Below are 57,190 nucleotides of genomic sequence, written 5' to 3'. Positions count from 1 at the left end.
TGTGAGAAAAGATTATTGACCATGTCAGGTGTATGAATTTGTACAAATATAGTGTATAACTGTGTGAAGCACTCAGAGGTTTCCAAACAGCATTATAGAAATCTATTATAATAGTGAATGATTTAATCAATTCATTTTATTTAGTTAATTAAAATTCCTTTTTATTTCTGTAATTCTGTATGGCTGGAGCTATGCTGACAATACTAGCAAACACTATATTTACAGTAAAAATGGTGATACGTTTGTTTCCCAGTTAAAAACTTCAACTGAGCAAAATGTTATACCACACAGTGCCATTACTTTATATTTCTATCCAGAACCTTCTGTTTCCCTAATTCATCACAAGCCTTTCTTGGACGAACGTAGTGCTAGATTCCCCAACCTGCATTAGCAGGGTCTACTGTGTGCAAGGAAAGGAAGGAGAGATTCAGCCAAAGGGAAACAAAGGATAGCTAGGCTTACACTGGAGGAAGCAGTTTTTATCCATGCTGAGATGTCCACAGATAACTTGCCAGTGGAGACTGCAGAGGCAACATGCTGAGTCAGCACATCCCCAGGCCATGCTACCTACTGGTCATTTGCCAGGCTTTGCTGGCCCCCGAAAGCTCCTGGTGGTGGCTGCCCTGCACCAACAGAACCTTCCTCCAGTGGCTTCTGCTGGTGGAAAGCCCAAAGTAAAGTAAGGTTGAATACAACTGAGGATCTGTGAACCCAGAGGCCAGGGTGGTAAGGGTTCCTGTTATCCTGAGAAGACAACAGCAATATGGTGCCCCAAGGTAACCCAGAAGGTAGAGTTGTTCTGTGCAAGAGAAAAGAGAAGTCTTACTTTCTAGGATTTTGTTCTCCATTATATTTCAAAATAGCTATTACAATATGTTGCTATTTTGATTACAGCGTTCTTAGAAAACAGGCGAACCATCCTGTCCCACAGATTGCTTAACTGCAATTGCTGCATAGTGACTTCAGTGTGTGGGAATGAATTTATTCAATATTACTGTGATTATTTTCCACTTATGGCCTCGGTGTGCTTTCAACAGTCAGTGAAAGAGCTTCTTGAACAGGGGACTGCCATCTCCACGGCCCTTAGTCTCACACTTTTCAAGAGTGCACCACACACTGCATATTTAGAAGAGCAATGACTGGACACTTCAGAAGACTTGCTTTCCACCCACAGTGACCTATAGCACATGTAGTGGGTCACTTTAATCCCACCTGCATATCTCATGGGGCATGGTCAGGAAGCCTAGTGATCCCCACTCCAGGGAGGAAGGTCTCTCTATAGCAGAGTGGTGGCAGATTATACCTGAAGAGAGCCTTGAAGGCTAAGAGAGGATTTTATAAATCTTTCAAGACAAGGCGAGGGAAGTGCATAAGACTGCCATAGATTTCTATGGGAGCATAGTGACTGCATCCTTATGGCTAATCACTGAGTGGAGAGGGAACTCCAGTGGTAAGAAAACCTCATTGCTAGGAAGATGCTGTTTTGTTTTTTTAATTTCCTCTCCCTGAAAAATGGGGCTGATGTTTTGGAAAATTTCTTGTTAGTATCAAGGTCAAAGTGGAAACAGTTTAAAATGTGTATGTTTCATGTCTGAGGTTATGTCTACACTAGCAGTTTTGTCGGTAAAATTTTGTTGGTCAGGAGTGTGAAATCCCCCCCCCCCCGACCGACATAAGTTTCACTGACAAAAACACCGGTGTAGACAGCATTCTGTCGGCAGGAGACGCCCTCCCACTGACATAGCTACCGCCATTTGTTAGGGGTGGTTTAATTATGCTGATGGGAGAGCTCTCTCCTGTCCACATAGAGGAACTACAGAGGCAACCTTACAGTGACGCAGCTGCAGCGGTACAGCTGTGCTGCGGTAAGGTCTGCAGTGTAGATATAGCTGGAGATAAGCAATTCAGTGATCCCATAACCTGTCGGTCAATGAACTGGCTAGTGTGCATGTGTCGCACTGCCCTCTATTGGATGAAATAAGAATGGCTCAACTGTGTGCCCTGGGCCATAGTTTCTCAACCTGTGGTACGCGTACCCCCCCGAGGGTACATGAGACATAGGCAGAGGGTACGCAGCAAAAAACCCAGTGAAGGGAGGCGGGTGGCAGCCACCGACTTCTGGGGAAGCCAGACGGCAACCTCCTGCTTCCCTCCCGGTCCCAGCTCCCAGCTGGGAGGTAGACGGCAGCTGCTGCAGTTCTGGGAAGCCAGGTGGCAGCTGCCCATGTCCCACCCAGTCCCAGCTCCCAGGTGGGAGCCTGGTGGCAGCCCCGTGCGCCCTGTGGTTGCCACTCATCCCCCAGCTCTGAGCTGAGAGACAGCCTCCCGCATCCTGGCTTGAAGACAGGCAGCACCTGCCTGCCACCTGCCCACATTCCCGGGTCCCAGCCTATGCAGAAGCCTCCTCCGTCCCAGCTTTGAGCAGGCGGCAGTCGCCCACCTCCCAGGCTGGCAGCCAGGTGGCAGCCATCACAACTTGCCCAGGTGGCAGCTCCCCTCCCCAACTCAAAGCCCGGTGCCCAGAAAGCCAGGTGGAGAGCCCAGCAGCTTGCCCCTTCCTGGAGTCAGGCTCTACCCACAGGTTTACTTGTCAGTTTCACTGATCTAGCTGAGCAGTGAAAGTGACAACTATGACAGCCCCAGATTTTACCAGTATAAAAATCTTAAGAGGGGCCCACACAGTGTGATTTGCCCCAGGTCCGCACCCCCCTAGGGATGTCCCTGGGGAGCGCTGCTATCCACTCTAGTGGGTCGCTAGTGCCTGCTCATACCTCACAAGTTCCCGCCTGTGTGAGGAGAACAGCACGTGACCCCGCCATCAGGCCATAGTGATTGGCTGGCGTTGACCTTTGCTCCTATATGGAGGAAGGGGAGGAGGAAGGAGGGGAGAAACAGCAGGGGGTTTTGTGATCTGCCACAGCCACACAGCACTGCAGAACTCAGAACTCTCCTGCTTTATGAGAAATAGAGTTGTCCAGTAGTAAAGGGGGAAAAGATTGTATTTCTCAGAGTGGAAAATTGAGTGGGGGTACTTATTACAATTTTCATAAGTTAGGGGGTACTTGCTACTTAAAAGGTTGAGAAACACTGATATACAGAATAAAATACACCCTGAAGTTCTAGGGGGTCACAAATTTGTTCCCGTACCAAATTTGTAATGCTATTTCAAAAGCTAGGGACTTTCACTTGCATCTTTAGGTGAAAGTGAAGTCAAAATCACAGGCAGTGATTGGTATTAACCTCAACTGCGTCTTCTGTCAAGGATTTGCTCTTATAGCTCAATGGGGAACAGCATCCAAGTGCGTGGAATTGATCATAAATAATTTCCATTTGGTTGCCATGAAAAATCCTTGACTAAATACCAAGCTTGGGAGATTCCAGTCTTTGGTGGATCCGTGCCCCTTCATTCTGCCATTTTGGGCACTCTGGGGAACATTTCATTTCCTCCTCCCTGGACATAGATGGCACCTGAGCTGAAGAACCAGTGTAGTCCCATTGCACAAGGGAAGGACTGGATGTGGGGCAGGGGAGGGGCAGAGGATAGGGACATGTGCAGGATAAGGATGAACCAGGGGATTCAGGGGACATGGATTGCCATATCTATCTTCATGTTCACTGGAGAAGCCTCCCTGAAACAGGAGGGTGGGGAGATCCAGCACATGGCTCAGATATTCAGGCTGATGCTGTGCTCTTGATTTCAGCCTCACTGTTTATTTAGCAAAATGGGAGGGTCCTGCTGTTTCTAAAATTCAAGGTGATGAACAAATTCCTCATGCGCATTTCTGTGTACTCCTCCTTAGGATAAGCCAGAGTCCTGTACTCATGCTCATATTTTACTCTGACATACATAGGAACTCTAGCCAAATGCTCCTATAGTACACTCATAGGGGAAGTGGGCAAACAATTTGTGTTTTCAGCTGAAGCACACAGGAATAGAAATGTCTAGGAAGTGTTGGGGTTTTGTTGTTGTTGTTTTTTTTTTTTTTTTTTTTTAAGTAATGACATGGGAAAGACTGTAAATTTGGGACATTAATTTTTAGAGATTAGATTTTTTTCCACACGGTAGAATTTATTTCACTAATACTAACAAACCCAGACAACAAATTAATAAACTTTTGAAGGTAACTTATCTGTCAGCACAATAAAGCTCCTGAATAGGATACAAAACAATATCAACTACAGTGACTCCACTAACAACAGACAGCCAATTGGTTAGCCAGGACGTATATCTCAAGCCAAATTTATTCACCTCAGCTTAACATTCATTGTTGATCATGGCAAGAAGCTTTGACCCCACGAGACACTTTCTGGGTACTTTCTAGTACTCGACAGAGGGCCAAATGGGAGTTCTGAGGAGCTTTTAGCAGATAAGGAAATAAAAAGAATAATGAGACTCTTTGCTTATCCAGCAGGTATTCAGAGGTTCACTCATCAGTGGGATTCATGTTGTCTGAATAGCCTATCTTGTACTTTGCCATTTAACTAAATATTTTAATTGAATCTTATAGCTCTTTTGTATTGTGCAACCCTTCGACTGATTTCTAGCATTATTTACACTTTGTGTGCTAGTAGTCTTAGGGGCACTAGTTGACATCAGGGCCTCACTGTATTAGACAAACGCAGAATAAGATATAGTTTCTCCCTGCCACAGAACTCTTACAAATGGCCCAGAAAAAGGGTGGGAAGGAAAAGGGAAGCACAGAGAGGTGAAGGTCATACAACAATCAGTGCCAGAGCTGGGAACAGAGCCCAGGGCACTTGAGTCCCAGTACAGTTCCCTGAACTGTAAACTGCATTGCCTCAAAGATTCAGAAATTTAATGTCTGTTTTCTTTTTTAAAAACAAAAATCAAAAAGATTATTAAAAGAATATTGCTTCTGCTTGTACTAGCTAGAATCTTCAACAAGTTTCTGATGTAGGGAAAAATACCCTTTTACAGTCTGCATTTGGTTAAATAAATGTGGCTTAACAGAAGCCGACAGGATTTTGAGAGGATTTGGGCTCAATGAAACCACTTGCTTGAGTAAGTGTTTCAGGCTTAGGCTCTAATAGATAAATTAACTTGTTAAAATGTACTTCCAGTACTCTACATAAGAAGGTCCCAAACTTTTTTACAGTCAAAACCACAGCTTAAAAGAGAGAACATCTCATGGACTTTTCCCCTCCTATTCATGACTACACAAAGCTCTTCCCCCCCTGTTCACAACAGCAGCAATTACACACATTGGAAAGCTATATTCTTAATTCAAAGATTGGAGCTTTAGTCTGACAACTCACATTACTACAAATGGAAGCTTCACAGCTACATCTCTGCACTGAGCTGAGACTACATTCCAGTGTTTTTGCTGTACTGTAACCACTCACTTCACAATGCAGCTAACATGAGATCAGATGAAAACCACAATCCTAAGGGGTAAATCAGAACATGTGATACTGTTACAGGGCCTGAGCCAATCCCTACTAAAGTAAATGGGAGCCTTTCCATCTATTTTAATGGGAGTTGGAGCTAGCTGATAATTAAAGATCTGCTGAAAGAGACTGATTACAGAATATTTTGACTTCTACTCCAAAGTAGACTTCAGTTCATGCTAATAGTTTTTTATTAAAATGTGTTTTATTAAAAATTCCTACCATCCATCACCCCAATGCACACTGATAACACCACTCCATATGTCACAGAAATACAAGGCCATTGCAGCTTAAGCCAGCATGTAAAATGACTACCAGATGTAACTCTTGGATATTGACATCACAGGCTGTTTCATAGCTTTTCACAAGTGACCATGCATAGGGAGAGAGATAAAGCGTTACCTGCTCAATATGAGTAGCGGCCAGTCTTGCTTGGCCCAATGCAGTAGTTTTAAGAAATGAAGCCTGGGGCAGGGTAACTGCTGGTTAGCTGGATCAACTCATTGGTCTTGGTAATAAGCCATGTGGTTTATGAATTTCAGCTGTTTTGGCATTCATTTAGGGAAGAAGAGAAAAGTTGATCCATGAACTTGCCATTGGAGTAAAAGCAGAAACATCTGCCATCACCATGAATGACTTCTCAGTTATGTTCAGCAGAACAAACTTTCAGATGTTCAGTGATACTCTGATCTATTGAGATTTGTGGTGCTGATTAAAATGGGAAATTTCAGAGATAAAGTAGTTTAAGAAAATATATTTAATCTCATACACTCTGTTAAACATTAACAAGGCACTGAAATGGTTTGATACTTTCCTTGCCTGATTCGTGCAGTATGTAATTGGACATTGAGGAGTGGCAGACACTGAAGCCCCCTATTGCGCTACAGAACAGGGATCCATGGGCGGCAGCAGTGTCGTCTTTCCCCTGCCAATGTCCTTAGTCTGCAGGGATGACTTCTCAGACTGAGATGGTGGTTCACTTTCGATAGCTCATCCATCCCCCTACCTCCCTGCTGAAAATGCCCAGAGCAATGCTCTTGATGTGGTCATGCTTGTCCATCAGTAACTGGATTGAACCATTAATATTTCACAATATTAAATGGCAATGACTCCACTAGTTAAGCTATCATCCTATTCCACGTTTGAACCAGAGACCTGCAGGTGAAAGGCTCTATATCCCCGAGTCATCCAGTCCCCCTCAAAGCTCTTCTAAAAACTGAACATTAAAAAAAGTATGCAACACCCCCCCCGCATTCCACCCTCCATAAAAAAACCTACTTAGTAGCTGCCTCCTTTTGCTTTCTGGTGGGGGGAGTAGGGGGAAAGAAAGCAAGTGAGCCTAGAGAACCATCACTGAGTTTTCCAGTGAATGTACATGGCAGCCAGACACGTCAAAAAGCCATAGTCAAGTCCCCATCCCCCTATTTTGTGGCTGGACTATACTTACTGTGGGTTAAGTTCTCTGCAGGTTCATGCCGTCTTCCACCGACTAAACCAAGGCACAGGGCTCCTGGTGCTGGAACTCTGCCGTGAGAAGGGCTGGTTTTTCAGTGCACTGTCCTTTTAGCCAGGTCCTGCAGGCTGTAAGTGCAACCCTAGCAGTGAGTGAGGATTTCAGGGGTGGGAGTATGACTCATTCAGTGCAGCAGCACTGTGGCTCCGCTAACAGGGCCTCTATAGACCTATTGGACATATCCCTGGCCTTCCCCTTAAGGGTTAATCTCTGTAGAGCACAGCAGGCCCAGCTGGCACTGGGAAGTGGAATTTGCATCTCTCTGCACCACGAATAATGAATGCACCTGCAGCCCCAGACGTCTATTGAATATGCTTCTGTTGGGACTCAGGCAGGGAGAAGTGTGGAGACAGTAACTGGACCCTCCAAATATTCACTGATTCTTTTATATCCAGTATTTAAAAACAAGTCTTCAGAGAATCCTAGCAGGTTACAAAGTCACACTGTACCTGACACAAGGAGATTTATTTAATTGCATAAACAAGCAGCCCCTTAGGCAGACGAGGTGGGTGAGGTAATATCTTTTATTGGACCAACTTCTGTTGGTGAGAGAGGCACACTTGTCCCTTGAATCTCTTGGGACCCACACAGATACAACAGCTCTGCAAACAGATGTTTAAGGTAGGACGGCCACCTGTCCCAAATTGGGTGGCACAGCCCCAAAACGCAGAGTTCAAGTCCCAGTCCCAATGACTCCAAGATAGCATTTGTCTTGGATTCCCTGTGGCACTGCTCAGGGGCAGTGCCAGCCTTTTCCCAGTGGTGGTGGGGGAGGAGGGACTGAGCTGGGCCTCAAAACCCCCCTCCCCCACACTACCACAAGGCCTTCCCCAAGGCCACTCTCTCTGGCCAGGTCAGAAGCTGGAGCTGGGCAGTAGTTAGAGCCGCTCAGGGAGCCTAGGCTGCTGTGGGGAATCCCAGACCCTCCACCTGCTCTGGCAGCAGGGATATGGGCCAGGGGATGTTCTGGGCCACGCTGCCCAAGGCAGGTGGTGGGTCCAGTGCTTCCCAAAACAGTCCAGGCTCCCTGAGTGGCTTTTACCACAGACCCTCCTCTGGCCAATGGCCTGGGTAGGGCCTTAGGAGAAGAGGAGGGGCAGGGGTGGGCTCTTGGAGGGAGGAGGGGCACCTACATGTGTCCCACTTTTTCCTTTTGAAAAGGCGGTCAGCCTACGTGAAGGCGACATCAGAGAGCTGGCAAACACAAACTTAAAGAGACTAATAGAGTTAAAGCTGGAGTCGTGGGCTGACATTTGCTTATTTGTTCTCTTTTGCTGAAGCAGAATGAGCCAAGGCCAGACTCTCAGTCTAAAGCTGCCTTAGTCTCTATGAGCCCAGGGGAGGTGGGGGATGTAATCTTCCCAAGAGTCAATCCTTCACCCCCCCCCTCCCCCCACCGGACACCGCCTTTCCTGCTAGTGAAGGGGGTAATTTGCATCCTCCACTGCACCAGCATGGGTGATTCAAGCTTGTGGAGTTGACCTGTGAGAACATTGTGGCTCCTTTTATCTTCTCACTGCTGCCTGGAAGATTTTTTTACAAATCAGTGACCCAGGCAGATTGTAACAACAGCTTTTATGGTAATTCTTCATGCCTCCAAATGTTAAAAAAAAGTCACTGCACATACTGGAAACTCAAGTGCAGATTCTGGGCAGCAGCAGTGGGAAATTCTGTGGTTTAATCTTCATTGTCCATATCCCCCAAACTGTCAGCACATGCTACAAAGAATTCTTTTAATATTTTCAAGTCTCTGGTTCTTCATGATGAAGCTTCTGATTTAAAAAAGTCAAACAAAACCTTGCTTTGCATATGAATTTATTAACTAAATAACATGAGGTCATATCACTTCCATACACACTTCATGTTGAAACCCCTGGGAGAGGACTCAGGGGGTAGAAAGCTCTATGGGGACCCCTTGGCAGAGTTCCTTGTTGTATCATTGTGGCCTCTCCCAGCTAGGAACGACTCAAGAGGCCTACTCATAACAGGAGGAACTGAACAGATCGCTAGGGAATTGCAGAGAGCCTGGGACACTCTGGAGCCGTGGCTGCATGGTGCTATGCTACTAGGGATCCTCTTGCAGAGGGGGGTCCATGGAATAGCTACAAGGCTGTTTTACTTTTTCTCATTAAGCTAGAGAGGTGTGAGGATGGAGGTGCAGTCAATATGTCAGGAATATGAGATCAGTGAAAAACGTAGCAACCCCATTGGTAAGCAGTTGTTCAAAAAGGGGATCGACATCACAGATGTTTCACAATGGGGATTATACCCTCCATTGTTATTATTTCTCCTTCCTAGCAGGACAGGCCATCTCAAGAATATCACCCACCTGCTCCACTCCACTGGCTCCTCATTCAATGCAGAGTCAGGTTCAGTTGAGAGCAAAGGAGGAAAAGATGGGGCAAGGAGGAAGAGAACCTACTGGAGGGAACGCTGAAGAAGGGGAAAATCAATAAGGTAGAAAGTACTACATGCTGGTTAATACCATCAAAGGTCTCCATGGTTGTAAAAACAAATGCTTTCTTTATTAAGAGGATTATTTACAGAGATACTGCTGCTGCAGCTGGCATTCCAGTCATGAGCACAGACTGACTTCCTCCTGGTGCCTCTTCAAAACTTCCCTCCTGCAACCTATGCTCCTACCTCCAAGTTCCATGCAGGTTGCTACAGGAAGAGAACCAAGCAATGAGAGTCAAAGTGAGCATCTGACAGTGTCAAAAGCAGATAGATTGATGAGTATGAGTATGAAACAGAGCCCTAAAATTGGGAAGGAAAGGTCATTAGTGAGTTTGTGAGGGCAGTTTCAGTGGCACGAACAGGGTGGAATCCAGACTGGAGGGGATCTAGGAAGGAGTTGGAGACGAAATCAGAGCCCTGAGTATAGATAGCTCATTCAAGGAGCTTAGAGATGAAGGGGAAAAATGCAATGAGACAAAGAAGGGAGGCATGAGGGCAAGTGAGGATTTCTTCAGGATACAGAAGAGAGCCTGCCTGGATTCTGAAGGGTGGGAACCAGAGGAGGGAGTGACTGAATGAGATGGGGAGGGAATGAGGGAGGGTGAAAGAAAGATTAGGAGCAGGAAGAGGATGAGATAGAGTTGACAAGGTGAGATGCTTGTTGTGGGTACAAGCATGGAGACCTCAGTGTAGGATACAGGTTTAGATGAGGCATCAATCCAAAGAGAGAGAGAGAGAGAGAGAGAGCGTGCATGCACAGTAACAAAAATATGGCTATCAGCAAATCTTAGAACACTTTTGCGTGAATCTGACTTATTTTTTTCTTGTCTGCATGGCATAGAAGTGTCTGGTTCACAAACCTTAGCCTACACACCAAAGCTTGTGTGTTGATTTTTATGCAGTCTTATCTTACACGTCCAAGCTGCTGTATCTTAAGTCTGATTCCCACCTTCTCTGCTCTTTAGAAGCAGCCTGAATACCAGTAGACAGGAAGGGGCAGGGTAGGAGAAGGCTATTTGCAGCAGGATGCATTAGAGCCATGCCACAGGAGCCACTGTTGTAATGGCAGCCATGGAGTGGCTTTGCAGCCACTCTATTTGGGGAGGATTCCTTCCATTTCACCTGCACCCCAGCATTTAAGCTCTGTGCTGGATGGGAGGATTGGGCCACACAGTAGGCATAAGGAATAGGCACAGTGGGATCATGGATACTAACTGAAATATACATGGAATAGAGTATATAGTATAGAGATTCCTTAGCACTCAGACAGAGCCACACTAGATAGTACAGTAGTTTGAACAGCACAGAAGTACTTTTCAGCATGATACAGTCTTAAGAGACTATATCCTTGTCAAGGGGTGCTCCACTCACCGGTGATCTGGCACCTCCTCCTGGTCGCTCTGGGGATTAGCTTCCAAAGTAGATATCCCCATCCAAGGTTGGCACACCATCATTCTGACTCTGGTCTGCAGCTCTCCTCACTCCAGGACCCACAACATCTCCCTTGTGACTTAGCCCTCTGGCTAGGTCACTCACCGTTCCCCCTTCCAGGGCACAGTCCATCAGTAGTCCTAGGCAGTCCTCCCATTCACTGCCTCTGTTCTATGCCACACCCTCAGGAGAACCTATACCCACCCTCTTCTCCAGGTTCCAGTCCTGGAGCCCTCAGCTCAGCAGTTCTGGGCTTCCACTCTTTGTCTTTTATAGCTCCTTCACTGGACTGCTTCCTATCACATTGGTTCCCCTTCTCTTCCCAGTAAGGGACTTCTTCCTACAGCCTTTCCCAAATGCCTAGCTGATAGCTGGCTGCCTAGTTTTATAGGCCCCACCTGTTCCTGCACAGGTGATACTCTCTCCAAACAGCTGCCTCCAGCCTAAAGCTCCCGTTTGCAGCCTAATTAGCTGATGGGTCCCACCCATCCCAACCCAGCTCTTGCTGGGCTAATGTGGAGAGCTCACTCCATCACAATCCCCTTCTACCTTTGATACTGGTGTTGATAGTTAAGATTTAGCTTCCTATAGCCCGATGTGGCACCTTCTGAAGTCAATGGAAGTTTTGCTATTGGCTCAAATAGGAATGAGCTCGGTGCGTTAAGGAAAATTGTCCCATATCACAGCTCTAGTCTGTTGCAGTGGGTAATTTAGCAAATAGATGTTTCCCATCTTTTTCAGACCAATCTATTGTCCTGATGCCATGAACCCAGTTATTGTTATTTTAAATTGGTGTGTGAGGGCACCTACCAATTGCTGCACTTTGACATACCATTTCTCTCTTGAAGAATCAGACTTGATCAAACTTTCGACATTTCTTGTACTCAGTTAACAAGAACAGGTTTTCAGTGAGATTTACATTTCTATATGGACATAATTTACTCTCTCCACTTAGAGACGTCCCAGGAGCGTACTTTAATCATAAGCTGGTTTGTTAAAATGGCTTAGCAGGATAATTACATTTTTCTTTTGGCATGTTTGTCTATTGTCCTATCCTATGAACAACAATAATGTAACTTTGATGGAAAGGAGATGTTTTCAAAGTATTTATAAAATAAATTTAAAGACAATTTCCAGTTAAACAAAACAGCATGCTTTTCTGTATGTATAATAGCTAATAAAATGCTTTCACTAATGCTTAATGCAAATAAAAAGTATCATTAATGTGAAAGAAATTTGTTAAAGCAACAAGTGTTCAATGCACAGAAGATCAAGTGTGCTCAGATGGCAGAAGTCCCAAATTGCTGCAGAATGGACATGATCAAAAGAGCAAGGTAGCTACAACAAACCACAAGAGAGTCTTAGAACAAATTTAATACGTTCAAAAGGTAGATCTCAGACAGAAGAATTCATCAAAAAAAATATAATATACAGGTACATACAGATGTTAGTGAATACAGGTGCTGGTGAACTATATGGTTACAAAATTATGTATTTCTAGCCCTACTATTATGTGTGTGAACTGAGTAGAACTGTTAACTACTTAAGTTAATGATCATCTTTCCTTTGACTATATCTCATACCATTTTAGCATTACACCTTTGGATAATTTTATATATCACTCACACACACCCACCCCACCACACTCTATTTGTTCTGTGGTATCAGGTTTGATGGTTTGTTTTGATATGAACAGTCCTGATTTAATATAATGGGAACTGTTTTATAATTTGATGCAAGAATATCTTTGCCTCTAATGATTATTTATCTAATTAAGGCTACATGGAATTCATTTATTCAGTACGTCAAGACTGCAATTGGTGGGGAGGTTACAGAAATTTCAATTGATAGATATAGACAGACGCAGGTAGTCTTGAGTTGTAAAATACTGTTGATATTTTGGATAATATATGGTTGTACAGCCAGACCTTTTACAACTTTTTATGAATAAGGTACTCAAGCCTCTAAGAAGTGGCAAAATTAAGGTGGTTTGGGTACTGGTCATAGAGTTTTCTTTTTAGTAATGTGTATGCATACTCATGTATACATGTGTGCTTTGGAGGTTAGGCTAGTGCCAGAATTCTTTATGTAATCTTTGTATGTTTTTCCATTGTTTTTAGTGTTTGTGTTTTGTTTTTTAATGGATGTATTCAATGGTACTCTCAAATGGCCCTTAGCAAATTTAGCTGTATGGTAACAAAATTTTTGTTTTGAAAATAGCTTTGTTTTATGTAAACTTCTGATTTAATATGATGCTAGACTTCTGGTGCTTCACATGAAAAGCAGTCTGCTGTTCAAAAGATGCTTGAGCACTGGTTTCAGCTTTCTGTGTCAGGTATGCAAAGTCTTTTTCCAATAATAAATAATAATACTTAACTTTTATATAATGCATTTTGTCAGTAGATATCAAAACACTTCACAAAGTAGCTGTGATTGTTTAACCAGGTACCTGGTGGTTCTAATCTGCTTTGCTTACTATTGTCTTGAAGAGGTTGAAATAGAAGCCAAAGATAATGCAGTGTAGGGGTATTCTGTCCATGCTTTTTCATGCCCATTCCCTATGCCAGTAACAAGAAGGGCAATGATTTAAGGAGTTTCTATGCTGGCTGCACTCTACTGGAACATCTATCTTATATTGGAGTGATCCTTCTGGTGGTGGCCATGCTTCCTTTATAGCTAAAAACCACTGGCATTGTAGCCCAGTCAAGCAACTGCAGTCCAGCAACTGTCCCTTTATACTTCTGTATTAGCATTTTTGCAAAATGTTTCAGTTTTTCTCCATTTGTTCATTTCTAACTAATTTCCTACACACATACTTTGTTTGTTACTTCACTACAACCTGACAGTCCATTGTATAAGTAATCAAAAGATTTAATGAATAGAATTTAAAAAAACAAAATTATATTATAATTACATTATAATATAGTTATGACCAATAGGGAAATATCGGTATCCACAGTCAATATAGTAATGATGGTAGATACTGAATTACATGTAATTAATACAGCTAACATGTACGTTAAAGAGCCAAACCATGCCTCTGATATGGTATACAGCTCCCACTAACATCAGTGGAAGTTATATCTGAAGGCCAAATTTGGTCCCTAAAGTGTCAAGCAAAACAAGTAATCAGCACTATATATATGCAGTTCCTTTTAACTTTTAGCTATACTATATGGGATCTACCAATCCTAGGTAAACATTGTTTCAAAATAAATTCCAAAGAATATTTGAAAGATTATTTCCCCAGGTTTTTGCTATTATTCTTTGTGAAGAGAACATATAACATGGTTATAACGTCCTTTTCAGAGAAGAAAGCTAGAAATCAATCTTTCATTGTATTCACTGAAGTAAAATTCATAAATTAACCTCTCCAATATATAAGAGGAGCTGTTTAAGAACTACAGATAACAACTTGCTTCACTGTTTGCTAAAAAACTGTAGGTTATAACTGAAACCAAAACTTTCTCTGTTTCCCTGAGACAAAGTGTAAGGGGGGAATACTTGTTGGGAACCACAATAAGGGGTGCAGTTTAAAAAAAATTAGGGAAATACTCCAATTAGTAAAAGTTTACCCATTCGTCTCTGAATTAATGGATTTTCTCTAATATTAAGGAAAAGTCTACAGCAGTTCAGATCTCTTCTGCATTCTTGGCACGTAATAGATTCAAACAAGAAGAGTAGCTCAAGTCTGTAAGAAAATATCCCACCCCCTGACCCCAAGAAAGAAAAGGGTTTACTCCAAAGTTGTCCTTGTTAACTTTTTAGGGTGGTAATACACATTATTTTTGCATTCCTGTGGGCTGCAGCAAATTGTCCTCCTTGACCGTCATTGTTTCCTATGGAAATAACAATGGCTTCCATTTATCACAAGCTGACAATATGGCATGTGAAATCATACTCCACACTGCGGCATCGAAGGAGATAATGCATGTCACAACTGTGTATGTTAAAAACCAGCAATCAGCACTAAAACCAAACACTGTAACTGGTGTTTCTATTATTTGAAAAAAGTACATTTTCAAGAATCATAATCAAAAGTGTTAATGAACTCAAAGTCAGACTTGGTACAGAATGTATACAAACAGTCAAGATGACTGTGTTCAGCCTAACAAGGAAATCAATTCCACCTTAAAAACTCCATAGTTCTTATGGACATACAGTTTTCTAGAAACATCAAAGTACAGTGCAGCTGTTGTTTTATCAAAGGAGGTCTGTGTTCCCGCTAACAATTCACTGGTGTCATCTTGTGTTTAGTATTATTGATATTAGACCAAGCAAATGCACTGGCTTGCATCATGATTCTAGGCTCCCTTTATTTTAGTGACTGATGGTGATATCTGTGATTGTATGTTTTTATGTTCAGGAGGTAATCTATCCAGCGATTTATCGAGGACCTTTCATTGCTAGACATTATGACTCTTCCCCAGCAGGATGGATAACATCCACTTCAGTTGCCTGAGAAATGCCTGAACCCTTCTGTCCTCTCACAGGGATTCTGGGGTATGTCTTGGCTGCTTCTCTAATGTCTGGTTTTGATAAGTGAGTTTCACAGCCTAGTGTCTCCTGGGAATTCTGCAGGCAGAGACTCGGTGAGGTCATTTGGCTTTCCACTGAGTTTCCTTTCTCTGTTTTTGGCTGTTCCAGTGTGCATGACCCTCTAGCACTCAGGAATACTTCTGTTCCCTTAGGAACTATCGGCCCACTCACTGGTTTTATCTCTGTCCACACAAAAGTTCCATGTCGCTGGAAAGGGAAACAAGGCTGACGTTAACCAGGGAAGCATAAGCAGTTAGTAAATGCAGCTGTGAGCTGAGTTCATTTATTAGCTCAAGTGCTGGCAAAACATCCACTTGTTTCTCCGTCTCTCTACTGGCCATCAGCCTAGGTCCCAATAGCTGCAGGCAATGGAATAATGGCTGGTCTGTCAGCCTTTTTTATTCATGAAATGGGGCACGGCAGGAAAACTTGGAGATAAGCAACAAATAAAAGAAAATGCATCTTATTTTCTCTGGTTCACAACCATTCTGCCACACAGAGTGTGTGACTTGCATATGGCTCTCCTGTGCAAGTCTAATAATATCAGATTTCATTTCTTGCTACATGGGTTGCTATGGATACAATTCTAAACTGCTGCTTTTGTAGGCCAGGAGATTTATGACTGCATCCCAAATGATTTTGTCCATTAGGGTTGCACAAGAAGGTTTTCTTTTTTATAAACAGAAGTGGGAACAAACAAAAGGCTGTACTCTTCAAAATGTTTCTAACAATTGAATTTTGCATTTCGGGCCTGATTCAAAGCCTACCAGAGTCAAAGGAAGTCTTTCCACTGATTTCAATTGTTTTTGGATCAGGCCCATAATTACTGATTTGTAAGAAACACACAGAAAACCTGTAAGAGACGAAGACTGACAAACCTTTCGGACATTTACTTATGGAGTGGCTTCAAAATACACATTGGGCCTGGTTCCGATCGCAGACAATTTTTACTCCACTGACCTCAGGGGTAAGTGAGAGCAGAAACAGACCTATTTGGAAATCCAAACTGTGTGATTTATCATCAGAACATTTATCTATTATTAAAGGTGCCGGAAACCACGGTGTTATGATGCACACAAACACAGAATGACATGTGTTTAAGTTATATTAAAAAGTGTCATTAATATTAAATCCTGGCAATTCTAAAGCATGTGACAGCATTTCTTACTTTTAAAATAGTTAGTCGGAAGTTCGTGAGTAAACTTACTCCTCCAGCTTCCCGCACGCTATTCATCATACAGGATGCACATTGTCTTACCTTTCCTCGGATGGGTTCATTAAGAGATTTTCTGGCATTGTACTGATGAATAAAGGAGATCCGCTCCTGTAAAATTTTTGGAAAGCTTGTTGATGTTCTAGGAGTTGCAAGTGGAACTGGAAATAAAAAAACAATATTGTTATGAAGTCAGGGCAAAGATATATGGTGTGCCCTTATGTTGTAAAGCATAGAATCACTATTGTTTAACAGCTCTTACAAATGTACTAGATGCTGCACAAAAACACAAAAGAAAAAAGATGATAGATGCCTATCCTGAACTGTTTAAAATCTGAAATCTTATATGTTTACAACTAAGAACCTTATCATGCGACTTATACCATATTGGCAGATATGGACTTCATGCAGAATCAAGACCTAAATTTGGTGGAAATTCAATTATTCTTAGAGGGTGTAAGTTAAAAATGATTCTATTATTTGTATTAAGAAAAATTTAAAGACAACTGGTTAACTGGCTCTATGTATTGATAACAGCACTTAGCTCTTATATAGCTCTTTTTGTTTAATGATCTCAAATAGCTTTGCAAAGGAAGGGATGGATCATTATCAATATTTTACAAATGAGGAAACTAAAGCACAGCGGTAAGCTGTCTAAGATCTTTGTTCCACATCAAAGTCAGTGGAGAGCTGGGAACAGAACCCAGTGCTTTTCCCATTGTGTCAAGATGTTTGAAGTTGCTAATGTTCCATCTTCTATTTCACCCAGGTTTTACTTGGAGATACTCATAAGAGAACAAAACACATATGGAGGGTATTTTAAAAATATTTTAAATTATAACTGTATGATAAAACAGAATGATACAGAAGCTTCACAACAAGAAAAGGCCTGATAATTCCCTCCAACGTCAATGGAAAGAGTCCTGTGGACTTTGGAGGGAGCTGGATTGGGCCTTTAATCATTAAAAGGACAACAGCAAAGAGTGCAGGCAAGGAATGAATGTGGTGATGGGTGGCTGAGCTAGCCTCTCAGCGCTAGAGATGGTCCTTTCACATCATGGCCCAAGCACACTAGCAGACAAGTGTGAACAAGTTTATGCTGATGCTGCCCAGGCTGGATCTGTTCTGGGGATAAACAGAGAAATTCAGCCTCCAACATTGTCAGCGGGACACTGGTCATAAGCACTAAAATTCACATAAATACACTTAGGAAATTGTATTTAAAAATATCAGTATATGAATGAATACATCAATGCACTCATCCTAACTCAGAATATATAAACACAGTGAACGAACTGTGCTCCTGGGCACCATAGAGAGGTAAAGGGCAAATCAGGCACAAGGATGATAACATACAGTCTTTTGGTAGAATCATATTAGAGGAAACAAGATACATCACTGGGTAGACATGGAAACAGGAGGTCAATAATGTGTTCTGCAAGGTCAGCAAGGGTGGATTCTGGAGTCCATGTTTAAGTGCTTGGATGTCACACATATCAAGCTTAAATGAATATGCAGACCACTTTGTAAAATGAATCTTTTAGTCTTTTTGCAAATTGCAAACTCTGTCAACTAGTTTTTCGTTACTGGAGGTGTAGGATCTCGCTAGCATTTAGTGGTACATTATTCTGGTACAAGTTAATAACAACTGTATGCATTTTGCTCATGTGTTAAAAGTGGCAAATTAGCAATGCTCAGACTCAAAAGATCCTGAAGAGCAATGAACTGAACTAGTTGAAGGAGCAGGTTCCAGTGATTAAAACTTGGGACTGGGAGTCTTGCTTGGTTGCTACCTTGCTGTGTGACCTTGTGTAGGATAAGTAATTTCTTGTGCCTCAGTTTCCCTATCCACAGAAGGGGGAATAATAATACCTACCTTTCCCACAGAAAGGTTGTGAAGCTTTGTGAATTGTCATTGTGGTTGTAAGGCACACTGAAGGTTTTGGGTGAAAAGGGCTATAGAAATATTACATTTCACTTAAGACGTCTAGAAACATCTTACTTTGGGACTATTGCAAAACTATGTGTTGAAGTGTCCGCAGTATATTTGTGGGGCATATATACATCTGTAGCTATCCCCAGATTCCCATGTTTTAAGATTGAGCGGGGTACACTACAAGCTGCTAAGCTGTTTTCTGGTTACTGCACCAGCAATCTGTTCAGGTAAAGAAAGCAGTATGTATTTCAATATAGGTATGAATTGCATATCTAGCTTCCAATTTCAGTACTTCATAACTGGATGTTGGAATTCTATGAATGCAGATTTTATAGTAAGTCTGAAAAATAAACTTATATAAACAATTGTATTACTTCATGAGTTTTCTACTGGAATATAAAATAGCAGAAATACCAAATGTGCTAGAAGCTGTGAATAGTCATAACATTATTAATTCAGTAGATTGTGTTTTTGTTACAACTGAGCAAAGCTTCATATATTAGTTTGCTGTAGAAACTCTTGCAAAGCAACAACAACAAAAAAAAGATTCTCTCACTGTTTAATTTCTAGTCAATTAAATATGGATGGAATATTTTTATTGGAGCCCTGAAAAGTGGCATTTTCTAGTTAAAATGTAGAATTTGAATTGGCCAAACAATTATAATGAATGTCATCTGATGTTTTTGTCAATCCTCAAATAAATTATTAGTGAACATTTTTCCTCTATAGGTGATCAGTAATATTTGTCAAATTATTCACAAATTATTTCCGTAAATTGATGAATTATTCACAAATAATCTGTTTCAGTGTAGTAAGTCTGATAAATAAATTCAAAGAAGTGATATTAGTTCATGAGTTTTCTATTGAAATATGATATAATTTATTATGAATGTGCTTCTGTTATCTAATATTCCAGTAGAAAACTCAATGTAATAATAAATATTCCCAATTTTTCTTCATGTGACAGAAAAGTAGAGAATCAAACTTAAGAGTCTATTGTAATTTAGCAACATGTGCCCTGATCCCACAAACATGGATATACTTAACTTTAAGCAGGAGAGTAGTTCCGTTGCATGTGTGTTAGTGTTCTGCCTAATCAGGGCCATGATGATGACCAAAGTATTTCTATAAGGGACTCAGATACTACAGTGGTAAAATGCCTAGACAGAGAGTTATACTAAACCATCTACTTCTCTGTGTTTGTGAGTTGCCCTAATATAACATGAGTTTTGCATCTGATCGTCATTTGATGGAGTCTTTAAGCCAGATCCCCAGCAAGTGTAAATAGGTGCACATAAATAAAATTCAAATAGGACAAATTATATAAAGTTATAAATTACAGCCAAAATCGCTGTTATCAACTATATTAACTGCTGAAATGGCTCTAGAAGGCTGAGTAGGGAGGAGCCTTACAAAGCTGAATAGGCAACAGTCAGTGCAGTTCTGTATCACTTAGGAATACACTAGCTTTTAATTTATTATTATTATTTTATTATTCTTTTAGATGGCAACATTGAGATACACATAAAAATCTCCCATTATTTTTTATCTCTGTAAAGTCAAACAAGCAGGAACCATACATTACTTCCTAGAGAATATCTCAGCATTTATAACCTTTTAAGGAATTGAGCCATATAACATGCCAATTCCAAAGTATAATCTTCCTCTCTTATAGAAGCTGAAGCCTGAATGCCAACAGACAACTGGCTCAACCTCAAAATGGCAAACATGCCAACAAATGGAAATCATCACTTTTCTTATTAATGGAATAGCATGATTTGAAGTGAGATGGTCTGGGTTTGTGAGCAATATCCCCAAAATCAATCATCCAAAATGAACTGCTTTATTATTTATATTTAAATATAGTATTGAGGAGTATTCTGAAGGCAGAACTCTAGATCCACCTATATGGAGAAGCAGAGGTACTGGTACACCCCAAGAAGGAGAGAGGTTTCTGCCAGTACTGGATCTTCGGGCCACATTAAATGCCCTACCTCACCTGACCCTCTCTTTAGCAGAAGACTGCATTCTATGCACCAGATCCAATGCTGCTCTCCTGGTTAATACAACCACCTCAATGGCTGAAGCATTGGCATCCCACCCTACTATTTGAACTTACACAGTGAGGCTCTGCCAGCTGCTTCTCACAGTTGAGACTAAAGGGAGCCCCTACACATCAAGCACCTTGCTAAGCGAAGTGGGTGGGAGAGAAGATTCAATAATAAATACTGGGCCCAAGCCTCTACTCTGTGACACCAGATTGATGGCAGTATTATCTATTGACTTTAGTGAATTTACTCTAACATAAAACCTGTGTAACGGACTAGAGAATCAGCAGGCTTTCTATTGTGAAAGCACTGCTAACACAGACATCCTTGTGCTTAGTTTGCTTGGTTTTGGCTGTGTTAAAATAAAATTAGAGACCCAGATCCACAGCTGATATAAATTATGATAGGTCTATTAAAGCCAATGGAGCCATGCCCATTTATACAATATGAGGATGTGGTCTGGAGATTTGACTCATCACTACCTCCTACATATTGTACTATTTAATTTATGCTATTAAAATACATTATTTACAATCTTACAAATCTACCTTTTTTTTTAATAGTGCAGTTATATTACCAAACCAATTCTAAGAAATGTGATTTCTGTATGTATATAATGTGTGTGTCATGAGTCAAATGACACCTTCAAGACAGCTGAGGAGAAGCCAACTTGCCTTTGATATATCAAATACTGACTGCACAGGATGAAAAGAATATGGCCTTTAATTCATGTTGGTTTAAAAAAAAAAACAAAAACAGAAGTGAATAATTTATTTTCCCGTAGATACAGCTCTGCTGCATGAGAAATATTTGTTGCTCTTACAGTGGATGGCAGCTAGACAGTTGTTGGGTGGCATACTACACAAAGAATACTTTCATTTTTTGGCATGGGATAGTATAGCATAGCTGAAATACCAGAGTCCATGACTAATTAAGTGGATAGATGAACAAATGATTAGATAAGATTTAATTGGTATTAACATTCTTATAGACTAGTTATTGTGTCTCTCTTTGAGGAGCAGACCCTCAGTTGCAGCTGAGCAAAACTCATTGCAACTGAAGGAACAGAGGGGCACGGTGGTGCCCTTTGCACCTTTGATCCTGGGACTGCCATACATCAGACTGGTCCCTTGGCAAAGCTGAGCATAGACTGAGGCTACTTTAACTTGTGCCAGCTACCAATGGCTCCAAGGAGCTGTTACAGCATCTGGGGACCACCACAGCACTGGCAGCTGGCGACAAGAGCGTTACATAGCAGCTGCTGGAGCAACTCTGCCCCATCCCCACCCAGTGATTTTCAGAGGAGAGGTCCTCCAAGGACCAGATCCACCATGCTTAGGGCCACTTCAGAGCGACACAAAGCAGATGGAACATGGCCCACGATCAAATATTTAATCCAAGCTCTATTGCCTTCAGTTGTTTATTGTCTTATATACTTAAGAGTTGGGCTATGGTCTTAGATCTTATAAGCTAAACATGGTCAAGTGGTCAGGCTTTGAATAGAAGAACTCCAACAAAGCCCACGGTTTTGGTGATACCTCTGCGTTAGCGCTGACGACAATCCAACACAAGGGTAGGAGGAGATTCTTTTTTGAGTGGACACTAAAGTGGAGGTCCTGAGCAACTGTAATCAACAAAACATGCATCGTGCTTTTTTGCAATAACAGGAGCAGTAGTGGCAAAATTCTAACATGGTAATAACGATATGCCTATCTAAATTAGAGTGCCTGTGCTGTTTCAATTGGATATAGTATCTTTTTTCATTTCCAGTCCTAAATGGTTGTATAACATTGCTATGCTTTGTAATATAACTACTATGTTCCACACCAAAGCTGAATGCACTACAATGATAGGAACAGTGGTTAAAATAGTTCAAACTAATCAGGGAAGCTCACCACTTCTGGTGGATGCCATCATTGATTTTAATGACACTTGGGGATGCAATGCAGTGAAGAGACGAGAATGGGGACAAAAAATGTATCCGAAAGGAATTCACATCCCAAGCAGATACATAGCCAGCGAAAAAGAGTGTATGTGTGGGTGTGTTTGCGTGGGTGTGTTTGCGTGCATGACACACAGCAGCATGTCCATTTTTCTCCTACCCTCCTTCCAACAGATGCAAGGATAGAGAATCTGTGCCAAGGATAGAGAATCTGTGCCATAAACCAAACAAGCAGAAGTTGGGAGTTTGGCAGCTTCTTGCCTCCAACAATTTTCAACATCTGATGCAATGTCCGGTATTTTGAAAGTTGCAGGGATTTCAATGAGATTTTGAATACATGTATTATGAATATTTATGCTTCCCCCTAGGTGGGAGAAAGAGCCAGCAGTTGCAGGTCTCTTTGCCCTCTCATCTTTGAAAGAGGAAAGTCAGCAGGGGCATAGACGTTGCTTTAGAGGAAAGGAAGTACATACGGACTGGGACACCTTCTTTCCTCAGTTGCTGTTGCTACTTCACAGGCTGCAAGAAAAATTGGTAGCCCCAGACTCTGCCCAGCCAACTACCAGCTTCTCCTACTGCTCTGACATCAAATTCTCTTGCTGAGTTAGTCTCCCTCACCAACCTAAGAGGAGAGGGAACCCCAAGTGTGCAGCACTGCCTCAAGCTGGAACAAAGAGAGGGAAGAGAAAGGAAGCTGTGCTTGCCCCAGTTCCCATTTTTAATTCCTGGTGAAGAAGTGATTCCTATACACATAATATCTAAAATGCTTTGGACTTTTTCAGCATTACATAAACTTAAGAGGACAGATTCTCCGGCCTGTTCTGTTCCCTGTGTGCTGCTCAGGCTGCACAGAGAACAGGAGCCAGTTAAATTCTCCAACTGGATAGTCCCCTCGCCACATTTTAAAAATTGTTCATGTCCAGGCTCCCTGTTGGCCTGTAGAAACTCAGTACAGCAAAGCATCTGGGCCAATATATTTTTTATTTCAAATATATCATTTCACTAATTGTAACAATGCTGGCAGAGAAAAAAGCTGGGTTGTTAAACAGAAGATACTTGGTTGCATTCTGTCCTGTTTTCTGAGATTTAAATAGTCAATGAGGTTATAAATCATTATTTTGGTGGAAAACAATGAAGCTCAGCAGTAGCACATTGACACTACTATTATTCACAACTATTGCTAAATTCTTGTCATTGCAGTATTCTTCGATACCATAAAGAGGTAAAGCAGCAATCCCTTCGATCCTGGCATAGCCAACAAGGGTGTTGGTCTGTGGACCAGTTGCGCTCTTAGAAGAAATATGTATGGAATCAGAAAATGCAGCACAGCAGCTGCTACTGAGTGAATTATCATGGTAAAAATAAGTTACTTTAAATCACAGTAGCATGAGGACAGCCTGGCTTGCTGGTACCTCAGTTCTACAGAGCATGTAGAAAGATCCAGGCATGAGACTATTACTAATGCTGATATCAAGGCCAGTTAGTCATGCTAGGCCCCTACCACATACAGCATATGCACACTGTTGGTTGCCTTATGCCCCTCTATGGACAATTTGATTTTAGAGGATAAGAATCTGAAGAAACCTCGTGGACAGGGAGTAAAGTGCCACTCGCTATTATGACACTGCAGGATGCAGGCTTAGATCCCAGTTAGACAGTTTTAACATATTTGGGGAAGACTTACTTTTATTAATTGGTTCTACAACAGCTGGCGGAAAGGTAAGTAAGTTAGGTACCCCTGTTTTGGGGCACAACTAAGACAACTTTCAATCTTATTCACTCTTTGACTGCACCTTTTTATGTAAGAGAATATTCAGTGACCAGTTAGGTGACCAACCACAAAAGAAACGGAGAATAGTCAGAACAAATACCTTCTTTCTGATAAAAGTATTACAAATATCTGGAGAACAATTATGAATACCAAATACATTTGCAACTGATGGGAATAGTTCAAGGAATGTTTGCAATTCAGTCTCCAGCTACATATAAAAAATGAGACATTTCCATAATTTGTATACTCTGAAAGAGTTTGTTTGCAAACGGCAGAAGAGAGGTAGCCAATAGGATGTCAGCAAGTATTTGTATGTATTATATACAGTGGTTGTTGTTAAATGGACTACACTTACCAAGTGTTCAGACATTATAATAAGTGCAAGACAAATGGACAGTTAGATAGAGACTCAGCTCTTAGTTACATTGTTGTAAATCCTCAGTAACTCAACTGACTTTAATGGAGTTATTCCAAATATACAATTGGTGCAATTGAGATCAAAACTTGATCCACAACAGAGAAAGACCCCACATAAAAGTACCTGATATGCCTCTGTTATTGCTTATTCTGAATATAGCAAAAAACTATGGATATGCCAGGGTGATATAACTGTTGGCACATATTGACCTTTTAATGGTGATCACTTTTACCATTAGGACTGTATGGTACCTAGCTTGGTGTGTAGGAAAAAAAGAGCTTCTTTACAAGTTCTTACCTATTCCACAGGAAGGCTGTAGTTTACTGCTGTATTTAGTTGAAGAAGACAATGTACAGGCTGGCTTCTGGAAATCATTTCTTTGAGTGCTCTGTCTGTCGTAAGGTGGACTATAATGATATACACATGGTTCCCCACTTGGCCACCAATGATGCTTTAAAGTCAAAGGGAATAAAAATGTATGTCTATTGACACACTTAGATATAAAGCAAGTATTGACAGAATGCGTCTCCAATTCTTCCTCAGACTTCCATCAGTTTTCAACTCCCCCCTTTACTTCCAATATTCCTTAGCTCATTCTGACTCCTAAATAGAAGAAATCCAGCCAAGTCTGAAATTTGATTGATATGGCCCCATTGACATCCAGCATCTTTCTTCCCCTTCTTCTGTCCTGCACTGAAAATCTTCTCTCCTCGCTCACTGTGTCAAGGAAAGGCTCTGTCAGCAGGGAGCCTCTCACTACCAGAGCCTTTCCCTGCTGCTGGAGCCTTTTACTGCTGTGGGAAAAGGCTCCGGCAGTGGGACATTACACTGCTAAATACAACAGTGTAGACACGAAAGGTAATACTTGGACATGTAGAGAGCCATGTATGATATATATCCTGGGGTTTCAGCCATGTAGATCACTCTACTCATCTAAACTGTGTCTCACTGTACACACTGGTACTTACACCTGTGCTAGTTGAGCATTCAATATCTGTATTCTACATGCCACCACAAGTGTAGATGTAGCCATAGAAATGAGATATACACACACGCCATTTAAGAACCATTGTTCCCCTTTTATACTAATATACAAAAAGAATCAAATTAAACTACAAACTACACCATACTAAAGTAAATCCAAGAATCTGATTTGAACTTACAAAAGCAAGGACAATCAGAGTTTAGCTATCTAGCCTCTTTGTGCCTGGCAAAACAAGTATCTTCACACAGTGAATGATTTTACATCACATATATGATGCATTATTGTGGCACAGAGTGAGTTAAGCAGTGATTTTAAGGCTTAATACTCTATCTCCTTACTATTGAGGGGTTCATTCAGATCCTTAGGATTAGTTAATATAGTTCTTTATACAATATAAATGTACATATTATTTAGAATATGACATTAATTTGAAAGACAATGCAAAATGGTCCTACCTGTTTAGCCATTGTGCCTCCTGTTTCCATATAGTATATTGGTTCATTTAAGAACCTTACGTTGGTGTTAATTAATTTGGCATAATGTGGCTGGGGATTATTGCGCCACTCTGGTGAATACGAGTGCTGGGAAGACTGTTTATTCTTTTTAGGTATATATTCACTGTTGACGTTTTCTATTCTCATGTTCAATTCTGGTATATCAGAATTAAATATTCTGTAAGTATTTGGGCTGAAAGACACAAGATGACAAAGAGCTGATTATTGCCGTAGACATAACTCAATATTTGTTGATAGTAATAGTTACAACACATAGAAGAAGATAACAAAATATTTGCAAAGAACTCAGTAGGTCTGATTCTGATTTCACTTACTAGTTTCCAAGTCCAGAATAACTCTGATTTCAGTGGAGTTTCTCTGAATTCACATGGTATAAAGGAAAGCAGAGTTTAACCCTAAGTCCTGATTCTGATCTCACTCACTACTTTTGCACTAACATATCGGACTCTACTAACTTCAATGGTGTTACTCTTGATACATACCTGTGTAGGTAAAATCAAGATCAGGCTGTACAAATAGCTTCTGCAGACTGCGCTGTTACAATGTGAGCTGGCATCTGCTCGCCTTTAAATAACCTTACATCAGTAAGTCTGATACATCTTACTTGACAATGAGTGCTCAAGACCACTTCACCTTCTAAATCCTTGGGCTGGGTTGCCTATTCTTCAATTCTTCCTTACAATGCCCCAGCATTCTATTCCTGATCCTCCATAATCCAGTTTTTGCCCTGGCCATTCTACCAATACAGCCCTCCCTAGAATTATTAATGATTTGCTTGTAGCTAATTCTCAAGGTCTCACTTCTTTTCTTATCCTTCTTGACTGATCAGCTCCTTTTGCGTATCTTACTACGCACCTAATAAATCTTTCACATGTTCCTAGCATAATAACCTTTCTTTTCTACATCCTCTCTCAGCTGGTGTCCAAGGGATCTCTGTTCTTAGTCTTCACTCCTATCTTTATACTCTGCCTTCAGGGACATTATCTCTGATCACAGCTGACAAGATCATTTGCACATTAATGACACTCAATAAAATTCCTCCTTTCTTTCTTTTTCCCCTGCAATCTCTCATTCAGGCTTGTCTCCATTTCCATAAAATTGAATAATAAGTTAAACATTCAAATTACAAAAGAAAACTGCACCCCAATACAAAAAAACGCAGACTACTTCAAAAGTATTTCTATGATGTAACGAATAGATACTTTATTAGAAAAATAATAAATAGAACTGATAATTAACGTAAGATGTAGCTAATGTTTCAACAAAAAAGTGTCTTCCTCAGAGCCAAACATACCCATATCCTATAGGAAGAAATTTCTTATTTATGCAATAGCTTCAGATCATGAACAGGAAATAATACCACCTACAGATGTCAGTCACTTATCTCATACTAATAATTGCTGGATTCAAAGCAATTAATAAATAAGTCTGTAAGAAGCCAGGTCATTTTGGCTCTGAGAAGACACTTTCATACTCAAACATAAATAATAATTACTTTATTAGCATGATGGTAATGTCTAGAGGCCCTAATCAGGATAAAAACCGGGGAAGCTATACAAACACAGGAGAGAAACACAAATGGCAATCTTTCCATTGACTTCAGTGAAAGTTGGCTCAGTTCTGAGTTTAAAATCTCATTATATGAAAACATCATTTCTGTTTACTAATAAAATAACCTTTTTTTTTCCAAGATACTCATTGGATGGAAAAGTTACCGAAGAAAAGGTAACTTTTACCTGTAGCAGCACTTGGTGGTTTATGGCTGTGTTTGCTAGGCACCCAAGATTATAAATTAGTTTTGCCTAAGTCTGCATTTGGTACATTTAATTTACAACAAAAATAAAAGGACTTTGAAAATTTTTCTGTCTACTCTGCCCAACTCTTCATTTCTTCCACATTTCAGCTTCTATACATCTCACCCACCTATTTACTCTCTCTCTCTCTCTCTCACACACACACACACACACACACAAAACAGATGTTTATACACAAATGTGCACACACACAAAATCATCTTGCCAAGGAAATGGGCTGAGTGGGCTGGAGAAGGTATGTGGTGCATCCCACCCCAACCCCCACCCCCAGCCCAGCCCTTCACAGAACTGCCCACTTCCCACCTTTCTTCCACAAGCAGATTCCCAGGTCCACATAGAGCTCTCCAAAGAACATGGGAAGGAGGAATACTGCCATAGAAGTGGCCCTCATGAGAGGAGATCATCACATAGACAGTCTTCTCTGAACATGGTTCTTCATAGTATGATTGAGTCCAAGTCCAGGTCATAGTCGCATTTAATTCTGCCCCACTTTGCTGGTTATCTCCAAGATCCATGTGCAGTCCTTCTTAGTATATTCAAGGGATTATAGTAACAACTTCTGTTGCAGGCAGAGAATCAAGAGAAAGACTTCCAGCCAACAATCTGTTCATGAATGTTCTAACAGATGTTTCTGTTTTACTATGTGATACCCACCTCCCAACCTGTGTATTAAAGAACACACTTTATTATAGCATGACAGCAGTTGTTCCATGGCTAACGTTGCAAATGAAGGCAAAAGATGCAGCACAGAAAGTGCAGCCCAGAAGAATAGAAGAGCTTTATTACCTTTGCACCACCTAGATTCAGGCAGCTATGAGGGCTCAAATGACCCATGGCATAATCTAAACCAGCTTCAGGGTGCTACATTGTTCCTGAACAAGAAGAATTCCTCCCTTCCCACCTTCTTCGGGCTCTTATGACGCCCATATGCCAGACTGGGGGCCAGAACAGGCCCAAGTTTCTATTATAAACCTGATTTGAGCCCCCTTTCAAAATTCCACAAAACAGTAGTTTCAAAAGTGGTAGTCTGACACACTGTCTGGGGCCAAGGGAGAATTATTCTCAAGATCTGAAGTGACTTGTACAAGAGGTCCCTCAATTATGACACCCTGAACATACTTCCCACAATACTCTGTTTTAGGTCACATGCCAAAAAAGAAAGGATAAAATATACGTTACTGGACTCCCCTATCAGAGATCTATTGCCTGGGACCAAAATTTAGTTAATTAATTATCATTTTTGTTAGTAATGCCACTAGGGACCATGTGTTTTGTTGTGATTATGTAAGCGGGGGAATGGTCCTGCTAATGTGGGGAACTTCCTGACTTCTGCAGTACCCTGGTGGAACTTGTAGCAAAAGGATCTGAGTCCCCGCTCCAAATCTCTTTAGCTGGAGGCCTGCCTTAGCTCGAGGACTCCCCTTCCACTCTCCCACGTGGTAATCCTCACAACCTTGACAGGATACCTGGGAGGCTTAACCCCCAATCTTGTAATGGTCACGTAGGACAGAGGCTCAGGTGTCCCCGCTCCGGGGTACTCTCACCACACTCGCCACTTCCCTGATCCACTGATCACTATATTAAGTTCACACCAAATACAATTTAATAAACAGCAATTGTAAGATAAATAAGGAAAAGATGGAAAAGGGTAGACGAAACAAGGAACCTTGCCCTACAGGCATGGGAACACATCAAACCATAGTCTCTGAAACTAAGTTCACAGCCTATTCCTCATACATCCCAGGCTTCCCTCCTAGGACCTGGTTGCGCTGAGCTGATACTGCTTGTAAGAAACCTGCTCTGGTGTGGCCACATGCCCTCAGGCTCTAAATGGGAGGACCCTTCTTCCCAGCACTGGCTCTCTCGTTGGGTTCATGTCCCCTCTGAGTCTGGCCTGCAAGGCCCCTCATCTGGTGATATCTCCCTGCACCGGGCCCTCTCTGCCCAATGTCCCGCCTCGCTCTCCCCAGCTGCTCACCACACTCAGCTGCAGTGTTACTTGTGGCACAGTGAGTGTCTGCTTTCCTGGCTCTGGCCCCGCTGCTCCCCATTTTCGCTCAGCCCTGGCTCACCATTGGCATGGCTGGTCTGTGCTGCTCCAGCTCTGCTGTTGCTCTGGCTCCAGTCCAGCTCTGGCTTCAGGGCTGCTCCTCTGGCCAGGCTGTTGCTCTCTGCCCAGCCCAGCTCAGCTCAGCTCAGCAGGCTGCTGCTCTCTCCTTAGCTCTGCCCTACTCTGGCTCAGGTAGCTCCAGTTCACACTGAGGACAGGCTCCTGACTCCCTCATTGGCCTGCCTGCCCTTTCAATCAGGCTGACCTGGAGCGTTGGCCTCTCCCCATTGGCCCTAGGGACTGTCAGTCAGAATCCTTCAGCTGTTTCTTTTCAGCCCTTCCTTTTTTTTTTTTTTTGGCTATTGGGAGATGGCCAACCAAAAAAACCCATTACGTTTCAGTAAGGGGCCAACAGCCCCCTTACACTTCAAATACACCTCAAAGGACTGTGGGAGAACAAAGCATTGGGTTTTTGTTTTTTGTTTTTGTTTTTGTTTTTTTTGGGGGGGGGGGGAGGAAATATCACTAGCCCTTTCCTTTACAGAGATAGAACTCAAACTATAATAACCCTATCACCAGGGTTATTGCTCAGGGAAAAATAATATTTCCATCAAAAGGCTTGCAAAGGAGATATCATATCCCTTATGTGTCACTTTGCTTGAATACTGTACCCTTTACTCCAATCTTTTCCTTTTTAGACAAAGCTTTTTTGGGTAGGCACTGTGTTTTCTGGTATGTTTGTACACCGCCTAGCACATTTTGGGTGCTATCAGAATAAATTCCAAAATGTTGTGACCTGTCCATGCCTAGGGTAGCCCACCTGAGAATGCCAAGGTCAGGGCAGGCTGCAGAAAGGAGAGTGGATTCTCCCAAATTGATGGTTTACACTGCAGTTAGATTCCCCAGCCAGTTACAAACAATGCTTCTGGTTATCAAGAAGCTAAAACAAAAAATTAGACAGCCCCCTTTATCGCATTACAGTCTCTGGCTCCCAGACAGCAACTAGGTCTAATAAAGAGATAACTTAGCTGAAACTCTACTCCCTTTACCAAAATGGTCTCCTGACCCCAAAGAGTCAGTCACATTGCAAGATCAATAGAAATTTGGCTCTTATCAAAGTACCACACTGCTAGCCAATCCTTTAGTAACTAAACTAAAGGTTTATTATAAAAGGAAAGAAATAAGTGATAAGAGAAATGATAAAAGGTCAAAGCAATCAGATACATACAAATGACTATAAAGTCCATATATATCGGATTCGTAGTAGAATTGTGGAGTTTGCAGGCTTGTACAGTCTCTCTAGCATACATCCAGTACCTGGCTGGGTCTCAGTCCTTTGTTTCACCGCTTCAGTTGCAGATGAGTTGATCCAGAGGTAGGAACAGAAATGAAAACAAGATGGGGATGGTGCAGCTGCCTTTTATGTTCCTTTGTCATGTGGCTTGTCCCAAACACAGCCGCACAGCACATAGCATAGGAAAGCCCCAGAGTCCCATGTCCCTGGGCATGTTTTCACATGTCCTGGTGACTCATAAGGTGTAGCCCTGGGTTCTTTCACAGAATTCATTGTACCTTTGAGTTTCCTTGATGGGCCATTAAGCAGGCTTAGTGCTGTTGCCATCTTGTTTGGGGTCTCACCCAGAAACACAGCACAAGTGTTTGGATTCAGATATATCATACATATTTAGAACTCAATACAACAAACACAGATACATACATAATAATGTGCTTATCTATTTTAGCAAAGTATAACCTTTCCATTGGTATCTGAAATGTCGTATCTCATACAAATTATTGTAATTTTGCAATATTGATATCAATGTTATGATGACTGGTCATTCACATTCCACCCAGCGACACAGTTGTAAATAATTTTGTAACAAAATTAAAATAAAACTGAAGGCAGAAACAGAGAAATTAAGAGATGCATGCCAGGAGGAAATAAATTTCCAGTGTGCTTAGGAGACGCAGGAAGCTGTTCTGCTGGTAGGCATCTCACTGAGAAACACACCTCTCTATCCACAGCATTCAGTGGCTATAAAGGGGCAGAAAGGACACCACTGCTGCACAGGAAGAAAGCAAGGGCATGACTACTGGGACACCAGAGCTGTGAACTATGTGCAGAGAACACAGTTCTATTACAACCCAGAAAAATGGTTCTTTGCTTTGGATGAGAATTGTTGACATTTTCTGCTTAGATTGTGAGTATGTGGAGCAGGAATTTAAATGCTACCACAATACAAATACCAACAGTTGTAAACTGGCTGATCCTTTGTGGGTGCTGGCCCTTGTTCATGGTAATCTCTGGTAGGTTAGAGAGGGTTTTCCATTTTTTTAGCCACTAATAATGGGGGACCTCAACTATTGCCATATGCCACCTCAGGGTGGATGCAGAGACAAAAATTACTAGACACCATTAATGACCGCTACTTGGAGCAGCTACTGCTGGAACCTACAAGGGGACAGGCAATTCTTGATTAGCCCTAAATGCAGCACGGGATTGGGCCCAAGAGGTGATTAAAGCTGAACCGCTCAGTAATAGCGACCACAATGTAATTAAATTTCCCATTCTTGTAGGGTGGGAAGGGAGGAAACAAAGAAAATCACTTAAATAAAAAAAAAAAGAGTAACTGAACTATACAAAAAATGAGGAAGCTAATTAAACAGAGACAAGAAAAAAGAAGAGAAGATGAGTGAGGTAATATCTTTTATTGGACCAACTTCTGTTGGTGAGAGAGACAAGCTTTCAAGATACACAGAGCTCTTCATCTAGGAAAGGTACTCTGAGGCCTTGTCCACACTAGAAAATTTTGTCAACGCAAGTTACAGTGATGATCAAAAAACTCTGTGATCACAACACTTGTGTCTGTCCACACAGCACTCGTATCGCCGAAGTTCGTCCACACTTGGTGCTCTACCATTGATATGGAGAGCTGTGCACTGTGGGCAGCTATCCCACTGTGCAACTCGTCACCTTGTGCCACTAGGAGTTGTGGGAAGGTGGAGAGGATTCCAGTGTATTATGGGTGTGGGCTCAACGTCCCATGATGCAGTGATTTCTGTCCTGTCATTCCATGGGTTTCTGGTTGTGTTTTGCAGCATTTTTCAACAGCCCCAGTTTCCTGAGCGCCCACCATCTCTATCTGAAATGATGGAGCCTGTATTTCTCTCCACTGTTGTTGTCAGTGTTCTGACCACATTGTGACTGTTCATGCAGCATATCATGAGCTCCCAATTAGAACTCAAATCTGAGGTGCCTGAGCTGCTTTGTGCAATGCAAACAGACAATGTCAGATTTGCATTTATGGAGCATCTGCACATGGTGCACTGCCACTTTTGGGCATGTGAAACAAGCATTGAGTGGTGAGATCACATAGTTATACGGAACTGGGATGACGAGTAGGGGCTGCACAACTTTCAAATGCACAAAGTCGCCTTCATGGAAATCTTTGCACTGCTCATCCCTACCCCGCACCGCAAGGACACCATAAGGAGTGCTGCCCTCTCAGTGGAGAAGCACGTGGCAATCGCTGTATGGAAGCTAACAACTCCAGACTGCTAGTGGTCGGTTGCTAATCAGTTTGGAGTCAGGAAGTCTACTGTTGGAGCTGTGTTATTGCAAGTGTGCGGGGCCATTAATGACATTCTACTATGAAGGACTGAGAGTCTTGGAAATGTGCGTGAAATAGGAGATGGCTTTGCACCGATGGGATTCCCTAACTGTGGCGGGGTGATAGATGGCATGCATATCCCAATTCTGGCCCTGGAGCATCTTGCAACGAAGTACATCTATAGAAAGAGGTACTTCTCTATGGCACTGCAGGTGCTTGTGGAACACTGCAGGCGTTTCACTGACATCAACACACGTTGGTCAGGTAAGGTGCATAACACTATCTTCAGGAACCCTGGCCTGTACAGAAAGCAGGGACTTCCTTTCCCGACCAAACGATTCCAATGGGGGAAGTTGAGATGCCTATTGTGATCCTGGGAGAGACCTTTCTGCCATGGCTCATGAAGCCTTATATGGGCAACCTGAATAGCAGCAAGGAGCACTTCAACAACAAGTTGAGCATGTGTCAAATCATCATTTGGCAAATTAAAAGCTCACTGGCACTGCCTTTATGTCAGGTTAGACCTAAATGAGGAAAAATATTCCCATGGTCATAGCCGCTTGCTGTGTGCTCCATAACACACGCAAAGCTAAGGGTGAAAAGTGTTTCTCCCTCGGCACGCAAAGGTGGATCATCAGGCAGCTGAATATGAACAAGCATATGTCAAGGCTATGAGAGGGGAATACTGTGGGGCCATTCGAATCACGGAGGCCTTGAAGAACTGTTTTGACAATGAGCATCAATCTTTGTAAACAGCGCTATGCTATGCTATGACTGCTATCCAGCTTGAACTGTGTATCAATATGAGGTGCAACCACCAGGTATAAGAGACAAAGGAAGATTGTGAATAACTGTTATTTAATAAAGACACTGTGAAAGATAAGCAAACAGATGAAAAGCTGGCCTGGAGGGGAGAAAGCAGTGAGGTGCAGAGTGGGCTACGACAGCTGGGTGTTAAGTTCAGTTATTGTTCTGGACACTGTCTGAAGGGGTGGAGTAAACGGGGGATGAGATGGGCCGGGAGTTTGGTAGGAGTGTGTAGATAGAGTTTGGGGATGGCATGGAAAACAGTTCGGTATTGGCTGCGGGAGGGCAAGCACGCATGAATTCAATCTGCAGCGGTATATGTAACTTTAGCAGTTCCGTTTGCTCCTCCATGGCTTCTGTTTTCCCTCCTCTACCTGCCAGTTTTATGATTTTCAGACAGTGTCTCCATGTTCCTTTTTTCCTTCCTGCCTCAGACTGGAGAAGCTCTTGGAACATCTTCTCTGTGCTTCTCTGCTGTCGTTTTCTTATCAGCCGCAGCTGTGGGATGCCCAGGGGGCACTCAAGCTAGGGAAAAGATGTGGGTGGTTGTTTGGGTATTGATGCAGGTAGATAGAAACAACATTTCAAATTGTACCACCATTTTTCACAGGCAGAGACCATAGAAGCCGATCTCACTCCTGCGTAAGCAGGGATGCATCTCCTTCCTGCAAGCAGCTTCAAACCAGGATCCCTATGCTGCTCACCTGTGCATGGACCAAAGCGACGTACAAGTACAGAAAAGTTTTCTACAATGGGGGAAGAAATAAAGCAGCTCTGCTGAGGAATCACCAGCAGAGGATTGGCAAGTACCTCCAGGAAAGTTTCCTAGCAATCTCTCTGGAGGATTCCCGTGAAATCTGTGTGCATTAACACACTTTTCCATCGCACTGCCTACCCGAACAGGGGAATCGGAAGCACATGCAAACAGCTTTTCTTGTGCATTTTTATCCCTGGAAGCAGCTGTATCATGCAACCAAGCAAAGGACAGCTGTATCTCATGTAACCAAGCAGCATCAGCTCAAAAAAAGTTACTTACCCAAGCTCCCCTCTCCTGCATCCTGCATGCCAGAGCTGTAGGGCTGGGACTGGCTCAAACCCTCCAGGACCAAGATGAGGTCCTGGCTCCCATGTGAGCAAACGACCCAGTCCCCTGCTCTGCATAGTCCTCCGACTCAACCTCCTTGTCCATGACTTCATTAGGGTTGAGTCCAGTGTCCACTGCCCCTGGGCCCGCGGAGGTATCCACGGATCACTTGACAGGGGAGGTGGGGTTGTCACTGCGAATGGCTTCCAATTCTTATAGAAGTGTCAGGTCTTTGGCTCTGCACCAGAGCGACAATTTTACTCCCTTGCCTTTTGGTACCCTGCCGCAGCTCCTCAATTTTTGCATGGCACTGCAATGTATCCTGTTCCTAGCCCTTCTCCACCATTAAATGAGAAATTTGACTGTAGGTATTATAGTTCTTTCGGCTGAAGCAAAGCTGGGACTGCACAACCTCCTCTCCCCACATGCTGATCAGATCCAGAAGTTCTGGTGTGCTACAAGCAGAAGAGCTTTTGGTGCATGAAGCTGCCCTGGTCATCTGAGATCATGAGATGTGAGCTCTCCACACCAACCAAGCAGGAAATGGAATTTCAAAAATTCCTGGAACTTTAAAGGGGGACAGGCGAATGGCTGCAGGGCAGCAGAGTTCAAACTGATAGCCAGAATGGTCAGTATGGGCATTGTGGGACACATTGGTAAGGCATGATGTCCCTTTACAAAAGCTGTATTGACTCTTCCTTAGCATAATGTGTTTATCAATCTATTAGAATTCTCTGAGAGTGTCAAGCATGTGGACAAATGCAATCCAGTGGATAAAGTATACTTAGTCAAAGGCTTTCTGAAAGTCAAGGTTCCACACCACAGTCTCTTCAGCAAAGTAAGCAGTCAGGCGATAAGAGGGAAGGTGATTTCATGGATCGGTAACTGATTAAAACATAGAAAACTAAGGACAGGAATATGGTCAGTTTTCACAATGGAAAGAGGTAAGCAGCAGGGTCCTACAAGGATCTGTACCAGAACCAATGCTGTTCAACATTCATAAATGATCTGGACAAGGGGATAAACAGTGAGGTGGCAAAGTTTGCAGATGATATTAATTACTCAAGAGAGTTACATCCCAAGCTGATTGTGACGAGTTACATATGGATTTCACAAAACTGGGTGACTGGGCAACAAAATGGCAGATGAAATTCAATGTTGATAAATGCAAAGTAATGCACATTTGAAAAATTAATCCCAGCTATACATACAAAATGATGGGGCCTAAATTAGCTGTTGCCACTCAAAGATCTTGGAGTCATCATGAATAGGTCTTGAAGACATCCACTCAGTGTGCACTGGCAGTCAAAAAAGTTCATGTTAGGGACCATTAGGAGAGGGATAGGTAAGACAAAGTATCACTATGCCACTATATAAATCTAAACACCTTGAATACTGTGCAGTTCTGGTTGCCCCATCTCAAAAAAGAGACATTAGAATTTGAAAAAGGTAGAGAAAAGGGCAACAAAAATTAAGGTTAGGGAACAGCTTCCATATGAAGAGAGATTAAAAAGACTGGGACTGGTCAGCATGGAAAAGAGATGACTAAAGGGAGATATGATAAAGATCTATAAAATCATGAATGGTGTGGAAAAAGTGAATAGCGAAGTGTTGTTTACCCTTTCACATAACACAAGAACCAGAAGTCAGCCAATGAAACTAACTGGCAAGAGATTTAAAAACAAACAAAAGGAAGTACTTCTTCATAAACACAATCAACCTGTGAAACTAATTGCCAGGGGATGCTGCAAAGGCCAAAAGTATAATTGGCTTCAAAAAAGAACTGGATAAGTTCAAGGATGATAGGTCTATCAATAACTGTTAGCCAAGATGGTCAGAGACACAACCCCATGATCTGGGTGTTTCTAAACCTCTGACTGCCAGAAGCTGGGAGTGGATGATAGGGGGTGGATCACTCAGAACGTGCCACGATCTGGCATTGCCACTGTCAGAAGACAGGATACTGAGCTACATGGCCCATTGGTCTGACAGTGTGGCCATTCTTGTGTCTATAGCCTCCCAAGGCACACACATAATTGCAGGCACATGGCACAGGGTGCAGTGAGATAGAAAGATCAAGGAGTTCAGCTAAAGGCTTGGATCCTATTCTTCCAAATCCTTACTTATTTGAAGAGCACTTGGTTCCCAATCCCAAGACTGCTGCAGGAACGGTGTCTATTCAGATGAGAGGCCCTGGGGATGGGTCAGTTGATTATCTACTCTATTGATTCCCTCTGATGCACCTGGCATTGGCCACTGTCGGAAGACAGGACACTGGGCTAGATGGACCATCGGTCTGACCCAGTACGGCTGTTCTTATGGACAGGCAGCCATTAAGGGCTCAGTCCCCAGGGCCCTGAGCAGAGGGTGCTAAGCTCCTGGCAGGACAATGCCCAATGGTACAGAACAAGGTGTTACCCCCTCCAGCACCCACTCAGGGCCAGGTGTCTGCAGGGACTGTTGCTCATGGCTGGCCCCCTGAGGTCACATGGATTAGAGGCTGGCCCTGGCCCAGCCAGAGCCCTGAGGCAAAGGCAACACTTACAGTGGCTGCGGGGGCGCCTTCTTCCTGCGACGCAGGCTGTCCTCTGGGGTCTGGCGCATGGTGCCCTGGGGAGCGGCAGGGCTGGGGCAGCGGGAGGGCGCGGAGAGGAGTGCAAAGGGTGCCCCTGGGGGGGTAGGGCCGCGGCTCGAGGGTGCACGTGGCGGTGGGGAGGCCTGCAGCGCGGCCAAAAGGGGGCGCGGGGGGTGCCGGGCAGCGGGGAAGGGGCGGGGGCAGGCGGGCCGGGTGGGGGAGGGGAGCAGAGCGGAGCGAGGGGCAGGCGCAGCCGCAGCAGGTGCGCGGCGGGCGCTTGGAAGGCGGCGGCGGCGGCGGCGGCGGCAGCAGCAGCAGCGTTAACTAGGCGCCGCCCCGGCCCGGCTGTTCTGTTGCCGCGCGGTTGCTAGGAGACGCGGGTGGGGCAGGGGCGGGTCTCTTTCCCCTCCCCCCCCCCGGGCCCGGCCCTGCGCCACTGAGTATCCGCCCCGCCGGGCTGCGGGTCGCAGGGAGCTGGGCGCGGGTCCCGTGATCCGGCCCCAGCCGCGCCCCGGACTCCCGGGTGCCCTCCGTCCCCGCTGACCCGGCCGCACCGCGGGCCGCTCTCGCCGGCGCCGCACCCACCTGCCCCGGGCTCCTGCGCCAGCCCCGTGCTTGGCGATGGGCGGCCCTGCCCGTCCCGCTGCACGGGCGGGACACGCGGATCCAGCGTCGCTCTGCAGCCGGCTTGGCTTCGCTTCGCTTCGCTTCGTTTCGCCGTGGGGAATCCATCCCACCCCGCCCGAGAGGAGTGTGGTGCAGATTGCTCCAGTGCAGACGAAAGCCCCAGTCAGTCAGTCAGTCAGTCAGACCAGACCGGACAAAACCAGCGCTGGCCACAGCGTAGGTAGGTCCTGGCTCCAGTCCAGACACTGAACAGGTTCCCCGCACGGGTACTGAAAACGGTTTAAGCCCCGCACACAGCGTTGGTAGGTTCTGTTTCAGAGAATGATCCTTACTCCGTTTTGTAAAGCGCTGCAAGCTCTGCGGTGGAGAAGGGCTCTAATAACACTAGCTTATTTCCACACCCGTTCAGTGGAGCCCAGAGCTGAAAACCATTTCCCACAGCCCTTCTGTTTCCTAGCACTGATGGGTGACAGCACCACAGCATCTCCTTTTCGAATCATCTGCCCTTTTTAAATAAAAACAGCCCCCAAAAGACAGACTCTTAAATAGAGGCCATTCCTCATTGGATTGCAACAACATTAAGGAGTCTTGAATCTTTTTACCAAAATTCAAATCTGAAGAAAGGTCTTCAGTTCATCGCCAGAGGTATTCACCTGACCACGTTTGTTTTCCACTTAGGACAAAGTTGTTTCTGAATTCATTTGTCACCATTTTAAAAGTTCGTTTGTCTGTCTTCCTCGCCCAGAATTAAAAAGATAATTCTGGAAATTGTAAATCTGTATATTTTATGAATTCAGCTTGAGCTATGAAGGAGACATTTATTTCAACTGTGGTTATTAACCAGGAGTTAAAATTAAATTAAGAACTTTTTACAGTTTTATGAAAGGTTTTGGACATTCTGGTTAGCCTCTCCAATTGTTTACTATAAATCCTTTCAAACAATTAGATTATAGGAGGTATCTAGACAAGGATTTTAAATATAAAGATCTCCCTGAAACTAAATTAGTTAACAGGTAATACTACATTTAGTGACCACAAAATGGATTAAGAAAGGGATAAAGTTCGTTTAATCCAAGAAAAGTAGACAACAGACCTCCTAAGCCAAACTGCCTATGTCCTTAAACCAGTTTAATTTGATTGAAGTTTTTCAATTGACCATTTTCCCTTCTATTTGTGTATAGGATTTTTTAAAAATGTTTGTTAAATGTTTATAGTGAAAGGAACAATTTGCTGTATTAAATATCATTATATACCTATAGAAAAGAACCACAAACAAGCTTTTACATAAAAAGACTTCCATACAGAAGTGAACTAGTGCTAGTCTAGTCAATAAACATTAGCTTCACTTGTTGCAAAGGGCTGGAAAGGTTGCCTCTCCCTTGTGTGCCATTGCAAACAGTGCTCACTCAACTCTTCACTTGCAGACTGTGACTACCCAGCACTACCCTTATGTTTACATAATTACAGTCATGGCATGTGTGCTGCTATAGTGATGGCCAAGTCATCACTTTCCTTATAAACTTGGTGTTTAAAGTATTTATAACTTGGCTCTTACAATTTGCCCCTGGACATAATTTGCTCCATAAGGGCTCAACCTAGGAGAATGACAGAGTGTGCTCTATGGGGAAGAAGCAGTCCTGATACAACTGTGACTCTTATCCTAGCATTTTCTTGTAGCTACCAGCTAAAGCAAAAAGACTAATGTGAAAATAAAGAATGTTCTAAATATTCCTATGTAGGAAAGGATTTTAACGTGAAAGAGAACAGTAACGTTAACCCTATCTCCACCTCCAACTTCTATTTTTCAATATGTTTTTATATTTCTTGACTAGGCAGCCACTTTCTCTTTTCTGCGTGCCTGTGTAAAGAATCCCCTATGGCCTTACACTGTCAGAGAACATACTTCACCCCCAAATACCCACTAGATCAGTGGTGGTGCTAGCCCACTGGGGGCCCTAAACAGGAATATTTTTGCCCCTTCATCCAACATAATAAAAAGCAAACAGGGGACTCCCTTGAGCTACTCAGGGCACTAAGCAATTACATTGGCTGCTTATGCCTACCACTGGCTCTACACTGTATTGTAGCAGTAAAAGCAGGAACTCCATGGGGAAGCCCTGACTAGTTATAGTGAGATGCCAAAGTCATCCACTGTTACTACCAGCTACAGCTGAGCAGCTAGAAGACAGGAAGGGAAGGGGGAGAAAAAGCCAAAACAAACAAGCAAGAAAAAACCCAGAAGCTGTGCCTGGAGCAGCACTATAGAAGAAGCTGCATCCTGATCATCTGTGAAGCTTGAAATAAAATTCAGAGGCAAGTCCCAGAAGGAAAGAAGAAAGCTGCAAGGGCTTCTGGGAGTTTGAGGTCAGCCAGAGTTTTACAGTCTGCAGACTAAAGGGACTTGAGAGAACATTGGTGGGAAGAGAAGTGCCTTGGCACAGGCATTTGGGTTTCTAAAACTTAAGTGGGGAGAGGGAAGAAGTGACAAAGCTGAAAGCAGCCTGGGAGGGCTGAACATTCTATCTTGTGGAATGCTACGTTGCAGTTATCCATATTTCCATTATGTGTAATAAGCTAATAGGGTCTGAGAACTTCATCTGATTTCAGTCAGGGCTCTCTAATCCTCCACACCCAAACTATCTAGAGTGGCTCAAAACCATGAGTGCCAGCCTTGGGACAGAATGTCAAAAAGCAGGGCAGAAACCCCAGACTGGTTGTATGATTTATAATTAGATTTCACCAACCCAGTAACAGGTGTGAACTCCTAAAGCACAACAGTCTTACTATCGAGTCACAGACAGTCCCCTTGGGCATTCCCATCTATCTCGCCAACCAGGCAAGCTGGGCTATGTAATAGATGGTCACTTTACACCAAAAATCATAACATTCAGGTTACTGCTGGTCCCAAAGGACCAGTCACTTACCCCAGGACAATTGTACTCAGATCTCAAACCAAAGACAGTGCACCTGTAGCCAGTTCTGTAATAAATTAATTAAGAGTTTATTAACAAAGAAATGGGAGTTATTTCCTGTTTTAGCTTTGTAAACATGCACACAAACGAGTTACAGTCGGAGTTAAAAAAGGTCATATTAGCGTCCATAAAAAGTAGCCCTACATGTCTTTAGGGCTGACCCATGCCAAGCAGCATGGGGCTTTCTTGCCTATGTTTAGGAATCTTTGCCCCTCAGAGTCCAGACAGCATAAAGCTTCCAGTTTCTCCTTTTCAGTCATTTTTATCCCCCTCAACCCAGAATCCAAAATGATAGGATGAAGTCATATGCAAGTCTCCCCTTCCTGGAAGGAGTGAAGAATACAGTCAACAAGGTCTCTGTCCTTTGATACTACACAATGCCTCATTTGCCATCTGGTGTGCAGAGGAAACACTTTACCTTAAATAATGCTTCTTTTCCTGTTTGGTGAGTTACACAATTACAGAGGTTTACAATGTAAACACTCAATATAACTTTATATCATGGGCTACAGAGGTTATAAGTGAGATCAATACATGCAGCATCCTACAGTATTCATAAGGTCTAGACACATTCTTACAACTCTAATATTCATCTTAACAATACTAACCTGCCAGGCTGGTTTCCAGCTATGTATTTGTCAGTGTTCAGTGAGGCCTGGGGCCTTGGCATGAGCTCACACCTGGTCTGCCAGCATATCACTATCACTGAATAATTTTTTTTTGAATCTGTTGAGTCAGGCATATCTCAATTACACCAGTTTAAATAAGAGTAGATGCTGCAGAAGTACATCCTACCCCTTTATATAAGAGGTGGTGTGGCCAGGTAAAATCCAGTCTCTGAATCCAAATCAAGTTTCTGGGTGGCTTAAGTTATCACTTGCCTCTCTGCATAGTTCAGGCATTGCTGGTCTTGGGCTCAACGCTCAAGTTAAGTTTTTAAGTCCAGCCATATGTTGGGGGAGAGGAGGGACGGAAGTGGGGCTGCACCACATAGTGGGAGCTCCAGTGGGGATTGTGCCTCCCTGGAGCTTCATGGCAAACTGGAAGAGTATATTCTGCACCAGCCCTTACGATGGTGAAGCCTATTCCCCATCATGCACCTGACCAACTCTTCTGGCAGGTGTAAGGTGGAGAGATAGCCATAGGCCCACATTCTCCCTGTCTCCATCACTTTCAGAGGTGGCTAGTGGAGATGAGATGTGTTCCTAATACATCTACAGAGCAGTGAGTCACAACCTGGCCTCTTGTTGGCTCTGTGACAGGGCCCAGAAAACAGGCAGCCAGGCCTACGCATCCCCTTTGGTTGGACCTCTAATAGATGGAGCACAAGGGTGCTCTGTAGATCAGGAATGGATTGTCAGAGCTGGAAGGGGCAGAAAGATACCTACAAGCCAGTGAGGAGGGGTCTCCATTCAATAAATAAATGTATGCTTTCACAACATGTTGCGGCAGCAACATCACATGTAAATGCAAAGAATTACAGTTTACCATAACAGCCACTAGTTAATCCAGATCAGAAAGAAAGAGGCGACTTGCTGACTTTCCTTCAATGCCTCAATCTCACTGAGGAGGATGGTGATCATAAAGGGAGAGAGAAGAGAAAGGCGTGAGATGGAGAGGGAGCTACCTCAGTTCTCACCAAAATGTTTTTCATTAAGTTGCAGCAGAGGAAGGGAAAGGGAGGGGGGAGGCCTCACCAATCACATCAATCCAGAGATAGGTTACAGGCAGGGAGAAATAAGGGGAAAAGGGATGAGAGGGGAGGAGTGTGCAGGGGGATGGGCAGACATTTGACTAGGGTGTGGATTAGGAGACGGAAGACCTACTTTCTCTTTCCAGCACTTTCACTGACCCAGCTAGTGACTTCTGTGCCTCAGTTTCTTATCTATAAAATGGGGATAATAATTCTACCCTCTTTTGCAAAATGGTTACGGTAAAAAGTGTTGTGTAACTGCTAAATCCTGTATATTTGATATAAAGGATTTATTAGCTTTTGTTTAGGATGACCCCATCACACAAAACAGCTCAACTGAAACAAATGTCAATCAACTCCTCACACCCCACCATTCTGTATTTTCGTATAACCACGATTTTAAAGGAAATGTTTTAAAGATGTTATTGGTACTATTTTTCATATCACTCCACTTGAAATTCCAGGTTGTCATAGTATCATGAGCCCACTTGTGTAGGGGTTGGGTGGAGAAAAATGATAAACCTGAAATTCCACATTGGAGTAGAAGTAAACATTTTAGTGGCAGATTGTCTGAAAGGAGTTCTAAGGTTTGAACTATGGAGTGGTTCCAGCAGAGATGAATTAGTGGGCAGAGTACAGATGAAGCAGTCAAAGCAGATAGACAAATGCAATTTATCCCAGGGATATCAACACCATCTATGTATTACAATCATTTACATATAAATTAGTCTCCTAGCATCAGAAGTCCTTATAGTTATATATGCAGTTATCCTAAAGCATAGTAGATATGACAGTAGAGCCTCTAATTTGGGAACATCAGGTCACATTAAAAGATTTGTTTGCTTATTTTTTCACTATGCAGCAAAAAGATTTTTTTTTGCTCTTTGTTAAATATTTGTTTGATAAGTTACTTGGGATAATGTCTTGCTAATAAATAGCCTGAAGCAACCAATTAAAAGAATTCAGATAGCCATAGATCCAGGACCTACAGCTATTTTCTTTATGTTTGCTGCCTTATTTTAGTCATATGCTTTTGACTATCACTTATGCATTTTTTTGTTGACATTCTCAGAGGATATTTGCCCTCATATCTATCTAACTGGATGTATCAGAGCTTCCAGAGTCTAAATATACAAATACAATTTTTTTTTTGGCTAGTTCAGTAATTTATTCTTAACTCTGATTCCTGGTTTCCTAATGTTATTTTCTCCTGCATCACAATTTATCATTTACGTCTCTTATCAGCTCCAATGCCAGGTCTTCCACATTCTCCTTGTTGAATTTATCAGAAATCCAGCTTTCTAGTTCATGTTTTGATGACATTTTGCATTTTGGTATTACTTTCATTCAGGGATCTCAATGAACTTTACAAACAAGTTAAGCCTCACAGTACATGTATGATGTAGGTTAAAAGTATTAACCCCATGGGGCAGCTAGCAAAACTGAAGCACAGAGATTAAGGGTGGGATTTTCAGAAGCACTTAAGTGATTTAGGAATACAAGTCCCATTGAGCGTCAATGGAGTTAAATGAGCCTAAGGAACTTAGACACCCAAATGCCATTACGTTTCAATGGTATTTCGGCACCTAACTTCCTTAGGCTCATTTAAATTCCAAGCTTGTGCTGCCAAGTCACATTTGGAAAAGGCCACTCCTTGTTACTTATCCCAGATCCAAGGGGCCCTTTCACTATATTGTTCTGTTGCTCACTTGGGACCAATTTATTGGAACTCTTTTCCTATTACTATGAGAATAAAACGTACTATGTTCTTTAAACACCAATAAGATATGCTCTGCAGGATATTTATACAACTGACTCAGTTCTTTTGAATTTAGGTTTAAAACTTCTATTTTAATTACATTTAGACAGCATTGTTTTGTCTTATGGGTATTTTTCTGCTATGCTACTAATTTCTTTGATGGCATTTATTTGTTACTAGATCTTGTTTTGTGTTCCATCCTGATTTGTTACTTTGATGCCTGTGCCAGAAAACAATTAAACCACAAGCTTTTTCTTGCTGTGCAAGCAAGTTTTCAGTCTTAGACTAAAAAGTATGTTGGTTTTCTGAGGCTTGTTTCTTTAGGGCAGCTCTGGCAAGCAGCGAGGGAGTTTACTCTCTGCCTTAGCTATCTAATTAGAGTTCTTGAGGTAGACTTGCTTCCTGAGAACCAGATGTTGGTGTTCTGGCTGATTTTTCCAAAAAAGGGATTGCTTGCAAGTTGTGTCTGACCATCTCTGTTCAAGGCCGAGTATATATAATGTAAAACCAGTGTACTAAGAATATCCCAAAATCCATGTAACAGATTTCTCCTTCAAGGAGAGGCTGACCTGGAAGGCCCTGACCTCTGTTACGGCTCAGCAGAGAGGCTGCAATACAAATGCAGAAGAGTCCCTGCCCTGAAGGCAATTCCTATGTTCCACTGAATTTAACTGGAGTTTTGCCATTTGCTTCAGAGGGAAAAACAAATTCTGGGCAGGGACGCTTCCGCATTTGTATTGCCCCAGGAACTGAGAACTCCGCAAAGCAAGAAGTGCTTAAGTAAACAGACACTATCCCAGAAGTTAGAGTAAAAAGTGGCATGCAGATTCTTAAGTTACCACTATGGTTCTAGTTATGTGGAACATTTGTCAGAACATCAAGCTACCCACCTGAAACCTGCCTGACCTATCATGCAACTTATTGTAAACAAACTGGTATACAGTCACTATCTTCCATCATAAAGTGTGTTCATCAACCAGTAGGTGCAGGTTATGGGGTTGTTTAGCTAAGCAGTGGAAGCAGAGATCTGGGATTGTTTACCTGGAAAATAGGCACTCTAGGAAGGGTTGAGGGGGAAGAAGGCAAAACAAAATGTTTGGTGATGTACTGGTGGGGTGGATAGAGCAATAAGAGAGGGCAGGATTTTCAACCAGAATTCTACCTGACATCAGTGGGAGCTATGGATGATCAACACCATTTAAAAGTAGATCTTGGGTTGAAGATACTCAGAAGTAAAGCCACTGGAGATATGGTTGAAGCTGGAAGGAAGGGATTAATATAATATATACAATTAAAGAAAGAGAAACTAATAAGGGATACAGGCATATCAGTGTTCTGGGCATATTACACTCAGTGAACACTTAGGGCTTATAAGGTCCTTGTAATATAGTACATCTATCACTGGTATTTTGTAGTGGCTTTTTCCCCTCAATTCAGACACAACTAGAGTCATAACATTCCCAGGGAAAACAATGCTTAACTGTATAACTTATGCACTAGAGGACAATTTAACTATGTCAGTTATTCAGGGGAAAATTTTAGTACCGAGGAGGAAAATACAGTGTGCTGTTTATATGGCACATCTCTAGATTAAGAAGGCACTATAAATATTGCATCTTTCTTTTACCCCACTATGTGCATTAGCTAGGAAACATGCCGATGAAAAATTCTGCAGATGCAGTTAAAACCCAATAATAGCCACTGTGTAACTTAAAAGAGAAAAGACCTGTGCAGTTATTTAAGTTTGCTGACACTTTCAAAACAAAATGATGACTAAATAGTAACGTACTCAAAACAATGAGTGATATAGCAAGATGAATAGGCACTTTAGGCACTATTTAACACAGTAAAGCCATAGTCTGAATACCATAATGCTGATTACTTAAATTCATTATGTGGGCAGTATAATCTAGCAGTCAGTAACGTGTCTGTGAGGAGGAAGACACTTATTCTATCATTTTAAACGGAGTTTCAGGCAGAGTGATTTACAAGATCACACATTTTCTAATTTCCCCAGATATGATACCTAAATTTGTTCGTAATTATATGTTATTCATCTTCACTGTGGTTCATTAAACAAATTTGATTCCTTACCACTTGCTTAGTGTTCGGTTAAAATGATAAAAGGTTTATCTTTTGGCCCAATTTCAACCCCCCACTCCTCTTGCAACAAAGTGATGGCATTGTGATGGTACTGAATGAAATTCTCATGACCTGAAAATACGCTTAGCTATCAGATGAGCATCCACTGCTTTCAGTTACAAATGTCATGCCAAATCTGCCTTTCCTAGTGCCATGATGCTAACAATTATAATACTTCACACTTACATAGTGCCTTTCATCGTGGGGCTAGTCTACACTTAAATCTTACAGCAGCACAGCTGTATTGGTACAGCTGTGCCACTATATGAGCATTTTTGTAGCTGCGTTATGTCGTGGGAGAGAGCCCTCTTGCTAACATCATAAAAACAGCCTAAACAAGTGGTGACAGTTATGTCAATGGGAGAGCGTCTCCCACTTACATAGTGTTGTCCACACAAGCGCTTATGCCGGCAAAATTTATTTGCTCAGAGGGGTGTTTTTTTTCCACACACCTGAGTGACAAAACTTGTGTCGGAATAAGTGCTAGTGTAGACAAGGCCTTAGAGTCACAAAGTGGTATATGAAGGTGGATATGTATTGTTATCCCTACTATATACACACGTGGAAACCAAGGCAGAGAAGTAAAATGCCTCACCCACCGTCACAGACTAGCCCTGCGAAGGGATCTATATGCCCATGCGGAGTACTGCTGAAGTAGACGGGACTGTGCTCAGGCGTAAATGTCTACACGGTGCATCCCTCTGCAGAATGAGAGCCAGGCCCACTGACAGCAACTCCGGGCTAGAGGCAGAACAGTCAATGGCCCCCCTAGAAAGGGATGACTGGGCTGGGGTCCGAGTGGGCTTCCACAGGAAGCTTTTACTTACTTATGTGTCATGCAGGTTCCTAGGCAGCACATAATAAATAAGCTCAGCTCAGGGGAGGGGTAGAGCACACAAGCCTCAAGGAATGCCGGGTGGGGAGATAGTAGTGTGTGGAGGAGAGGAGGATACGTATCTATCCTCCCATCTGCCCAGGCCCTTTTAAAGTCACTGGGCCCCTGGGCAGTTGCCCCCTTCATTCTCCCTGTTGGCAGGTTTGACGTGGGCAAGAGTCAGGGAGAGGACTGGAACAGAATTCAGGCATCCAATTCTTGTCCCTTGATTGAACCTGTGTATGTTTGGAAATAGTAGAAATAAAAAAGTTACCCTGGAAATGTAGGACATGAATAAACATAAGTCCAATCTCCACAGCCTAGGTATGTGCAAGACACACTGTTTGGTTCCCTTCTAGCAACCCCAGCCTTGTCCTGGTGAGAACATTTTTCTGTTGAGGTAATAATAGTTCCATTTCCGTGGTATTTAGAGTGCAGTTGCTTAAGACTCTCCTGACTTATACTTGACGATTTTATGTAAAAGACATTTTATAGACAGCTTTAGAGTAAACTTGCATGGCAGCAAGACAAGGGAAAAGGGAACTGCATCAGCAAGTTCCTGTTCTTTTCTCTTTAGAGATTATATTTGGTTTAGGAAAATGACGATTTTAGGAAAAAGTAGTCAGCCAGGCAAGAAAATTTAAAAAAACCAAACCAGAGCTTGCAAGTTACTTAGCTAAGAAAACAAAGACACCTTTGAAACACACATCTTCTGATTAAAGACACACAAAGGGGAAGCCAAAACAAAACAATTTCCCCTTTAAGAAAGTCTCAAAGGAGCCATCTTAGAGTTCATAAGGCCCTTACCTCTGGGTCCTCATTCAGAGCTCCTAAACTAAGGCAGCAAACAAAAACCTCCAGAGCCAGTCAGGCTAGTCCCACTGAAGACCACAGCAACCTACATAGCCCCTAACTTCCTTTTCCTGTTTAAATAGACTGCTTAGGGTGGGACAGGGGCTTCCTTGATTACACCCAAGCTGTTTTGTGTGTAGGCTCCAGCATGTCCCTTAAAAGGGTACCACACTTATTCACAAGGCCCACTTTAAACTTTAATTCTTTAAATAACGTCAAGATTGCAGTGGTCCACCAGCATAGAGTTGCTTGCAGCTTTAGAGGCAGAAAAAGGTTTGATTCTGCCATCCTTACTGAGGCAAAACTCCCAGTGACTTTGCTTGAGTAGGGACTGCAGGATAAGTCTGGTACCTTATGCTTTCTAAAGCCATGTCTATATGTACAGCCCTTCAGTGGCACAGCTGTATTGGTACAGCTGCGACGCTGCAGCACATCTGGTGAAGACGCACTATGCCGACGGGAGAGAGCTCTCTCACCAGCACAGTGCTGTCCACACCGGCGCTTATGTTGGTCTGATTCACGTTGCTCGGGAGTGGAATATTCACACCTCTGACCAACGTAAGTTTCGCCAACACAGGTGGTAGTGTAGACATAATACTCTACTAGGTGAACTAGACCAGTAAAGTGTTTAGTTTCACTGCGCTTTCTTTCAGCCAAGGAACTTGAAGTCATCGGGGCCCTATGCAGATGCAGGGGCTGCTTGCAGGTTGGGCCACCACGTGTAAAGGGAGGCCAGGAGCTTTGAACATTTCAGATTGTTCTAAAATCTGATCCTAATGCTAAGAACTATTTCAGTGCTTGACACAAAGGCCAATTAATCCTTGTATTACAGCTGCACAAATACCATCAGGTTAAATATAGTGGAGAAAATTCTGCTGTCATTTATACCTGTGCAACCCCACTGACTTCAGTGCAGCAGGGTGGAATGTAGCCTTCAGTTTCTAGTCGGTAGTGTACTCTATTCCCTACCTGATTTACTTCTGTTCATGAGTCACGCACACATTTTATCCTCTTCACCCTGGTAACAAGAAAGAAAAGTTAGAAAGGACAAACAGAAAGGTTAGTCAAGCCCCTGTAATAAGTCTTCTGCTTCCAACCTCCCTAGCAGCTCCACTGGTCAGCAGCTGTTGCAGTCGTGCTCTTCACTTACTGGTTGCCATTATGCTCTATTTATATGACGTTTGTACACTTGCCAGTGCAGCCAGGTTAAGTGTGCACCACATGTGTGCACAGCTGGTCAATAAAGGAAAGGAAAGGAAAACACACAGTAGAGCAGAGAATTTTTAAATGCTTAGTTTCCTTTTTTTTTTTTTTTTAAACCCAAGTGTTTCTATATTTATTTTCAGGTTTAAAAATAATGTCTTGAGCATGTGTGGAGAGTAATAATCATAGTAATCTGAAATTGCTCTGATAATGAACATAGTTTAATATTGCGTAATACAAACTCGCCCCATAACAGATAATGGAATACATCTAACTCCGTCTCTCATCCCACAGGTAAAATCCTGAATAAAAAGCTGGGCTTTGCACCATGCCCTAAAGGTTAACACACTCCAGCTCTGTGGGAACAAGGAAGGAAGGGGCTGATTCCAGCATCTGAGGGCCTTCCACTGAAAATGGTCCTGAAGTATTGAATGTTAGTAAGAGCATATCACCCATTGTCACTGCCAATGTCACAGGTGTAGAGGCAGTTTCTTAGATAGCTAGAGCTTAATACTGACACCTTGAATTATCCCTGAAAGCAAGTAGAAAAGTCTATTGAGCATTGGTGTAACATACTCTGTGGTCAACTCTGCTAAGCTTACAGGCTACTACGAGCCACAGAAGCTTCTGAGTGCAGTTGGTTGGAACATTTTAACTAAATATATTTTTATCAAAATATGCTGTTTTGGCAAAGCTGAAACATTTTGTGGAGATGTATTGATTTCAGCAGAGCCTTTAATGGGAAGGTTTCTGAGGCACAGGGAAGAATATCTTATCACATCTGATGAGAGAGAGAGAGAGAGAGAGAGAGGAATAAAAAACCTGATCTTTTCCATCCAAAAATGGACACGTTGACACAATTCTGTTTCATGAAAATATTCAAAATGTTTTATTTTCATTCTAAAGTGGAACAAAAACCAATGTAGAAACTTAAGTCGTCATAAAATAGAATTGTTGTTCCCTGGCCAGTTCTACTTCCAAGTAAGTACATTCATCCAATCAGGTGTCAAAAAGACATCAGTAATTGTGGCAAGGTACACATCTAAGAGAAATTATTGCATTCTTCTCACCAAACACAGATGGAAATGTCAACAAGGCCTCCATCCTTCAGTGGATCCATACAGTTTACACATGGGAGTTTTTCAGCTGATACCTGAAAACCAAGAGCCTATTTGGTTTGCACAGTCATGGAAGATCCCATTGTGCTTTTTAAAGAGTAGGTGTTTGCCCCAGTGTTATTGGACAACATTTCCATTCTCCTTCATAAATGTTGTGTATTGTGAGGAAATTGTGGCCAAGGACACTGGGGCAAAAACCTACTCTATAAAAAAATTTTCATGGCAGGCATATCAGATGGCTGCTTTGCTCCATTCCAGAGGTGGCTGCATTTCAGAGCTGATATGTAGTTTAAGTGTTTTGGAATACAAGGTACTAGGTTAGATATAAAATATTGGTAGTAGAAGCAGTCTCCCTAATTGTGGAAGCAGATCACTAACATGTTCTTAAGTACCCAGGAGTTCATTCTTACCAGGCTTTTATATTTACATGATTTTAAATACTAGCAAGATCTCATGGTCTAGAAAACCAGCTCTCTCATCATCCTTTGAGAACAAATATTTTAGCCAAAAATGTGCTTTCTTCTACCATGACATTGCATGGGAAGCCTTATTCAATTATGTTTGGGTCATGATTAATATTGAATGAACTGATGCAAAAGGAGGTCTCTCTCTGTGCAATATATTCTAATTCTGAGATGGGAATAATAGAACCACAGTAGAACCTCAGAGTTACAAACACCAGAAGTATGAACTGACAGGTCAACCACATGCCTCATTTGGAACCAGAAGTACACAATCAGGCCTCAGCAGACACAAACACAACAAGCAAATACACACACAAAAAGCAAATACAGTACAGTACTGTGCAGGGGTGCTGGAACAATTTTTATAGTGGGGGTGCTGACAGTCATTGAACCAAACTGTAAACCCTGTATATAATGGAAACCACTTCAAGCCAGAGTGTACAGCAGCACCTCTAGTTCCAGCACCATGGTACTGTATTAAACATAAACTACTAAAAAAATAAAGGGAAAGTTTAAAAAAAAAAGATTTGACAAGGTAAGGAAACTTTCTGTGCTTGTTTCATTTAAACTAAGATGGTTAAAAATAGCTTTTATCTTCTGCATAGTGAAGTTTCAAAGTTGTACGCAGTCAATGTTCAGAAAGAACAATCATAACGTTTTTATCAGAGTTACAAACAACTTCCATTTCCGAAGTGTTTGTACCTGTGAGGTTCTACTGCATGTATGACTAGCATGTATGTAAATGCTAGTGTTAGATAGCTAACATACAAGTCTGTGATGAGAATTAATTAGTTAATAATGTTTGTGTAGTAACATACACAATGCTAGAGAAATGCTAAGTACAGTATTGCTATTCTGTACAGTATGCAATGGTTTTTGAATTATGGTGCCTTTAGATCTTTTCCCACTTTTCTTTCTATACACGCCAATGGCCCTCTCAAATTAGTATCCTCAGTACTTTTGAGCTGGTAGTAGTGTGCAGCTATGTATGTATTAATCAGTAAGCTGTCTTGACTAATCTGGTTCTCTCTGTCTAGTGAGAAGATTCTGCCAGTAAACATGCATACAGTTTTCTAAGAATAAAGATGCTGGGAAAGGCAGCTCCAAAGGACATCAGGAAAACAACAAGTGACAGATTGGTGTCAAATAAGAGAAAGTATGGCAATGAATACTATCATTTTTTCCTATGTAACATGGTTGAAGACTGACTAGGTGGAACATAATCATATTATCTCTGATAACAATAAGGATCGACAATAATCAGCATAATAGAAGATTATTTAATCGTTCATGTATTAAAATGCTTTCCCATTTTGTGTCCAGAGCTTAGTGATGTTTGTTATTCCCTAATGCTGTCAACATTCTCTCTGTATTGGAAGTATTAATAATGCCATTTGCACATCTATGTCTAACATGTTTGGTCGGCATTTCCATTTGTCACCCCCTCTTTTCAAGAGTTTATACTTTAGTGATGAGAATATTCCTTGAGCTAAATTGTGCATACAAAAATCTCTCTGCATATATAGAATTTCATGGTGCATAGAGTTTGAGACAGAATTATGTGAAGAAAATTAACATTGTTCAGAGAACTGCTGTAAATAGGGAGGACGGACTTTAAAGTAGTTCTAACACCATTTAGATAGTACCCATTTTTAGGGTACTGAGATTTTTCTAAGCAATATATACTCAGCCAATTTCCACTTTCTAGATTTTCAAAGCTACTGGGAACCCCTGGCTCACATGATGAGTGATTGAGTTTTTGGGTGCTCAGAAGCTCTAAAAATCAGGCTTTATAACTTTTTTATATGAGTGAATGTAATAGTGAGGAAAACTGGTGTTGGCTTTTGCACTCTATGTATTTAATCTAATCTGTGTTTTATATTGCTGCCCATCTCTGCAGTATCTGAACTTGTAAAATCGAGTAACGATAGTGAAGCCCTTAAAATGCAGTTTCCAGTCCCCTTGTGTGGGTGAGGCCGGCGGCCCTCCCTCACAGTCAGTCTCTGAGGGAGGCCACACCTCCCAGTGCCTGAGCCCTGTGGAGAGTTCTAACAAAAGGGGGAAGTCTCCAGCCCTCCGTAGGGCAAGTACACAGTTCAAGGCCATGGCCCTTAGGCAGGGCAGGCCAAGCTAGTGGGAACAGTCTCTAGCCCTCTGTAGGGCGAGCACAAAGCTCAGGGCCCCAGTCCTGGGGCAGGCAATGGGGAACAGGCTCTGGCCCTTACCAGGCAATCACCCCTAGGTCGGGGTAGGAAGGGATTAAGGGGGACGCAGGCCCACCCAACTCCACTGCATCCCAGCCCAGGGCCCTGGCAGTGATGCGTTGTACCGTCACTGGGTCAGCAGGGCTCCAGCCAAAATGTGCTGACCTGGCTACAGGCCATAATGCAGCCAGACGGGTGTCTGGCGCCCCTGGGCTCCTTCCTTCCCCTCTTTCCCTAGAGTACCTTGTCCCCCGAGTCACTACCCATTTCCTCAGGATACTCTGCCCGAGGGAAGTTCCAGAATCCTTTAGCCTCGTTGCTTGATGGCAGGTCTGGGAACTCTTTGGAGCCATCCACAGAGGGCAGCTCCTCTAGGTCGCAGGGGTCTCCTTTGGCTTGCAGCTTGGGTAGCTCCTCCAGATCGCAAGGTCCAGGGATGTACTCCAGCTCACTGGGCTCGGGTAACTCCAGCAGGTCCTCAAGCCCCAGGCAGTTGGCAGCTCTGGCAGCCTCTCCTCCAGGTAACAGTCTGGTCCAGCACCAAGGGAGAGATGTCTTTCTTTCTCGGCCGCCTTCCTCTCACTGAGTAGGAAGGCCTGCCTTTTATACTTCCTGCCCTGCCTTTCTGCTTCCAGTCAGATGGGGTTGTACTTCTGGTCTCCGCCCCCCAGAAGGGGTTTGGCTCTTCCTCGCCGTCAATCTCCGAAGGAGGTCATACCTCCTGCCTTCAGTGGGATTTTCAAAACCACTCAGTGTTGGCCTAACTGGTCCCACTGAAGTCAAAGGTAAATTTGCTACTGAAGTCAATGGGAGCAGAGTTAGGCCCGAATACTGAACACTTCTGACAATCTTACCCCTAATCTACCTGCCCATCTAATTGTTTGTACCACACCCGAGGTACAGCAGATCCTTTCAAATTGTAAACATTAGAACCTCTCAGACTAACCTTTCTGACCCTGATACATGGTGAGCGGCATACACCAGAACATTGAATGCGTATGCGTACATATGACTCAAAAAAAAAAAAAAGAATGAGTTATATACTCTGGAAGTGAGAAAAATCCTCGTTCCTTCTTGTGTTCTAAACCCCACCCATCTTTTATAATCAGGCACGTAAACAAAGACAGAGAATTTTAGAAAAATCATTCTTTGGTAGGGTTCACATTAAAGTTAGATGGTCCAGATCTTCATCTGGTGTAAACAGATGTAGCTCTATTGACTTTAATGTAACTATACTCACATCAGCTAAGGATCTAGCCCGAATTATGTAATATTTCTTGTTGCTACATATAGTATCTTTATCAAACTGGGTAACAAAGAGCATTTATCATTTTTACCTGAGTGTGATCCTAGGTCCATGCAAGTCATAAATAACAAAAGACCTCTGTTTAGCATTTGATTCACTAATTAGCAGTGTCCTTGATTTTCTGAGGTTTTCGCTGTCGTTGGTTTCTTTGGTTCTCAAGCTCCCTGCTGTTTTCAGTAAAACCCTTTGATTAATGCTGTGCAAGCTTTCTCTGGTGTCATACACACAGTATAGCTGCATATATCTGAAGGTTTTGGAGGACATCTGAAATCTTCAGACACTTCAGGGATTCAATAATTAAGAGCTTTATATGAACTATAGGGGCAATGACCACACTCCAGTTACCTAAATGTTGGTTAACTGATGTAGAATAACAGGGTTTGTGTGACCCATTCCACTCAGTTTGGCTGCATACATTACTACAGAAAGTAATCCATTAACCTGTAATTGTTACAGTAGCAGTGTTTTTTCGTCTTTCCCAGAGGGCAGGATAAGTAAGGATGACAGGGACTGTGAGAGTTGTGAACTATATTAATTGGGGTTACTTTTTACAAATATTTTGTTAGCATCATGGTGTGCTAATCAGGGCCAAGATCCACCAAAATGTGGAGGTCTCTTGTCCAGGCTTTTCCAGCCCCTTGAATGGGCTCTTCATCCAGCCAAACTTTGCAGAGAGCTAGTAGGCAGAAATTGCCAACACCTTTCTGCCTTGCCTCAGGCTCATTGTTAAGCCTTGACCTGTTTTAACTACAGGCTCATGACTTAAACTGCTCAGTTATGAAAGATAGAGGTCAGGGAACAGTAGTTATTTTAACAGTCTTTGGGTAGCTATCATGGAAAATGTCAACCACCCGATTAAAAAACGAAATGGCAGCCCTTTTCTCCAAGCTTTTCAGAGTCCCCTAAGAGCAAAAGTTACACCCCTATTTTCCATATCATCCATTCTTTTCATGTTTAACTGCAGCACATAACCGTCAACCTGTTCCTCTTCCTGCATCCAAGCAGCACTAATGTCCATTTTTGTATGCAGCATTTCCCAGGGACGTCTGACGTGAGTTTGTTACCTCTGATCTCTTTGGCCAGATTTCCAAAGTTGCAGGTCTGTGTTTGTCCTTGCCTACTGTATATGTGTCAGTATCAGTGTGCATGTGCAAATCAAATATTTACTCATGCACTTTTACCAGTTACACACTTACCTGGCTACATGCATGCCCAAATACCTGATTTGAGTTGCATACTGGTGTTTGCACACACAAATCAGGCATGCACAATAACAGTAAATCTGGCCCCTTAGTAACAGATGGTGTGTATTAAAATTTGGTTTAGAGCTGATTTGGAGATGCTAAACAGTAAATATTTTGTATTAATGAGCTGCAGGTGAAATGCTCCTTCCCTCTAAATCTACAGAACACCGTGACAATTTTCTAGAAATACTCAAAAATAAGATCTTCAGTGTGAAATACTGTTTGAACTGGTATTAGCAGTGCATTTCAATACTCCTTAGGAGCACAGATGTCTGCCAACATGGATGTGATTTAATTTCAAGTATGGCTCATTTCCACATGTATCTACTGTCCCTTCTGCTTTCTGACCTTCTCTCCATAACCTTTGCTCAACACAATAATAAAGCAATCCAGCTGAAAATGTTTTGGCCTGTGTGGTGAAACACATTAGCAGGTATTTTCATAGAAGTTGTACATTTTTTAGGCGTTGGAAATGCAAGATATGCTAATCAGACAGAGGATGTATCAACTATTGAACTGATATTACACTTGGTCTTTGCCATTTACAATTTGAGTTGAACAAGGGTTATTCATGAGGACTTCAACAAAGAGTGCTTGTGGATAATCACAAAAGC

The 57,190-nt window shown here is 42.5% G+C and overlaps 1 protein-coding gene across 3 annotated transcripts; it reads right to left on the bottom strand.

Annotated features, from left to right (window-relative positions):
* Nucleotides 1-12,169: 12,169 nt before the first annotated feature.
* On the bottom strand, nt 12,170-41,676 carry CUNH2orf73 (chromosome unknown C2orf73 homolog). 3 transcript variants are annotated; one of them, XM_067565152.1, is made up of 5 exons: nt 41,670-41,676; nt 26,118-26,349; nt 24,975-25,128; nt 16,608-16,723; nt 12,170-15,556 (listed from the first exon to the last, which is right to left on the bottom strand). In XM_067565152.1, the coding sequence occupies exons 2-5, from the start codon at nt 26,301-26,303 to the stop codon at nt 15,224-15,226; spliced, it is 789 nt and encodes a 262-aa protein (XP_067421253.1). In that variant the 5' UTR covers nt 26,304-26,349; nt 41,670-41,676; the 3' UTR covers nt 12,170-15,223. The 3 variants fall into 3 exon arrangements, with proteins under 3 accessions (XP_067421253.1, XP_067421252.1, XP_067421254.1); XM_067565151.1 differs by lacking the exon at nt 41,670-41,676 and adding an exon at nt 38,704-39,067; XM_067565153.1 differs by lacking the exon at nt 41,670-41,676 and adding an exon at nt 38,089-38,106.
* Nucleotides 41,677-57,190: the final 15,514 nt, after the last annotated feature.

Source organism: Emydura macquarii, unplaced genomic scaffold, assembly GCF_026122565.2.
Source record: "Emydura macquarii macquarii isolate MOO-44397 ecotype Brisbane River unplaced genomic scaffold, CSIRO-AGI_Emac_v2 contig_2676, whole genome shotgun sequence".
NCBI lineage: Eukaryota > Metazoa > Chordata > Testudines > Chelidae > Emydura > Emydura macquarii.
Note: the sequence above shows the minus strand (reverse complement) of the source record. Positions and strands in the feature narration are given on the sequence as shown.

Coding starts and splice junctions, on each gene's coding strand:
- CUNH2orf73 (XM_067565152.1), bottom strand. CDS start 26,303: ATGAGAATAGAAAACGTCAACAGTGAATATATACCTAAAAAGAATAAA. Junction 16,724..24,974: donor ACAGCCTTCCTGTGGAATAG/GTAAGAACTTGT, acceptor TTTTATTTCCAG/TTCCACTTGCAACTCCTAGA. Junction 15,557..16,607: donor ATGAACCCATCCGAGGAAAG/GTAAGACAATGT, acceptor TTCCCTTTCCAG/CGACATGGAACTTTTGTGTG.